General features: G+C 35.6%; 2 protein-coding genes across 3 annotated transcripts; both read left to right on the top strand.

Annotated features, from left to right (window-relative positions):
- Window positions 1-13,253: 13,253 nt before the first annotated feature.
- Window positions 13,254-51,743, top strand: LOC139901176 (uncharacterized mitochondrial protein AtMg00810-like). Its single transcript, XM_071883909.1, has 4 exons — window positions 13,254-13,386; window positions 16,404-16,807; window positions 51,154-51,341; window positions 51,476-51,743. The coding sequence occupies exons 1-4, from the start codon at window positions 13,254-13,256 to the stop codon at window positions 51,741-51,743; spliced, it is 993 nt and encodes a 330-aa protein (XP_071740010.1).
- Window positions 51,744-52,728: 985 nt separating this feature from the next.
- LOC139897545 (putative F-box protein PP2-B12) lies at window positions 52,729-58,523 on the top strand. Of its 2 annotated transcripts, XM_071880246.1 has the most exons (4): window positions 52,729-53,186; window positions 54,132-54,250; window positions 54,632-55,013; window positions 58,276-58,523. In XM_071880246.1, the coding sequence occupies exons 1-4, from the start codon at window positions 52,791-52,793 to the stop codon at window positions 58,336-58,338; spliced, it is 960 nt and encodes a 319-aa protein (XP_071736347.1). In that variant the 5' UTR covers window positions 52,729-52,790; the 3' UTR covers window positions 58,339-58,523. The 2 variants fall into 2 exon arrangements, with proteins under 2 accessions (XP_071736347.1, XP_071736348.1); XM_071880247.1 differs by lacking the exon at window positions 58,276-58,523 and having other exon boundaries at window positions 52,737-53,186; window positions 54,632-55,662.
- The last annotated feature ends 13,566 nt before the right edge of the window (window positions 58,524-72,089 follow it).

Here is a 72,089-nt window from a genome sequence, read left to right as displayed (position 1 = left end):
ACGGGAAAGTAAGCAAGTATGTAGGTCCAGAAAGTTCTCAACCTAAGTCAAAAGTTACTAAGTCAGTAAATCGTCCCAATAGGTTTATAAGTATGTAAATTAGGTCTTAAGTATCATCATCATTCATCATCAAACAAAAAGTACAAAGTTTCATTCTAGAAAAGAGTTTAAAACAAAGGCTGACTTCGATCAGTAGCCACGGCCACTATACCTACTGAAATAAGGTGAGACCAGTGGCCATGGCTCCATATATGAGTCCTTTAGTTGTGGTAAAAATTCCAGAAGCAAACTCGTCTTCGTTTGACCGTGGCGACGGTCTAAGTGCGAGTAGGTCAGAATTTTTCAGCACAACGTTAAAAGGACATAGTGACGTTCGGAGGGCCATAGATCCTAAACCGTAACCCGGATTAAGACGAGTCTTAAACGAAAAATTATCTACTCGAACAGAGATAACTGAAAATAATCTTTAAAGTAGCCCAGGTGGTCAGGTCAGACCCAAAAACAGTAGCTAAAAGTGTTCCGGTGGGTTCTTGGTGCTTGATGCTCATCACAGTTCTCATCCTTGATGCTTGTAGCTTCAAGTGTACAACTCGTTGATGGGTATGCATCATTTTTACCAAGTTTTGACTAAGATAACACTAGTGCAAGTCTAAGATATGTAGCACAACACAATTAAGTATTGCAAGTAGTTTGATGAACCAAGGTTACATCAAGATCTTAGATTTGACACATACATGAATTATAAAAGTAATATTGAACTACAAACTTGAAAGTAACTAATTAATCAAGATCTTAAGTTGTAGAACATAGTTCTTAGTTAGATCTTGAAGATCCTAGACCCAAAAGTCTAGATCTAAAGTTACTAAGTTAAATCCTAAGTTATAACACTTGAATCTTTACTTTCATGAAACCATAAGTTATGAAACTTAGATTTTCATCTTGTAAAGTGTAGGTAAGCTTATGAGCTCTTGATTATGACAAAATTAGAAGACCATAAGCTATAGAAACTTAGATCTTTCATAAGTATATGAAGTTATAACTAGAAAGTTATACTTCCATGTTCTTGAATTTATAAAGTTAACTTTAGTTCAAGAAAGTATGAGATCAAGATTAACTTGTAATTCTTGACCATTTAACCAACAAACACGAATTCAAACATGTTCAAAATGAAGAAAATAAGCTAAATAACAAGTAACAAGTTCATGGTTGTTCATACTTTAAAGATTCAAGCCAAGAATTTGATCTTTAAGAAAGTAAACTTTAAGTTTACAACATGAACTCAAGTATGATTTTAACTCATGAACTTTCTTTCTTTAAAACATTAAGTGTTGAACCATAAACTAGAAAGTTTAGGTTCTTGTTTGTTCTTGAAATAACAAGATGAAATGAAGAATAAACTAGAGAGTTTGATTCTTAATAACATTAAACAACTACAAGTAAGTAAACAATAATCAAAGACAAGTAAAAGAATGATGATGATATGGATGCTTGGCTATGGTTTTCTTCAAGACAAAGAAGAGGAAAAGAAGCCTTGTAACTTACAAGTTTGAGAGAGAAATGAGAGAAAAAGTTGAGAGAAAAATGCAAGTAACTTTGTGTGTGTGAAGAATGAAGTAATACTTGCAATTATGTATCAAAAAAAAATTTGAAAATGGAACTCCCACACATGGGCATAGTGGACGGTTTCAACAAAAAGGGGGAGAGGGAAAAACCTACTAGTTACTTGCATGTAAAGGTGAAGATGCTCTCCAAAAATGGTAATAAAGCTAGTTTGCATGGGAAAGGTGTGTAAGTGTATAAGTAACTAGTCTCCTTACAAGCTAATTACTCTATTTAAGCCTTAAGTGTAATACTTACATGAAATATGGGCTAAATAGTCCATTAAGATAAGTAGGGTGGGCTTCCAAGTCCATTAACATTAATAAAAGCCCAAGTTCAAGTAATTAACAAATTAATCCAAATAAGAGCCCAAGTAATTAACTAATAACCTTAGTTAATTAAAAATGATTAATAAAAATTAATCATGAATGTAAATAATATTTGAAAATATTATTCGTGTAATGTACGTGTGTCACAAAGATGTGTCGGGCATTTAAAAGTCAATCATGGTAACAAGTAAATGTAGTAAAATACATTCATTAAATCATACGTATTAATAATAAACATTATTAATTAAAGATGGAAAAACCAGGGTCGTTACATTATGTGATGACCCAGAGATTTCCGACCAAATTTAAACTTAACTCTTATTTGGTTTCGACATGATAAGCAAAGGCTGTAATGTTGAAGTCTCAAAACCTTTGAACTGTGTTTATGTATACATTTGACCTTTGACAAATCCCGATGATTCACGAACAAATATTTGTAAATAAATATGTATATATATACATAAATGTATTATATATAATAATTTGATATTATAAATTATAATTTAAACATTTAAAAATTAAATATGTAAAATAAGATATAAAGTCATTATGTTGTACTTAAAATGAATTCATATATATATATGTATGATTTCAATAGATAATTATTATAATATGTATATATGTAAGAATTTATTACTCAATGTAAGCTACTATATATATATATATATATATATATAATTATTAAATACTACATAATTAATAAATTGTACATATAAAGTGTAAATACAAGTTAAGAATATAATATAAGAAGGTTGTTATTAAATTAAACCTATAGATATAACTTTTATACATAAATATTATTGTGTGTATAACATAATATATATATAATTTATAAATGATAAATATTCAATAAAAGTTATTATATTATACGAAATGTCAAGATAAAGTATAAATGTTATATTAATAATATTGGCATTACTTTCAGTATAATTATTAATAGTAACATTAATATTTGTATTATTAATGATAGTAAATCAAATATAAACTATATATGTGTATATAAAATTTGATATATATATATATATATATATATATATATATATATATATATATATATATATATATATATATATATATATATATATATAAGTTATGATATTATTATTAATACTATTATTATTATTAATAATATGAATATATTTATTATTTGTTTATATAAATTATAAATAGAAAACAAAAATTACAGATGTATATATATACGCGTAATATAATCACTGTCTATTATTTTTCTTCTTTGCTATTAGCCTCGTGACCCTTTGTCAACTGAATTATCACAACCAAACAAATTTAATCAATTAATTATGCTAAAGTTATCCTTCAATCACATGTGTATACTAATTGTCTGATGTAATTCGAAGGAAGAAAAATCACAGCAATAACTCTGCTATTTTTTTTATTATTCGTAAACCCACTTTTACCCATAATCGATTTTCGAATCAAACTTCAAAATCTAATAACGCAGTTGTGTTAGGAATCACTCATTCAAACTTTCTGCAAAATCTCATATTCTAATTCATTATATCGAGTTCCAATTTTTAAGTCAAAGTTTATTTATAAAAAGTCAAACGAATCGTTCATCGCAAAATTCGAATTCGTGTTTGTGTTTCCAGGTAAATTAATGATTCCAATAGTTTCTATACATGGTTTACAAACTATTTCATGTTTTAACCATAATCTATTACGTACTCTAATTCAAAAACTAATTAATTTTTTTTTATAAACCGTGAGCTGCTGTTGCAGCGGTTTTTAATTTTTTCGGTTTCAAATAATTCAGGAACATATATAGATCATTTATATGCTATTGGTAAATCCTAAAACTTGTTTTGTAATTCATTAATTATTTGTTTTGGAGCCATGGTCGATTGGTGTGATCCTGATGGAGAAAATGGGGATTAACAGAAACGATATATATATATATATATATATATATATATATATATATATATATATATATATATATATTTTAGGATTGTATAAATTCAGATAAGCAAGCACAGCCGAGTGGTTTGGGGGATTGTCGGGTTAACGAGAGGTCGGAGGTTCGAGCCTCGTAGTGGGCATTTTTTTTTACACCAAGCTTTTACAAGGGTATATATCTCAATTTTAATTTCTATTATTATTATTAGCATTATTATTAGTTATTATGATTATTATTATGGTTATTATTATTGTTTTTATAGTTATCATTGTTATTGTTATATTATCATTATTATTGAAAATGTTAATGATAATAATATGATATACAAATAAATATGAAATAAGTATGATAAGTAGTACTAACTTGTAATATAAAGAATTTATAATATGAATATGAATAAAAATAAAAATAAAAGATAAGTAGAATTGTTTACAAAAATATATGTGTATATATGATAAGTAATATGATTATGGTATAAAGTTTACAAAATAATACGAAATACTATGATAAGTTAGCTTGAGGATTAGAATTTACGATGATTAAAAATGTATAGCCATACGTAACATAAATAAATAAATATATATATGTATAGAAAAATCATAAAAGTTTAAACTTTAATATGAGTATTACTATGAATCTACTTTTGATATATACCGACTATTATTAATTTAAGGTGTAAATATTAATTATATATAAATTATGCATATATTAAAGTACAAAATATATTACAACCATAAATGAGAATTTTGTATAAAATAAATATATAGCTTAATATAGATTAATGAAACATTAGTAATATTACATATAAGTTTTAATAATCATATTAACATATTATATATAAATATTCATATATAACAACTTAAGTATTTTAATATAATACAAACCAAAAATATATTAATATAACTATATAGATATTAATTATTTGAAATATATACACAAATTAAATATATAATATATAAATTAGGATATAATAAATAAATTTATTCGATTTCAATTAAATGTTTTAATATATATACAAATGATATAGGTTCGTGAATCTGAGGCCAACCCTGCGTCGTTCAATATAGTCATATGTATTTTTACTACAAAATACATTAGGTGAGTTTCATTTGCTCTCTTTTTAAATGCTTTTGCAATATATATATTTTTGGGACTGAGAATACATGCGCTGCTTTTATAAATGATTTACAAAATAGACACAAGTACGTGAAACTACATTCTATGGTTGAATTATCGAAATCAAATATGCCCCTTTTTATTAAGTCTGGTAATCTAAGAATTAGGGAACAGACACCCTAATTGACGCGAATCCTAAAGATAGATCTATTGAGCCTAACAAACCCCATCCAAAGTACCGGATGCTTTAGTACTTCGATGTTGTTTTTATCATGTCCGAAGGGTTTCTCGGAATGATAGGGGATATTCTTATATGCATCTTGTTAATGTCAGTTACCAGGTGTTCACCATATGAATGAATTTTATCTCTATGTATGGGATGTATATTGAAATATGAAATCTTGTGGTCTATTAAAATGATGAAAATGAATGATTATGATAAACTAATGAACTCACCAACCTTTTGGTTGACACTTTAAAGCATGTTTATTCTCAGGTACGAAAGAAATCTTCCGCTGTGCATTTGCTCATTTTAAAGATATTACTTGGAGTCATTCATGACATGTTTCAAAAGACGTTGCATTCGAGTCATCAAGTTCATCAAGATTATTATTAACTTAATTATAGTTAGATATATTATAAAATAGTATGCATGCCATCAACTTTCGATGTAATGAAAGATTGTATTTTCAAAAATGAATGCAATGTTTGTAAAATATATCATATAGAGGTCAAGTACCTCGCGATGTAATCAACTGTTGTGAATCATTTATAATCGATATGGACTTTGTCCGGATGGATTAGGACGGGTCTCTACACATTACCCACCTGTTAAAGAAAATTTCGTCCCGAAATTTTGAGGAGTGACCAACAATGCTACCGTATTTGAATAAGAAGGAGCGTATCATAGTTCCATGAGACTCGTAGGCTCAGAAGTGAGTTATTTACCTTGAAAGGTACTTCGGCGTATGAAAGTAGGAATAGGTATATGCCATTAATTAAGTCTCTTGTCCTAAGAGATCAACAAATTGAGTTCGTTCCTGATTAACATGAGTATGTCATCTGAATGTATATCCACAAAAGGAAAGATGGTGTGTTTAGCCTTACAGGCATCTTCAGTGAGCTGGATGCGTGAAATGCATCATGAATGTTTCTAAACTCATTTAAAACATTGACTGTTTATGTCGTAATATAAAGCTGACAGTCAGAATGGAAAACATGGTGATCACAACCATGCGCTTTGATGTCTGGATAGTGTTAGCCACGGATTTGACAAAACCCCTTGATTTCGGAAGGAGGCCATAGGCATAAGGAACCCGATATTTAAGAACGTTTCATTTGAATAAATGAGTTGAAATTTTAGCTGAAAGTGACCAATCGAACTTGCAAGCCATAATTATTTATAGTGTCTTTAGGACGGTCTGAACAAAAAATGAAGGGTATCACCCATTTTACCACACTGTAGATGAACTTATCCTTAGATGAAATGAAAGCACAGTTATGTAATGTAACTTCATCCTTTTAGTTACATGTTAAAGTTAGGGTTAACGTTAACTAGAGCAACATACAGTTGCAACCAATGAAGGAAGGAATGTGTAGAGTAACCACATCAGTGTCGTAGATGTTTTAAGCAGTCCCCTTCGAAGAGGATAACAAGATTCATAGGTTCTTAAAGTATCTTATATTACATTTCCGAAAGAAAGTCGCACGAAAGGCATGAGAGTGAAATCTTCGAGTGGTTCGTTCTGAATTTATTCGTGTACTTAAGGGGACGAGCGGATGAGAAGATACGTGAACTCTTGGTCCTAGAGAATGGTTTACTCCGAGTGAAAAGAATCTCCAAAATGATTCTTGTATCTCAACATACTGATTCATAGAGATGATGTTTACGAGGGTGTTGCGTTTAGCCGTGAAATTTTGAGAGTAGAAACTCACCTAGTGCCTTTCCTACAATGGGGTGACCACTGAGTGTACCCTGGAAAACTGATTTATCTGCCCACGTTTTTATCATGTCTAACTTTAAAAAGAACATTTTATGGGTGCAAAGATTTTCTAACAAATTTTATAAAACTGCCATCCAAGTGGCTCAAGAGTTTTTAACAAAGATCTTAATAGTAAGATTCATCCCTATCGGAGGGCGAGAAGAAGTGTGATCCCTACATGGTGTAGTCTTAATACGAAAACCTTTGATAAAATCAACTAAGGGAGTTTTGAAAAACAAAACCTTTAAACGTTTGTTGTGACAACATAAACGGAACGAAGTTCCTAGTAAGTTTAGAAGTAGGCACAACGTGTACCATTTTGCACAAAACTATTTGACTTAAGTTGAATAACTCGGTAAAGGAGCAGTTTTTAAATAATTTGAAGATATAACTTAGTATCAAAATAAGTAAGTATAAATTTATACATATATGATTTTATAAATCGTATAAGGGACAGAAAAGTTTTTAGTACTTTCATTGTCTGCAAGCACAAATAAACAACGTGCAAAAATTTTGATAAACATAGTTTTTCGTATTTCAAAGGTTACGAGTTGAAAAAGATTGAGTGGAAAAGCTTTGAATCATCGGGTGACCAGTTACTAGGTAATGAAAACTAATGACATAAATGTAGTTTTGGTAATTATCAGGACACAAGTCTTTGGGCCAAAAATATTTACGTGCGAAGCCGTTGCTAAAAGTGAGGTACGAAGGATAGAGCACGAGGATGAGAAGTTAATTGCTTCTTGAATTTGCAAAGTGCCAAACAGGTTATGACTAGTATTAAAGTCGGAATAATGATGGTATTAATACCACTAAATGAGAATCCCTTGGAATAAGTCAGGACTTAGAGTTATGTAAGAAAGAGCATTGTTTCAACAGGCGTGACAAATAAGATCCTTGGGATAACGCAATGATATTTAAATGGTTTAAGTGTCAGTGGATGCCCAAAGGCTCTGAATGACGTGCCAGAAGTGTCTTCAATACATACACACATGAATCTCTCGATTTCGATGGTTGTAAAGTCTTCACGATGACTTGGGTACGAATGAGCAACGAAGAATCTTATATAACAAGCAGCAACAAAAAAAAATTTAGAAATTGTTTACGGTGACAATGTAAGGAAAGAAACGAAGTTCTTAGTAAACTAGGGTTATGTACAACCCGTACTATTCAAAATAAAATATATTTTGAACAAAAGATTTGATTTGTAAAAGTGAAGGTAAAATTCCACATGTATTTGTCAAAATAAGTAATCATTACTCTATTTTATATAACATATACGATTTCAAAAAAATTTGCACGAATGGTAAACAAAATAAATTTATTTTTATAAGGCTTTGAGGGGATAGCACAGTAAAATAATGTGTGTAAAATTTTGGCAAACAAAATTTTCATATTTCGGAGGTTGCAAGTTGGAAAAGATTGATGAGAATCGAGTAAAAGACTTTTAAAAATTTCGGGTGATATTTGAGGTAATAAAAACCATTGAATTTATATGTGATTTACGACTATTAGTAGGGCATAAGTCCTTTGACCAAAAATGCTTAAGTGTGAAGTTGTTGCTTATAAGTGAGATACGAATGGGAGAGTATGAGGGTGAGAGTTAACCACTCATTGATTTTCGGAAAATTTCTAACTGTTATGACTAATATCGAAGTAAGAAGGATGATGGTGTGGTTATCATCGAATAAGGAATCTCTCGGAATAATTGAGGGTTTAGAGTCGCGTAAGAATTAGTATCAAATAAGATTCTTGGGTAGCCATCGCTGAAGTGATGGGATAAAATTTCCTTTATGTATCATTGTGCAAGTTTGTCCATTGTATCGGTTTCTCTTGTGGGTAGAAAGTGAGCAGATTTGGTGAAGCGGTCAACAATGACCCAGATGGGTTTTAGCTCGCCATTCTCGCGAGGTATACGAAAATTTTTCTCAATAATAATATCCTTCGCTTACATCCTTGAAAGTCAGTTCGTTTCAACTATTTCATCAAAGCTTCCTAACTTGATGATTATTAGGTTAATCTTAAAGTTCATCCCAACTATTGCATCCAATTTCCCAAATTGATGGGTTAGGTTAATCTTAAGGTTCATTCCAACCAATCTTATTATACTGCCGTGAAAATTTTTACCAATCTTCTCAAATAACATATGTCTGTGCATAGGTAACTAATCATTTTCAACTACTACATTAAAACTTCCAAGTTTGGTTAATATGAGGTCATCTCCAAATGACCCACCTGTTAATCTTAAAGTACTACCTTAAATTATTCCTCTATCTTTCTCAGCTTACCATTTACTTGTCCTATAGAATACTTAACTCTCATGGTTGTTAATGGCTTATTAGTCATAACACTAAGGTTCTTAGATATAAGTTTTCTATCGTTCTAGTATTAAACAACTTCCGAACAATAAAATGTTGTGACGAAATGTACCCTAACTAAAATCAGATTTCATGCAAGTCTCCAATACGATTGCCTTACCGTAGGTAAGTTTAAAGTTTTTCCTATATGAGAACTTTTTCCTTAAATGTCCAGGGTGTCGATATCTATAACAATTTTTCGGGTTATCAATTCTGCAATCAAGGCCCTTCTTGTATAGTATCTAGGCTACGTGGTTATTCTTTCCCTACCTTTTACAGGCTATATTGCGTATGCTTAAGTGATCCCTGCCAAAATTTTTCCTGGATCGCCTCATATTCCTCATGTAGTATCATTGGAACTTCTGCATGATTTACATCAACATAATCACGCTAGCCTGGCGTCATTATATTGTGCTAAATCGTAATCATTCCATATGGTCAATGTAACGTGATCACTTCCAGTTATACTCAATTTCATCTAACAATGCTCTATCTATACCATCTCAAAACAGAATCCACATAATTAATCTCACGGTTTCTCGGGTGTTGCAGATTTCCATAAGTCATGCATCAATGCCTAAATGCCCCAAAATTTCTTCAAAATATTTGGGTTCAGGTAATGTCATTAGGTTCCTTTCTAGAAATTCAATCTGGGTCTCGTGTCGAGTTGTACGTGTAACAAGTAGTAATATGATATGTTTTGAGGCGGCTCCTAAGTCTTTGGGTATGGCTGAGCATCTGTAGAAGGCACTCTGTCATGGTGAAAGGAGATGTCCCCCTGACTTCTCCAATGCCCAAGGGTGTTTGGATCCCAAGTCCAGGAGTGTCGTTAGATCGTCGAGCAGTGGTTAAGTGACGGTCATGAAAGCGTACAGGGTATGTGTCTCTGGAACGTTGGAGCAGTAGTAACAGGTGGATTACACTACTAGTTCTTAGGGTTAGACGAGTGGGTAAGTAGTTCAGAAAAACATCTGAACTGGGAAGGATAAGTTCTCCAAGTCGGTACAGCGAATAGCAGACATGTAGCAAGAGCATAATCAGGCATAACAACTACAGCAGCCTAGATCGTTTACAGCAGCACGTAGCATGGCAATAGTAACAGTATCATACCCAAGTAACATGTTAAAAGCAGATAGTAGCATGCAGTAGCGAGAGTAAGCAAAAGCATACAGCGAGTTTACATAGCAGTAAAAGGAAATGGTAGCATGCAGTAAGTTCATACAGCAGTAGAAGTAAGCAGTAACATGAAGTAATATAACACAATAGCATGCAGTAGTGAAAACATGTAGCAGTGTACAACATATAGCAGTAAAAGTAAGCAGCAGCATGCAGCAAGTTCCGCATAAACAAGTTAACTAGTAAGTTGTAGATTAGTCCTATTAGTGAATCCTACTCGAGTCGGTCCAGACTCACTAATGCATCCTAATTCCCTACAACCAATGCTCTGATACCAAATGTGACGCCCCGTACTAATTCAACATGTACGGACCATCAACAACAGGATCATTACAAGGTCAAACACTATATGCGTTTTCAAAACAAGTTTGCATTCATGATAAAAGGTGACGTCATAACCAACGTCAAATGTTTTACAACCAAAAGTATGCTTCTATGAATAGAAGCAAAGATAATAGTACGTGACCCTTAGGTCATTACAAGTCATTATTCAAAAGTAATAAAGTTTGAATGCAAGATAAAATGTTTCATGCGGTGACATCTCTATTAAAGCGCAGCGGAGTTTACAAGGCATGACTAGTACAACAGCGGAAGCAAGCAACCTTAAGCACCTGAGAAAAACATGATTAAAAATGTCAACACAAAGGTTGGTGAACTATAGTTTAAGTATAACGGTAATGTAAGGTAGGCCACGAGATTTCAGTGCTACAAAGAGCATTTCAAAACAGTATGATAAAGTATATGTTTAACCGTGGGCACTTGGTAACTAACTTAACGTATATAACCCCCTGAAAGTACACTTGGCAAGTGCGTATGTTTACGAAGTATTAAACACCCATTAAATTCTAGCGCTACTAGCCCTAGTGCGGATGTCAAACCCTATGGATCCATATCTAAGATTCGCGTTCACCGGTTCAAAAACCAATGACTAAACGTTACCGAGCTAAGGGGAAAGTTTATGCCGTTGTATAACCCACACATATAATAAGTTTAAGTACTCGTACATAGTATGTAAAACGTAAAATATGCATGTATTCTCAGCTCCCAAAATAGTTAAAGTAAAAAGGGATGCTATAACTCACAGTGGTAAAGTAGTAGTAAAGTTGACACGGGAAAGTAAGCAAGTATGTAGGTCCGGAAAGTCCTCAACCTAAGTCAAAAGTTACTAAGTCAGTAAATCGTCCCAATAGGTTTATAAGTATGTAAATTAGGTCTTAAGTATGATCATCTTAAGTATGATCATCATTCATTATCAAACAAAAAGTACAAAGTAAGTTTCATTCTAGAAAAGAGTTTAAAACAAAGGCTGACTTCGATCAGTCGCCACGGCCTCTATACCTACTGAAATAAGGTGAGACCAGTGGCCATGGCTCCGTATATGAGTCTTTTAGTTGTGGTAAAAATTACAGAAGCAAATTCATCTTTGTTTGACCGTGGCAACGGTCTAAGTGCGAGTACGTCAGAATTTTCAGCACAACGTTAAAAGGACATAGTGACGTTTGGAGGGCCATAGATCCTAAACCGTAACTCGGATTAAGACGAGTCTTAAACGAAAAATTATCTACTCGAACAGAGATAACTGAAAATAATCTTTAAAGTAGCCCAGGTGGTCAGGTCAGACGCAAAAACAGTAGCTAAAAGTGTTCCGGTGGGTTCTTGGTGCTTGATGCTCATCACAGTTCTCATCCTTGATGCTTGTAGCTTCAAGTGTACAACTCGTTGATGGGTATGCATCATTTTTACCAAGTTTTGACTATGATAACACTATTGCAAGTCTAAGATATGTAGCACAACACAATTAAGTATTGCAAGTAGTTTGATGAACCAAGGGTACATCAAGATCTTAGATTTGACACATACATGAATTATAAAAGTAATATTGAACTACAAACTTGAAAGTAACTAATTAATCAAGATCTTAAGTTGTAGAACATAGTTCTTAGTTAGATCTTGAAGATCCTAGACCCAAAAGTCTAGATCTAAAGTTACTAAGTTAAATCCTAAGTTATAACACTTGAATCTTTACTTTCATGAAACCATAAGTTATGAAACTTAGATTTTCATCTTGTAAAGTGTAGGTAAGCTTATGAGCTCTTGATTATGACAAAATTAGAAGACCATAAGCTATAGAAACTTAGATCTTTCATAAGTATATGAAGTTATAACTAGAAAGTTATACTTCCATGTTCTTGAATTTATAAAGTTAACTTTAGTTCAAGAAAGTACGAGATCAAGATTAACTTGTAATTCTTGACCATTTAACCAACAAGCACGAATTTAAACATGTTCAAAATGAAGAAAATAAGCTAAATAAACAAGTAACAAGTTCATGGTTGTTCATACTTTAAAAATTCAAGCCAAGACTTTGATCTTTAAGAAAGTAAACTTTAAGTTTACAACATGAACTCAAGTATGATTTTAACTCATGAACTTTCTTTCTTTAAAACATTAAGTGTTGAACCATAAACTAGAAAGTTTAGGTTCTTGTTTGTTCTTGAAATAACAAGATGAAATGAAGAACAAACTAGAGAGTTTGATTCTTAATAACATTAAACAACTACAAGTAAGTAAACAATAATCAAAGACAAGTAAAAGAATGATGATGATATGGATGCTTGGCTACATTTTTCTTCAAGAAAAAGAAGAGGAAAAGAAGCCTTGTAACTTACAAGTTTGAGAGAGAAATGAGAGAAAAAGTTGAGAGAAAAATGCAAGTAACTTTGTGTGTGTGAAGAATGAAGTAATACTTGCAATTATGTATCAAAAAAATTTGAAAATGGAACTCCCACACATGGGCATAGTGGACGGTTTCAACAAAAAGGGGGAGAGGGAAAAACCTACTAGTTACTTGCATGTAAAGGTGAAGATGCTCTTCAAAAATGGTAATAAAGCTAGTTTGCATGGGAAAGGTGTGTAAGTGTATAAGTAACTAGTCTCCTTACAAGCTAATTACTCTAGTTAAGCCTTAAGTGTAATACTTACATGAAAGATGGGCTAAATAGTCCATTAAGATAAGTAGGGTGGGCTTCTAAGTCCATTAACATTAATAAAAGCCCAAGTTCAAGTAATTAACAAATTTTTCCAAATAAGAGCCCAAGTAATTAACTAATAACCTTAGTTAATTAAAAATGATTAATAAAAATTAATCATGAATGTAAATAATATTTGAAAATATTATTCATGTAATGTACGTGTGTCACAAAGACGTGTCGGGCATTTAAAAGTCAATCATGGTAACAAGTAAATGTAGTAAAATACATTCATTAAATCACACGTATTAATAATAAACATTATTAATTAAAGATGGAAAAACCAGGGTCGTTACAGTGCTGGTTAAGAGCCACATGCAGCTAGGGTTTTGATCGAATTATGTCACATATGCGCCGCATGGAACCCTCCATGCACCGCATGGCCTTGTCAGTTTTGGAAAACTATATATACGGGACTTAGGGTTTTGAAGCCATATACATTTTTCAGAGCAAGTTTCTTTCCAGATCTAATTCCAAGTGATTTTTGAAGGTCTTCCAGAGAGTTTGGAGCATCATAACACCTTTGGATCATCAAGGAGAGGCTAGAAAGTCAGTTGATTTCATAAGAACTTTTGTTTTTAAGTTAAATTCTTATTTTATCAATTATGAGTTATACTTTGAATATGGTTTTTATTGATTTCATGACTATTATTGGCTATGTTTATTATGTTTGGTTAGGCCAAATACTTATTTATGGCAATGGATTTGATTGCATGATATTTTATTGTTTAGTAAAGAACCTGATATCGGCCAAAAAGTCACGTTTTTACCCCCGATATTAAGCCCTAAATCAATAAAGTTCCAAACTTTGTCACCAAAATAATTGCTTTGTTGGTTAATTTTGTAGATTAAGTAATTACAAAGGTGTGATGCAAAAAGAATCAAGTAAATCGGAGCTAAAACGAAGATTCTAGAGCGAAAACGGTGAAAGACAAGTTACGACCTCGAAACCAAGTTACGATCCCAGGAACAAACAAAACGATTCAAGCAAAATAGCAAGACCAGGGCAGCAAACGGCTTGCCATACGGTATCCTACGATTGGTTGTCATAATGAAAGCTCTTCCAAAATGGGTTATTGCCTCAGGCGGGTCCCTTAGGTATCCTACGGTGGCGTCTCGGTCCGTAGGGGTTAACAAAATCTGGGTCGATGAAAGGTGATTTGGTGCCAGTAGGTGAGGTGGGTAGTTCGGGTTCGGGTTCGGGTTCGGGTTCCGGGTCCTCCTCCGGTTCCTCTTCCGGTTCCTCTTCCGGTTCAGACTCCATCTCAGGCTAGGACATAACTTCATCCACGAACTCAAGTATTGTGTTTCCCTGCGCCTGCACGGTTTCCTCGAATTCCGTGTCGGAGTCGGTAAGAATAATAGGATTGGAAGAAGTCATCTAGCACTCAAGATAAACACAAAGTTAGTACACTAGTAATTATATCATCTAAGTTAGATATAAATCAAGTAAGTAGTAAGCAGTGTACTATGGTCTATGTAGCTTAACTAGTCTACGGTTACAGTTTAGACTCAAAAGGCGTCCTAAAGTCCGACATCTAATGCAGCCTAATCCTAGGTAACTGTTCCGCTCTGATACCATAGGTAACGGCGTCTTAACTCTAGTTCCACAGTTAACGGTCACACCCTCTATATGATACGTTTTCCGAAAAGCATTCGCATTAAATTCAACTAACAAAGTCATTAAATGTAAAATAATTCTGAAAAGCAATTGACATAAATGACCAACATAAGTAATCCCAAAACATTATTTGAAACAAACGGTTTTCAATGCGAATATAAGTTATTGAAATAGTAATGATAAAATATATTGGACTTCACTCCAGTACTAGCAGTAAGCAAACATAACAACATCAGCAAGCGGAAGCATACCGCTAAGGACCTGAGATAAAAACATGCAAAAAGGTCAACGAAAATGTAGAGTGAATCTACAGGTTTAGTAAAGCATTTATCATAAGTTAGGCCACGAGATTTCTGAAAAATATCGTAAAATTATACATTATCATGAGCACTTTATTATAAGACTTTAACCCTGCGGATAGCTAAAGCGCTACGCGTCTTCCTTTTACCCTTTCTAAGAATACACCGATCAAGTGTACAAGTTACAACAGAATAAGTACCCCGTACGTTGAGGCGAGGTTTGTCAAACCTAACGGTACCGTCCCTATAAATCGAGCTTACGTAAAGTAATTAATATAATAAAGCCAAGGGATTTTTGATCTGAACTCATATGTATATCGTTTAGTTACTCGTGCCTAATATGTAAAACATTTGAAAATGCATGTTATCTCATCCCATGTAAAAAGTAGTAGGGACTATCCATCTAGATACATTACAAATTTTTCACCGGGTTTAATTCATTAAATAAATAATAAATTAAATAAATTTTTCATAAAGTCAATAATTATCAAAATTGATTATTTTATCATTTTTCTGAGTTCCGTAAACTGAAAAGCTTTCTAGGCGATTATCTTATTCGTGTCATTTTCTAAGTATTTCGATATCCGAAACAAGTTCACTAATTAATTCGAAACAAGTTCACTAATTAATATAACCATATTAATTCAAGTAATCCACTAGGATCAAGTATGCATTTAATTCAATAAAACACATAAGGTTCTATATAATCACCGTTATATATTTAACGGACAAGTAACGATAGTAACGGAAAAAGTAGGGTTGTTACAGTGACCCCACTCGACCAGATCATGTCTGCTTACTGAAGAAATCGTTATATGGGTTAAAGCAGACCCTTAGAGCTTGGTTTCAGTGGTTCGTCGTGTATGCTCAGCATGTTGGTTTTCAGCACAGTCGCTGCGATACATCCCCGTTCATTTACAAACAGGGTGCGGACACAACTTATTTACTTCTATACGTCGATGACATTATTTTGACAGCATCCTCCACTGCGTTTCTTCAGCGGGTTATTACTTCCTTACATCAGGAGTTCTCGATGACCGATCTTGGTCCGCTGAACTACTTCTTGGGTATCTCTATCACTCGTAACTCTTCTAAGATGTTCCTATCTCAAAAGAAATATGCCACCGAGAATATTGAGCGTGCAAACATGGTTGGGTGTAATTCTAGCCGCACTCTGATTGACACCAGCACCAAATTGACTACTGCTAGTCCTCCTGTTAAGGACCCCACCTTATACCACAGTCTTGCGGGTACTCTTCAGTACCTCACCTTAACTAGGCCCGACATTTCGTATGCTGTTCAGCAGATCTGTCTATTGATGCATGATCCTCAAGAGCCCCACATGGAAGCTCTTCAACAGATCATTCGATACATTCAGGGTGTAGTGACCCGAACTTTTCTATGTTTATATATATTAAATAAAATTTTTATTTACATGATTAAGTGTTTCCAACATGTTAAGCAATCAAACTTGTTAAGACTTGATTAATTGAAATTGGTTTCATATAGACAATTGACCACCCAAGTTGACTGGTGATTCACGAACGTTAAAACTTGTAAAAACTATATGATGACATATATATGGATATATATATAGTTAACATGATATTATGATAAGTAAACATATCATTAAGTATATTAATAATGAACTACATATGTAAAAACAAGACTACTAACTTAAGGATTTCGAAACGAGACATATATGTAACGATTATCGTTGTAATGACATTTAAATGTATATATCATATTAAGATATATTAATATATCATAATATCATGATAATATAATAATTTAAAATCTCATTTGATATTATAAACTTTGGGTTAACAACATTTAACAAGATCGTTAACCTAAAGGTCTCAAAACAACACTTACATGTAACGACTAACGATGACTTAACGACTCAGTTAAAATGTATATACATGTAGTGTTTTAATATGTATTCATACACTTTTGAAAGACTTCAAGACACTTATCAAAATACTTCTACTTAATAAAAATGCTTACAATTACATCCTCGTTCAGTTTCATCAACAATTCTACTCGTATGCACCCGTATTCGTACTCGTACAATACACAGCTTTTAGATGTATGTACTATTGGTATATACACTCCAATGATCAGCTCTTAGCAGCCCATGTGAGTCACCTAACACATGTGGGAACCATCATTTGGCAACTAGCATGAAATATCTCATAAAATTACAAAAATATGAGTAATCATTCATGACTTATTTACATGAAAACAAAATTACATATCCTTTATATCTAATCCATATACCAACGACCAAAAACACCTACAAACATTTTCATTCTTCAATTTTCTTCATTTAATTGATCTCTCTCAAGTTCCATCTTCAAGTTTTAAGTGTTCTTCCTAAATTCTACAAGTTCTAGTTACATAAAATCAAGAATACTTTCAAGTTTGCTAGCTCACTTCCAATCTTGTAAGGTGATCATCTAACCTCAAGAAATTTTTATTTCTTACAGTAGGTTATCATTCTAATACAAGGTAATAATCATATTCAAAATTTGGTTCAATTTCTATAACTATAACAATCTTATTTCAAGTGATGATCTTACTTGAACTTGTTTTCGTGTCATGATTCTGCTTCAAGAACTTCGAGCCATCCAAGGATCCGTTGAAGCTAGATCCATTTTTCTCTTTTCCAGTACATTTATCCAAGGAACTTAAGGTAGTAATGATGTTCATAACATCATTCGATTCATACATAAAAAGCTATCATATTCGAAGTCGTAAACTAGTAATCACTAGAACATAGTTTAGTTAATTCTAAACTTGTTCGCAAATAAAGTTAATCCTTATAACTACACTTTTAAAATCAACTATACACATGATCTATATCTATATTATATGCTAACTTAATGATTTAAAACCCGGAAACACGATAAACACCATAAAACCGGATTTACGCCGTCGTAGTTACAACCGGGGGCTGTTTTGGTTTGGATAATTAAAAACTATGAAAAACTTTGATATAAAAGCTATACTTCTGGGAAAATGATTTTTCTTATAAACATGAAACCATATCCAAAAATCATGGTTAAACTCAAAGTGAAAGTATGTTTTTCAAAACAGTCATCAAGATGTCGTTCTTTCGACGGAAATGACTACCTCTTTCAAAAACGACTTGTAACTTGTATTTCTGACTATAAACCTATACCTTTTCTGTTTAGTTTCATAAATTCAAGTTCAATACGAAACCGTGGCAGCTTAAATCACTCAAAACGGATTAGTCACGAAGAAATGGCGAGCAAAACAAAATTGGTAAAAACTACTCATTTTAGCTACGTGAAAATTGGTAACAAATCTATTCCAACCATAACTTAATCAACTTGTATTGTATATTATGTAATCTTGAGATACCATAGACACGTATACAATGTTTCGACCTATCATGTCGACACATCTATATATATTTCGGAACAACCATAGACACTCTATATGTGAATGTTGGAGTTAGTTATATAGGGTTGAGGTTGATTCCAAAATATATATAGTTTGAGTTGAAATCAATACTGAGATATGTATACACTGGATCGTGGATTGATTCAAGATAATATATATCGATTTATTTCTGTACATCTAACTGTGGACAACTAGTTGTAGGTTACTAACGAGGACAGCTAACTTAATGAACTTAAAACATCAAAATGTATTAAAAGTGTTGTAAATATATTTTGAACATACTTTGATATATATGTACATATTTGTTATAGGTTCGTGAATCGACCAGTGGCCAAGTCTTACTTCCCAATGAAGTAAAAATCTGTGAAAGTGAGTTATAGTCCCACTTTTAAAATCTAATATTTTTGGGATGAGAATACATGCAGGTTTTATAAATGATTTACAAAATAGACACAAGTACGTGAAACTACATTCTATGGTTGAATTATCGAAATCGAATATGTCCCTTTTTATTAAGTCTGGTAATCTAAGAATTAGGGAACAGACACCCTAATTGACGCGAATCCTAAAGATAGATCTATTGGGCCTAACAAACCCCATCCAAAGTACCGGATGCTTTAGTACTTCGAAATTTATATCATATCCGAAGGGTGTCCCGGAATGATGGGGATATTCTTAAATATGCATCTTGTTAATGTCAGTTACCAGGTGTTCACCATATGAATGATTTTTATCTCTATGTATGGGATGTGTATTGAAATATGAATTCTTGTGGTCTATTGTTACGATTTGATATATATAGGTTAAACATATAACTCACCAACAATTTTTGTTGACGTTTTAAGCATGTTTATTCTCAGGTGATTATTAAGAGCTTCCGCTGTCGCATACTTAAATAAGGACAAGATTTGGAGTCCATGCTTGTATGATATTGTGTAAAAACTGCATTCAACAAACTTATTTCGTTGTATCATATTTGTATTGTAAACCATTATATAATGATCGTGTGTAAACAGGATATTTTAGATTATCATTATTTGATAATCTACGTAAAGCTTTTTAAACCTTTATTGATGAAATAAAGGTTATGGTTTGTTTTAAAATGAATACAGTCTTTGAAAAACATCTCATATAGAGGTCAAAACCTCGCAACGAAATCAATTAATATGGAACGTTTTTAATCAATAAGAACGGGACATTTCAGTTGGTATCCGAGCGTTGGTCTTAGAGAACCAGAAAATTTGCATTAGTGTGTCTTATCGAGTTTGTTATGATGCATTAGTGAGTCTGGACTTCGACCGTGTTTTCTTTAAAAATGATTGCTTAACATTTTTGTTGGAAACTATATATTTTTAACACGTGAATATTATGTGATATATTAATCTCTTAACGTGTTTGATATTATGTGATAGATGTCTACCTCTAGAATAAGTCCCATTGACTCACCTAATAATAATGAAGAGTCAAATGTAAATTAGAATGATTCGTGGACTGATTCACAAGTTCCCGAAGAGGAACCGGAAGAAGAGTCGGAACCGAAAGAAGAATCGGAACTGGAAGAAGAAATAGAACCAGTGGGGGAAATAATAAAACGGTTAAGTAGAAGAAAATCCTCAACCAACCGACCAAAGTTAATTATGGTCAATGGTGTTTCCGCCAAGGAAGCAAAGTATTGGGAGGATTACCAATTCTCCGATGAATCGGATCCCGACAAGGATTCCAATGATGTTATAGAAATTACCCCAAAACAATTTAATAAGGCAAAAGAGAACAATAAGAGAAAGGGCATAAAAATAGAGAAATTTGATTCCAAACCCGATATGTATCGTCAACACCCGTATTTCTTAAGTTGTGACAATAACCCGGGAACCTCTAAACCACCAGGTTTTTCTAAACCAATATGGAAAATGACGGCTCGTATTAGGGGAACATCATATATCCCTAGAAACTTGGCAAAACGAACCAAAAGCGAAGAAGAAGAAGAAACGAGCGAGTCGGAATAAGATAGTTGTATTCGTGTGGTGTAATATATGTAATATAGTGTGCTTATGCTTTAAGATATATGTAAAAATTGCTTGTATTAATAAGTATTTTTTTATGAATCTAACTCTTGTCTATTTTATAGTATAAAAACACAAAATGGATAGACAACCCAATATTTTAAGAGACCTACCCGGAGACATGATTGATGAAATCTTGTCTAGAGTCGGTCAGAATTCCTCGGCACAACTATTTAAGGCGAGATCAGTTTGTAAGACATTCGAAGAACGTTCCAAGAATGCCTTGGTTTATAAAAGGCTTTCATTCGAAAGATGGGGGATATCACATTGGAAAATCCATAAGTTACGATGTGTTTACTTTGACGCATATATTGCGGGGAACCCAAATGCTATTTTACGCAACGGGTTAAGAAATTATTTTGACTCAATATATCCGAATATAGGACTTCGTGATTTAGAAAAAGCGGCTAACATGAAACATAAAGAAGCATGTTATGCTTACGGGTTAGTAATGTTCGCTTCTCACCAAAGTGAGAACAAGAACATCGGGCTACAACTATTAAACAAAATGTTCCCACAAGTGACGGAGTCGGTAATTGGGGTAAGAAATGAGGTTTTTAGGTTATTACGAGACTGTTGGTTATTACATAACCTTCATCCTTTTGATGACGTTACAACACATTGTCTTACTATCGGTCACAATGGTTATGTTCCACAAAAACAAGGATGGGAAGTGGTATTAGTAAAACCAGAATGCATGACTTGTTTCTGGACGTATGAATTACGTGTCTTTAATGCCTTTGCTGAACGCCTTATTTATTAACTAGAATTATCTTTGCAACTACTTTGTATCAAAGTTTTATGTGCTATATTTCATGCTATATGTAAAATAGCGGTATTGTAAGTTTGCAAGTTATTGTATAAAGGCTTGAATATGATATATTGTTTTTTTTTTTTTTTTTTTTTGGTTTTTGTGATTAGTTTTTCATATAGAATTGTAATAGTTGAAATGGTATGTTAGCTACTAAGTATGAACTTAACGGGTATGTACTACCCGAATTAAAGAGTATAAAACGCTAATATGAAGAAAGAGCTTTTATAAATAAGTTCATATTACGCTACGAAATACTATTTACTCTTGATATTCTATATGATTAACTCGTTTCATTTGACTATTTTGAAGGAAATGGCACCGACTACTCGACACACCTTGAATATGAGCGAAGAGGAATTTCGTGCCTTTCTTGCTTCAAACATAGCCGCAGTACAGGCTGCGCTACATACCAACAATAACCTTGGATCTAGCAGTAGAGAAAATCGTGTAGGATGCACCTACAAAGAATTCACTGCCTGCAAACCTTTGGAATTTGATGGAACCGAAGGACCAATCGGATTGAAACGGTGGACCGAGAAGGTCGAATCGGTGTTTGCCATAAGTAAGTGTACTGAAGAGGACAAAGTGAAGTACGCTACGCATACCTTCATAGGTTCTGCGTTAACATGGTGGAATACCTATCTAGAGCAAGTGGGACAAGATGATGCTTACGCACTACCGTGGTCAGCATTCAAGCACTTGATAAACGAGAAGTACCGTCCCAGAACCGAGGTCAATAAGCTCAAGACAGAACTTAGAGGGTTACGAACCCAAGGATTTGATATTACCACGTACGAAAGACGATTCATAGAATTATGCCTATTGTGTCCGGGAGCGTTCGAAGATGAGGAAGAGAAGATCGACGCGTTTGTGAAAGGATTACCGGAAAGAATCCAAGAAGATATAAGTTCACACGAGCCCGCCTCTATACAACAGGCATGTAGAATGGCTCACAAACTAGTAAACCAGATTGAAGAAAGAATTAAAGAACAGACTGCTGAAGAGGCCAATGTGAAGCAAGTCAAAAGAAAGTGGGAGGAAAACGGTGATAAGAATCACCAATACAACACCAACAGCAATTACAACAATAATCGCAACAATTATCCCAACAATCGCAACATCAATTGCAACTACAACAAATGACCCAACAACAACAACAACAACAACAACAACAGCAACTACAACAATCATCCCAACAACAATAATAACCGCAACAACAACAACAATCAGAAGCAGCTATGCCAAAGGTGTGAAAAGTATCACTCGGGGTTCTGCACCAAATTTTGCAACAAGTGTAAAAGAAATGGTCATAGCGCAGCGAAGTGTGAGGTCTATGGACCAGGGGTTAACAGAACGAAAAGAAAAAATGGTGTCGGAACGAGTAATGGAGGAGCAAGTAGTGTCAGAGCAAGTTATGCCAATGTAGTTTGTTATAAATGTGGAAAACCGGACCACATTATTAGAAATTGCCCGAACCAGAAGAACACGAATGGACAAGGCCGAGGAAGAGTTTTCAATATTAATGCGGCAGAGGTACAGGAAGACCCGGAGCTTGTTACGGGTACGTTTCTTATTGACAATAAATCTGCTTACGTTTTATTTGATTCGGGTGCGGATAGAAGCTATATGAGTAGAGATTTTTGTGCTAAATTAAGTTGTCCATTGACGCCGTTGGATAGTAAATTTTTACTCGAATTAGCAAACGGTAAATTAATTTCAGCAGATTATATATGCCGGAATCGAGAAATTAAACTGGGTAGCGAAATATTTAAGATTGATTTGATACCAGTAGAGTTAGGGAGTTTGGATGTAATAGTTGGCATAGACTGGCTGAAGAAGGTGAAAGCAGAGATCGTATGTTATAAAAATGCAATTCGCATTGTACGAGAAAAAGGAAAACCCTTAATGGTGTACGGAGAAAAGGGCAACACGAAGCTACATCTTATTAGTAATTTGAAGGCACAAAAACTAATAAGAAAAGGTTGCTATGCTGTTCTAGCACATGTCAAGAAAGTACAAACTGAAGAAAAGAGCATCAATGATGTTTTTGTCGCAAAAGAATTTCCAGATGTATTTCTGAAAGAATTACCGGGACTACCTCCACATCAATCTGTTGAATTTCAAATAGATCTTGTACCAGGAGCTGCACCAATAGCTCGTGCTCCTTACAGACTCGCACCCAGCGAGATGAAAGAACTGCAAAGCCAACTGCAAGAACTATTAGAACGTGGTTTCATTCGACCAAGCACATCACCATGGAGAGCTCCTGTTTTGTTTGTCAAGAAGAAAGATGGTACATTTAGGTTGTGTATTGACTAGAGAGAGTTGAACAAACTTACCATCAAAAACCGTTACCACTGCCGAGAATTGATGACTTATTTGATCAACTACAAGGCTCGTCGGTTTATTCGAAGATCGATTTACGTTCTGGATATCATCAAATGCGAGTAAAGGAGGATGATATTCCAAAAACTGCTTTTAGTACGCGTTATGGTCATTACGAGTTTATGGTTATGCCATTTGGATTGACTAACGCACCAGCTGTGTTCATGGACCTTATGAACCGAGTGTGTGGGCCATATCTTGACAAGTTTGTCATTTTTTTCATCGATGACATACTTATTTACTCAAAGAATGATCAAGAGAACGAAGAACATTTGAGAAAAGTTCTAGAAGTATTGAGAAAAGAAAAACTGTACGCTAAGTTTTCAAAGTGTGCATTTTGGTTGGAAGAAGTTCAATTCCTCTGTCACATAGTGAACAAAGAAGGTATCCAGGTGGACCCGGCAAAGATCGAAACCGTTGAAAAGTGGGAAACCCCAAAAACTCCGAAGCATATATGTCAATTTTTAGGATTGGCTGGTTACTACAGAAGATTCATCCAAGATTTCTCCAAAATAGCAAAACCCTTGACTGCATTAACGCATAAAGGGAAGAAATTTGAATGGAAGGATGAACAAGAGAAGGCGTTTCAGTTATTGAAGAAAAAGCTAACTACGGCACCTATATTGTCATTGTCTGAAGGGAATGATGATTTTGTGATATATTGTGACGCCTCAAAGCAAGGTCTCGGTTGTGTATTAATGCAATGAACGAAGGTAATTGCTTATGCGTCTAGACAATTGAAGATTCACGAGCAAAATTATACGACGCATGATTTGGAATTAGGCGCGGTTATTTTTGCATTAAAGACTTGGAGGCACTACTTATATGGGGTCAAAAGTATTATATATACCGACCACAAAAGTCTTCAACACATATTTAATCAAAAACAACTGAATATGAGGCAGCGTAGGTGGATTGAATTGTTGAATGATTACGACTTTGAGATTCGTTACCACTCGGGGAAGGCAAATGTGGTAGCCGACGCCTTGAGTAGAAAGGACAGAGAACCCATTCGAGTAAAATCTATGAATATAATGATTCACAATAACCTTACTACTCAAATAAAGGAGGCACAACAAGGAGTTTTAAAAGAGGGAAATTTAAAGAATGAAATACCCAAAGGATCGGAGAAGCATCTTAATATTCAGGAAGATGGAACCCGGTATATGAAATGTCCCGTTCTTATTGATTAAAAACGTTCCATATTAATTGATTTCGTTGCGAGGTTTTGACCTCTATATGAGACGTTTTTTTTTTCAAAGACTGCATTCATTTTTAAAACAAACCATAACCTTTATTTCATAGATAAAGGTTTAAAAAAAACTTTACGTAGATTATCAAATAATGATAATCTAAAATATCCTGTTTACACACGACCATTACATAATGGTTTACAATACAAATATGTTACAACAAAATAAGTTTCTTGAATGCAGTTTTTACACAATATCATACAAGCATGGACTCCAAATCTCGTCCTTATTTAAGTATGCGACAGCGGAAGCTCTTAATAATCACCTGAGAATAAACATGCTTAAAACGTCAACAAAAATGTTGGTGAGTTATAGGTTTAACCTATATATATCAAATCATAATAATAGACCACAAGATTTCATATTTCAATACACATCCCATACATAGAGATAAAATTCATTCATATGGTGAACACCTGGTAACCGACATTAACAAGATGCATATATAAGAATATCCCCATCATTCCGGGACACCCTTCGGATATGATATAAATTTCGAAGTACTAAAGCATCCGGTACTTTGGATGGGGTTTGTTAGGCCCAATAGATCTATCTTTAGGATTCGCGTCAATTAGGGTGTCTGTTCCCTAATTCTTAGATTACCAGACTTAATAAAAAGGGGCATATTCGATTTCGATAATTCAACCATAGAATGTAGTTTCACATACTTGTGTCTACTTTGTAAATCATTTATAAAACCTGCATGTATTCTCATCCCAAAAATATTAGATTTTAAAAGTGGGACTATAACTCACTTTCACAGATTTTTACTTCGTCGGGAAGTAAGACTTGGCCACTGGTTGATTCACGAACCTATAACAATATATACATATATATCAAAGTATGTTCAAAATATATTTACAACACTTTTAATATATTTTGATGTTTTAAATTTATTAAGTCAGCTGTCCTTGTTAGTAACCTACAACTAGTTGTCCACAGTTAGATGTACAGAAATAAATCGATAAATATTATCTTGAATCAATCCACGACCCAGTGTATACGTATCTCAGTATTGATCACAACTCAAACTATATATATTTTGGAATCAACCTCAACCCTGTATAGCTAACTCCAACATTCACATATAGAGTGTCTATGGTTGTTCCGAAATATATATAGATGTGTCGACATGATAGGTCGAAACATTGTATACGTGTCTATGGTATCTCAAGATTACATAATATAAAATACAAGTTGATTAAGTTATGGTTGGAATAGATTTGTTACCAATTTTCACGTAGCCTAAATGAGAAAAATTATCCAATCTTGTTTTACCCATAACTTCTTCATTTTAAATCCGTTTTGAGTGAATCAAATTGCTATGGTTTCATATTGAACTCTATTTTATGAATCTAAACAGAAAAAGTATAGGTTTATCGTCGGAAAAATAAGTTACAAGTTGTTTTTGTAAAGGTAGTCATTTCAGTCGAAAGAACGTCGTCTAGATGACCATTTTAGAAAACATACTTCCACTTTGAGTTTAACCATAATTTTTGGATATAGTTTCATGTTCATAATAAAAATCATTTTCTCAGAATAACAACTTTTAAATCAAAGTTTATCATAGTTTTTAATTAACTAACCCAAAACAGCCCGCGGTGTTACTACGACGGCGTAAATCCGGTTTTACGGTGTTTTTCGTGTTTCCAGGTTTTAAATCATTAAGTTAGCATATCATATAGATATAGAACATGTGTTTAGTTGATTTTAAAAGTCAAGTTAGAAGGATTAACTTTTGTTTGCGAACAAGTTTAGAATTAACTAAACTATGTTCTAGTGATTACAAGTTTAAACCTTCGAATAAGATAGCTTTATATGTATGAATCGAATGATGTTATGAACATCATTACTACCTTAAGTTCCTTGGATAAACCTACTGGAAAAGAGAAAAATGGATCTAGCTTCAACGGATCCTTGGATGGCTCGAAGTTCTTGTATTAGAATGATAACCTACTGTAAGAAACAAAGATTTCTTGAGGTTGGATGATCACCTTACAAGATTGGAAGTGAGCTAGCAAACTTGAAAGTATTCTTGATTTTATGTAACTAGAACTTGTAAAATATATGAAGAACACTTAGAACTTGAAGATAGAACTTGAGAGAGATCAATTAGATGAAGAAAATTGAAGAATGAAAGTGTTTGTAGGTGTTTTTGGTCGTTGGTGTATGGATTAGATATAAAGGATATGTGATTTTGTTTTCATGTAAATAAGTCATGAATGATTACTCATATTTTTGTAATTTTATGAGATATTTCATGCTAGTTACCAAATGATGGTTCCCACATGTGTTAGGTGACTCACATGGGCTGCTAAGAGCTGATCATTGGAGTGTATATACCAATAGTACATACATCTAAAAGCTGTGTATTGTACGAGTACGAATACGGGTGCATACGAGTAGAATTGTTGATGAAACTGAACGAGGAAGTAATTGTAAGCATTTTTGTTAAGTAGAAGTATTTTGATAAGTGTATTGAAGTCTTTCAAAAGTTTATAAATACATATTAAAACACTACATGTATATACATTTTAACTGAGTCGTTAAGTCATCGTTAGTCGTTACATGTAAGTGTTGTTTTGAAACCTTTAGGTTAACGATCTTGTTAAATGTTGTTAACCCAATGATTATAATATCAAATGAGATTTTAAATTATTATATTATCATGATATTATCATGTATGAATATCTCTTAATATGATATATATACATTAAATGTCTTTACAACGATAATCGTTACATATATGTCTCGTTTAAAAATCATTAAGTTAGTAGTCTTGTTTTTACATATGTAGTTCATTGTTAATATACTTAATGATATGTTTACTTATCATAGTATCATGTTAACTATATATATATATATATATATATATATATATATATATATATATATATATATATATATATATATATATCCATATATATGTCATCATATAGTTTTTACAAGTTTTGACGTTCGTGAATCACCGGTCAACTTAGGTGGTCAATTATCTATATGATACATTTTTCAATTAATCAAGTCTTAACAAGTTTGATTGCTTAACATGTTGGAAACATTTAATCATGTAAATATCAATCTCAATTAATATATATAAACATGGAAAAGTTCGGGTCACTACAGTACCTACCCGTTAAATAAATTTCGTCCCGAAATTTTAAGCTGTTGAAGGTGTTGACGAATATTCTGGAAATAGATGCGGGTATTTCTTCTTCATCTGATCTTCATGCTCCCAGGTGAACTCGGGTCCTCTACGAGCATTCCATCGAACCTTAACAATTGGTATCTTGTTTTGCTTAAGTCTTTTAACCTCACAATCCATTATTTCGACGGGTTCTTCGATGAATTGGAGTTTTTCGTAGATTTGGATTTCATCTAACGGAATAGTGAGATCTTCTTTAGCAAAACATTTCTTCAAATTCGAGACGTGTAAAGTGTTATGTACAGCCGCGAGTTGTTGAGGTAATTCAAGTCGGTAAGCTACTGGTCCGACACGATCAATAATCTTGAATGGTCCAATATACCTTGGATTTAATTTCCCTCGTTTACCAAATCAAACAACGCCTTTCCAAGGTGCAACTTTAAGCATGACCATCTCTCCAATTTCAAATTCTATATCTTTTCTTTTAATGTCAGCGTAGCTCTTTTGTCGACTTTGGGCGGTTTTCAACCGTTGTTGAATTTGGATGATCTTCTCGGTAGTTTCTTGTATAATCTCCAGACCCGTAATCTGTCTATCCCCCACTTCACTCCAACAAATCGGAGACCTGCACTTTCTACCATAAAGTGCTTCAAACAGCGCCATCTCAATGCTTGAATGGTAGATGTTGTTGTAGGAAAATTCTGCTAACGGTAGATGTCGATCCCAACTGTTTCCGAAATCAATAACACATGCTCGTAGCATGTCTTTAAGCGTTTGTATCGTCTTTTCGCTCTTCCCATCAGTTTGTGGATGATAGGCAGTACTCATGTCTAGACGAGTTCCTAATGCTTGCTGTAATGTCTGCCAGAATCTTGAAATAAATCTGCCATCCCTATCAGAGATAATAGAGATTGGTATTCCATGTCTGGAGATGACTTCCTTCAAATAAAGTCGTGCTAACTTCTCCATCTTGTCATCTTCTCTTATTGGCAGGAAGTGTGCTGATTTGGTGATACGATCAACTATTACCCAAATAGTATCAAAACCACTTGCAGTCCTTGGCAATTTAGTGATGAAATCCATGGTAATGTTTTCCCATTTCCATTCTGGGATTTCGGGTTGTTGAAGTAGACCTGATGGTTTCTGATGCTCAGCTTTGACCTTAGAACACGTCAAACATTCTCCTATGTATTTAGCAACATTGGCTTTCATACCTAGCCACCAAAAATGTTTCTTGAGATCCTTGTACATCTTCCCCGTTCCAGGATGTATTGAGTATCTGGTTTTATGAGCTTCTCTAAGTACCATTTCTCTCATATCTCCAAATTTTGGTACCCAAATCCTTTCAGCCCTATACCGGGTTCCGTCTTCCCGAATATTAATATGCTTCTCCGATCCTTTGGGTATTTCATCCTTTAAATTTCCCTCTTTTAAAACTCCTTGTTGCGCCTCCTTTATTTGAGTAGTAAGGTTATTATGAATCATTATATTCATAGATTTTACTCGAATTGGTTCTCTGTCCTTCCTGCTCAAGGCATCGGCTACCACATTTGCCTTCCCTGGGTGGTAACAAATCTCAAAGTCGTAATCATTCAACAATTGAATCCACCTACGCTGCCTCATATTCAGTTGTTTCTGATTAAATATGTGTTGAAGACTTTTGTGGTCGATATATATAATACTTTTGACCCCATATAAGTAGTGCCTCCAAGTCTTTAATGCAAAAATAACCGCACCTAATTCCAAATCATGCGTCGTATAATTTTGTTCGTGAATCTTCAATTGTCTAGAAGCATAAGCAATCACCTTCGTTCATTGCATTAATACACAACCGAGACCTTGCTTTGATGCGTCACAATAAATCACAAAATCATCATTCCCTTCAGGCAATGACAATATAGGTGCCGTAGTTAGCTTTTTCTTCAATAACTGAAACGTTTTCTCTTGTTCATCATTCCATTCAAATTTCTTCCCTTTATGCGTTAATGCAGTCAAGGGTTTTGCTATTCTGGAAAAGTCTTGGATGAACCTTCTGTAGTAACCAGCTAGTCCTAAAAACTGGCGTATGTGTTTCGGAGTTTTTGGGGTTTCCCACTTTTCAAAAGTTTCTATCTTTACCGGATCCACCTTAATACCTTCTTTGTTCACTATGTGACTGAGGAAATGAACTTCTTCCAACCAAAATGCACACTTTGAAAACTTAGCGTACAATTCTTCCTTCCTTAATACTTCTAACACCTTTCTCAAATGTTCACCGTGTTCTTGGTCATTCTTTGAGAAAATAAGTATGTCATCAATGAAAACAATGACAAACTTGTCAAGGTATGGTCCACATACTCGGTTCATAAGGTCCATGAACATAGTTGGTGCATTAGTTAAACCAAACGGCATGACCATAAACTCGTAATGACCGTAACGTGTTCTGAAAGCAGTCTTTGGAATATCATCTTCTTTCACCCGCATTTGATGATACCCGGAACGTAAGTCAATCTTTGAATAAACAGAAGAGCCTTGTAGTTGATCAAATAAGTCGTTGATTCTCAGTAGTGGGTAGCGGTTCTTGATGGTAAGTTTGTTCAACTCTCGGTAGTCGATACACAACCTGAATGTACCATCTTTCTTCTTGACAAACAAAACAGGAGCTCCCCACGGTGATGTGCTTGGTCGAATGAAACCACGGTCTAAAGTTCTTGTAATTAGCTTTGTAGTTCTTTCATCTTGTTGGGTGCGAGTCTGTAAGGAGCACGAGCTATTGGTGCAGCTCCTGGTACAAGATCTATTTGAAATTCAACGGATCGATGTGGGGGTAATCCCGGTAATTCTTTCTGAAATACATCGGGAAATTCTTTTGCAATGGGAACATCATTGATGCTCTTTTCTTCAGTTTGTACTTTCTCGACGTGTGCTAGAACAGCATAGCAACCTTTTCTTATTAGTTTTTGTGCCTTCAAATTACTAATAAGATGTAGCTTCGTGTTTCCCTTTTCTCCGTACACCATTAAGGGTTTTCCTTTTTCTCGTATAATGCGAATTGCATTTTTGTAACAAACGATCTCTGCTTTCACTTCTTTCAACCAATCCATACCGATTATCACATCAAAACTCCCTAACTCTACTTGTATCAAGTCAATCTTAAATGTTTCGCTAACCAGTTTAATTTCTCGATTCCGACATATATTATCTGCTGAAATTAATTTACCATTTGCTAATTTGAGTAAAAATTTACTATCCAAAGGCGTCAATGGACAACTTAATTTAGCACAAAAATCTCTACTCATATAGCTTCTATCCGCACCCGAATCAAATAAAACGTAAGCAGATTTATTGTCAATAAGAAACGTACCCGTAACAAGCTCCGGGTCTTCCTGTGCCTCTGCCGCATTAATATTGAAAACTCTTCCGCGGCCTTGTCCATTCGTGTTCTCCTGGTTCGGGCAATTTCTAATAATTTGGCCCGGTTTTCCACATTTATAACAAACTACATTGGCATAACTTGCTCCGACACTACTTGCTCCGCCATTACTCGTTCCGACACCATTTGTTCCTTTCGTTCTATTAACCCCTGGTCCGTAGACCTCACACTTCGCCGCGCTATGACCATTTCTTTTACACTTGTTGCAAAATTTGGTGCTGAACCCCGAGTGATACTTTTCACACCTTTGGCATAGCTGCTTCTGATTGTTGTTGTTGTTGCGGTTATTATTGTTGTTGGGATGATTGTTGTAGTTGCTGTTGTTGTTGTTGTTGTTGTTGGGCCGTTTGTTGTAGTTGCGATTGATGTTGCGATTGTTGGGATAATTGTTGCGATTATTGTTGTAATTGCTGTTGTTGTTGTATTGGTGATTCTTATCACCGCTTTCCTCCCACTTTCTTTTGACTTGCTTCACATTGGCCTCTTCAGCAGTCTGTTCTTTAATTCTTTCTTCAATCTGGTTCACTAGTTTGTGAGCCATTCTACATGCCTGTTGTATAGAGGCGGGCTCGTGTGAACTTATATCTTCTTGGATTCTTTCCGGTAATCCTTTCACAAACGCGTCGATCTTCTCTTCCTCATCTTCGAATGCTCCCGGACACAATAGGCACAATTCTGTGAATCGTCTTTCGTACGTGGTAATATCAAATCCTTGGGTTCGTAACCCTCTAAGTTCTGTCTTGAGCTTATTGACCTCGGTTCTGGGACGGTACTTCTCGTTCATCAAGTGCTTGAATGCTGACCACGGTAGTGCGTACGCATCGTCTTGTCCCACTTGCTCTAGATAGGTATTCCACCATGTTAATGCAGAACCTGTGAAGGTATGTGTAGCGTACTTCACTTTGTCCTCTTCAGTACACTTACTTATGGCAAACACCGATTCGACCTTCTCGGTCCACCGTTTCAATCCGATCGGTCCTTCGGTTCCATCAAATTCCAAAGGTTTGCAGGCAGTGAATTCTTTGTAGGTGCATCCTACACGATTTCCTGTACTGCTAGATCCAAGGTTATTGTTGGTATGTAGCGCAGCCTGTACTGCGGCTATGTTTGAAGCTAGAAAAGTACGGAATTCCTCTTCATTCATATTCACGGTGTGTCGAGTAGTCGGTGCCATTTCCTTCAAAATAGTCAAATGGAACAAGTTAATCATACAGAATATTAAGAGTAGTTAATAGTATTTCGTAGCATAATATGAACTCATTTATAAAAGCTTTTTCTTCATATTAGCGTTTTATAAGTTTAAATTCGGGTAGTACCTACCCCTTAAGTTCATACTTAGTAGCTAATATACAATTCAACTACTACAATTCTATATGAAAAACTGATTATAATAATATTTCGCGTTCAAACTTTTATACAATATTTTACAAACTTACAATACCGCTTATTTTACATAAAGCATGAAATATAGCACACAATAACTTTGATAAAAGATAGTTGTGAAGATAATTCTAGCTAGTACACAAGTCGTTCAGTAAAGGCAATAAAGACACGTAATTCATACGTCCAGAAACAAGTCATGCATTCTGGTTTTACTAGGACTACTTCCCATCCTTGGTCTTGTGGAACATAACCGTTATGGCCGTTGATAAGACAGCGTGTTGTAACGTCGTCAAAGGGACGAGGGTTACGTAATGTCCAACAGTCCCGTAACAATCTAAAAACCTCATTTCTTACCCCAATTACCGACTCCGTCACTTGTGGAAACGTTTTGTTTAATAGTTATAGCCCGATGTTCTTATTCTCACTTTGGTGAGAAGCGAACATTACTAATCCGTAAGCATAACATGCTTCTTTATGTTGCATGTTAGCCGCTTTTTCTAAATCACGAAGTCCAATATTCGGATATATTGAGTCAAAATAATTTCTTAACCCGTTGCGTAAAATAGCATTTGGGTTCCCCGCAATATATGCGTCAAAGTAAACACATCGTAACTTATGGGTTTCCCAATGTGATATCCCCTATCTTTCAAACGAAAGTCTCTTATAAACCAAGACATTCTTGGAACGTTCTTCGAATGTCTTACAAACTGATCTCGCCTTAAATAGTTGTGCCGAGGAATTCTGACCGACTCTAGACAAGATTTCATCAATCATGTCTCCGGGTAGGTCTCTTAAAATATTGGGTTGTCTATCCATTTTGTGTTTTTAAACTGTAAAATAGACAAGAGTTAGATTCATAAAAAAATACTTATTAACACAAGCAATTTTTATATATATCATAAAGCATAAGCACACTATATTACATATATTACACCACACGAATACAACTATCTTATTCTGACTCGCTCGTTTCTTCTTCTTCGGTTTTGGTTCGTTTTGCCAAGTTTCTAGGGATATATGATGTTCCCCTAATACTAACTGTCGTTTTCCACAACGGTTTAGAAAAACCTGGTGGTTTAGAGGTTCCCGGGTCATTGTTACAACTTAAGGACTTCGGGGGTTGACGATACATATAAAGTTCATCGGGGTTGGAATTAGATTTCTCTATTTTTATGCCCTTTCCCTTATTATTTTCTTTTGCCTTTTTAAATTCAATTGGGGTAATTTCTATAACATCATCGGAATTCTCGTTGGAATCCGATTCATCGGAGAATTGGTAATCCTCCCAATATTTTGCTTCCTTGGCGGAAACACCATTGACCATAATTAACCTTGGTCGGCTGATTGAGGATTTTCTTTGACTTAACCGTTTTATTATTTCTCCCACCGGTTCTACTTCTTCATCCTGTTCCGATTCTTCTTCCGGTTCCGATTCTTCTTCAGGTTCCGACTCTTCTTCCGGTTCCTCTTCGGGAACTTGTGAATCAGTCCATGAATCATTCCAATTTACATTTGACTCTTCATTATTATTAGGTGAGTCAATGGGACTTGTTCTAGAGGTAGACATCTATCACATAATATCAAACGCGTTAAGAGATTAATATATCACATAATATTCACATGTTAAAAATATATAGTTTCCAACAAAATTTGTTAAGCAATTATTTTTCAAGTAAACACGGTCGAAGTCCAGACTCACTAATGCATCCTAACAAACTCGATAAGACACACTAATGCAAAATTCTGGTTCTCTAAGACCAACGCTCGGATACCAACTGAAATATCCCGTTCTTATTTATTAAAAACGTTCCATATTAATTGATTTCGTTGCGAGGTTTTGACCTCTATATGAGACGTTTTTTTTCTTCAAAGACTGCATTCATTTTTAAAACAAACCATAACCTTTATTTCATAGATAATGGTTTAAAAAAAACTTTACGTAGATTATCAAATAATGATAATCTAAAATATCATGTTTACACACGACCATTACATAATGGTTTACAATACAAATATGTTACAACAAAATAAGTTTCTTGAATGCAGTTTTTACACAATATCATACAAGCATGGACTCCAAATCTCGTCCTTATTTAAGTATGCAACAGCGGAAGCTCTTAATAATCACCTGAGAATAAACATGCTTAAAACGTCAACAAAAATGTTGGTGAGTTATAGGTTTAACCTATATATATCAAATCATAATAATAGACCACAAGATTTCATATTTCAATACACATCTCATACATAGTGATAAAAATCATTCATATGGTGAACACCTGGTAACCGACATTAACAAGATGCATATATAAGAATATCCCCATCATTCCGGGACACCCTTCGGATATGATATAAATTTCGAAGTACTAAAGCATCCGGTACTTTGGATGGGGTTTGTTAGGCCCAATAGATCTATCTTTAGGATTCGCGTCAATTAGGGTGTCTGTTCCCTAATTCTTAGATTACCAGACTTAATAAAAAGGGGCATATTCGATTTCGATAATTCAACCATAGAATGTAGTTTCACATACTTGTGTCTACTTTGTAAATCATTTATAAAACCTGCATGTATTCTCATCCCAAAAATATTAGATTTTAAAAGTGGGACTATAACTCACTTTCACAGATTTTTACTTCGTCGGGAAGTAAGACTTGACCACTGGTTGATTCACGAACCTATAACAATATATACATATATATCAAAGTATGTTCAAAATATATTTATAATACTTTTAATATATTTTGATGTTTTAAATTTATTAAGTCAGCTGTCCTTGTTAGTAACCTACAACTAGTTGTCCACAGTTAGATGTACAGAAATAAATCGATAAATATTATCTTGAATCAATCCACGACCCAGTGTATACGTATCTCAGTATTGATCACAACTCAAACTATATATATTTTGGAATCAACCTCAACCCTGTATAGCTAACTCCAACATTCACATATAGAGTGTCTATGGTTATTCCGAAATATATATAGATGTGTCGACATGATAGGTTGAAACATTGTATACGTGTCTATGGTATCTCAAGATTACATAATATACAATACAAGTTGATTAAGTTATGGTTGGAATAGATTTGTTACCAATTTTCACGTAGCCTAAATGAGAAAAATTATCCAATCTTGTTTTACCCATAACTTCTTCATTTTAAATCCGTTTTGAGTGAATCAAATTGCTATGGTTTCATATTGAACTCTATTTTATGAATCTAAACAGAAAAAGTATAGGTTTATAGTCAGAAAAATAAGTTACAAGTCGTTTTTGTAAAGGTAGTCATTTCAGTCGAAAGAACGACGTCTAGATGACCATTTTAGAAAACATACTTCCACTTTGAGTTTAACCATAATTTTTGGCTATAGTTTCATGTTCATAATAAAAATCATTTTCTCAGAATAACAACTTTTAAATCAAAGTTTATCATAGTTTTTAATTAACTAACCCAAAACAGCCCGCGGTGTTACTACGACGGCGTAAATCCGGTTTTACGGTGTTTTTCGTGTTTCCAGGTTTTAAATCATTAAGTTAGCATATCATATAGATATAGAACATGTGTTTAGTTGATTTTAAAAGTCAAGTTAGAAGGATTAACTTTTGTTTGCGAACAAGTTTAGAATTAACTAAACTATGTTCTAGTGATTACAAGTTTAAACCTTCGAATAAGATAGCTTTATATGTATGAATCGAATGATGTTATGAACATCATTACTACCTTAAGTTCCTTGGATAAACCTACTGGAAAAGAGAAAAATGGATCTAGCTTCAACGGATCCTTGGATGGCTCGAAGTTCTTGTATTATATTGATAACCTACTGTAAGAAACAAAGATTTTTTGAGGTTGGATGATCACCTTACAAGATTGGAAGTGAGCTAGCAAACTTGAAAGTATTCTTGATTTTATGTAACTAGAACTTGTAAAATATATGAAGAACACTTAGAACTTGAAGATAGAACTTGAGAGAGATCAATTAGATGAAGAAAATTGAAGAATGAAAGTGTTTGTAGGTGTTTTTGGTCGTTGGTGTATGGATTAGATATAAAGGATATGTAATTTTGTTTTCATGTAAATAAGTCATGAATGATTACTCATATTTTTGTAATTTTATGAGATATTTTATGCTAGTTGCCAAATGATGGTTCCCACATGTGTTAGGTGACTCACATGGGCTGCTAAGAGCTGATCATTGGAGTGTATATACCAATAGTACATACATCTAAAAGCTGTCTATTGTACGAGTACGAATACGGGTGCATACGAGTAGAATTGTTGATGAAACTGAACGAGGATGTAATTGTAAGCATTTTTGTTAAGTAGAAGTATTTTGATAAGTGTATTGAAGTCTTTCAAAAGTGTATAAATACATATTAAAACACTACATGTATATACATTTTAACTGAGTCGTTAAGTCATCGTTAGTCGTTACATGTAAGTGTTGTTTTGAAACCTTTAGGTTAACGATCTTGTTAAATGTTGTTAACCCAATGATTATAATATCAAATGAGATTTTAAATTATTATATTATCATGATATTATCATGTATGAATATCTCTTAATATGATATATATACATTAAATGTCTTTACAACGATAATCGTTACATATATGTCTCGTTTAAAAATCATTAAGTTAGTAGTCTTGTTTTTACATATGTAGTTCATTGTTAATATACTTAATGATATGTTTACTTATCATAGTATCACGTTAACTATATATATATCCATATATATGTCATCATATAGTTTTTACAAGTTTTGACGTTCGTGAATCACCGGTCAACTTGGGTGGTCAATTATCTATATGAAACATATTTCAATTAATCAAGTCTTAACAAGTTTGATTGCTTAACATGTTGGAAACATTTAATCATGTAAATATCAATCTCAATTAATATATATATAAACATGGAAAAGTTCGGGTCACTACAGTATAGGGCTGAAAGGATTTGGGTACCAAAATTTGGAGATATGAGAGAAATGGTACTTAGAGAAGCTCATAAAACCAGATACTCAATACATCCTGGAACGGGGAAGATGTACAAGGATCTCAAGAAACATTTTTGGTGGCCGGGTATGAAAGCCAATGTTGCTAAATACGTAGGAGAATGTTTGACGTGTTCTAAGGTCAAAGCTGAGCATCAGAAACCATCAGGTCTACTTCAAAAACCCGAAATCCCGGAATGGAAATGGGAAAACATTACCATGGATTTCATCACTAAATTGCCAAGTACTGCAAGTGGTTTTGATACTATTTGGGTAATAGTTGATCGTCTCACCAAATCAGCACACTTCCTGCCAATAAGAGAAGATGACAAGATGGAGAAGTTAGCACGACTGTATTTGAAGGAAGTCGTCTCCATACATGGAATACCAATCTCTATTATCTCTTATAGGGATGGCAGATTTATTTCAAGATTCTGGCAGACATTACAGCAAGCATTAGGAACTCGTCTAGACATGAGTACTGTCTATCATCCACAAACTGATGGGCAGAGTGAAAGGATGATACAAACGCTTGAAGATATGCTACGAGCATGTGTTATTGATTTCGGAAACAGTTGGGATCGACATCTACCGTTAGCAGAATTTTCCTACAACAACAGCTACCATTCAAGCATTGAGATGGCGCCATTTGAAGCACTTTATGGTAGAAAGTGCAGGTCTCCAATTTGTTGGAGTGAAGTGGGGGATAGACAGATTACGGGTCCGGAGATAATACAAGAAACTACCGAGAAGATCATCCAAATTCAACAACGGTTGAAAACCGCCCAAAGTCGACAAAAGAGCTACGCCGACATTAAAAGAAAAGATATAGAATTTGAAATTGGAGAGATGGTCATGCTTAAGGTAGCACCTTGGAAAGGCGTTGTTCGATTTGGTAAACGAGGTAAATTAAATCCAAGGTATATTGGACCATTCAAGATTATTGATCGTGTCGGACCAGTAGCTTACCGAATTGAGTTACCTCTGATGGAATACAACATTTAAACAAAACCACAAAACCCATTTAGGTGTATGTATAATTCGGCATTTTCAAAGAGAGCAAGCGGAAGCAATTTTTTAATTTGTTTAATGTGTTTTAACCTTTTTAAATGTATTCCATGAAAGAATCTAGTCTTGTAAACAATATGCTATAATGTAAATAGAGCTAGTTTATGGAATTATACCTTCTCCAAGTTAGGAGGTAACTTTATTCCAAAAGTTGATGAATATGAGAATGAAAACACCAAGCTTGTTCTACAACACCACCCTAAAGTTTTGCTAAACTTTAGAACCCTAATGACCTTGCAAATCAAGCTTGAAACCACTTCTTTTGGACCCAATAAAACCGATCAGCAGCTACTTAGAAATGATGGTGAATGCAAGCTTCAAAACTATGAAACCTCAAGAGGATAATACCCCAAACTTGAACCCCAACACCTCTTATGTTTAGTTAGGATTTTATGACACTTGAGTGAGCTTGCAAATGAAATTATTGGACCCTTGTTTCAGCTCAACCAGTTCGTGAATGGCAGCAGGAAAACAAGGAGAGTTTTTCAACTTCAAGTCATATTCTTGAGTCAATCACTTGGTATAAGATGCTAGCATGCTTCATGTGGAAGTGTGTTCTTGAAAACAACAAGAATAAGCATGGAATGGTCATTCTTGGGGCTACAAAATCTGCCCACACTTCCTTTATTTTATACAAGATATAAGTTTTTATAAAACTTGTATATAAGTTTATAAAACTTGTATAAAAGAAACATGCATTTGTAACTTACATATTTTATAAACCTTTTATAAAATATAACACAACTTAATTATTTAAACCTATAAATAATTAAATATAAATTATCCAAATAATTTATCTCAAGTGATAATATTTCAGAAAACCGATTTTCTAAAATCCAAGTGTCGCGTACTTAATTAACGATCCATTCGTAAAGATTAAATACGAATAAGGTGTTAGAAGTTTGTTATTGGGTATGACCCGACTTGGATCATAACACATTAGCCACATTGATTAAATACGTCTCTCGGGCATACGAAATGCTATCAATCTCCCACTTGCACGAGAAACGTATGAAACTAATGCAAATGATGGATACAGCCTAACACACCGTCCATCACCCCTAATATGTTATGACTTTGTGCCATTCAATAACATCATCCCTTTCGAGTTCCCATCTCGAACATGATTAGGTGAATCTATCAATATATCCTTTTGTCCTGGATGTCATGTTAAATCCAAGAGACATAGAATGATCACTCTCTTATAGATTTAACTTTATCAGGCCTTAGACATCTGACTCTCAACGAATAAGAGGGACAAATTCCATCTTGACAACATACGTCCTAGATATACGCTTTGCAATATACCTGAGTTCTTCCTTATGAGCTACCATATTTCAGAATAGTGAAGGAAAGAATCAAGGCATAATACAAAGTGAATATCTGAACCCAATATGTATCTCAGGTCAGAGGATACAATGATATTCGCCTTTACTCAAGATTACATGTGATCAACCACAAAGGCTCCATACAGTAAGTCTTGAGAGCGGGTCTTCCAATATTTGTATCCCACAAATATCTATGAACCTTGGTTGCAACCTTGCCCCACATTCAGTTCGCGAATGTAAACCAATCCAAGTTCATAATAGTTTAAACCTCACATTTGTTCCCACAGATGTGATCAACTACGGAATTTAGAATAATTATTTATTCATGGATAAATATGCTAAATAGGAACTTAACTCAAAATAAATTAAACCACAATTATATTAATGAGTTTGAACAATTCGTTCCGGTACAATACATAAAACAGATCATAACCAATCACTAGAATATCGAAGTCCCATTGCACTAACATGTCTTTCGTGCTTTGGATTATGTAGGAGCTTCGTGAGTGGATCCGCAATATTTTGATCTGTGTGAACTTTGCGAATACATATCATTCCATTTTCAACTTCATCCCTTATGTAGTTGAATCGCCGTTTAATGTGACGTGTCTTTTGGTGATCGCGAGGTTCTTTGATTTGAGCTATTGCTCCCTCGTTGTCACAAAAGATCTCAAGAGGGTCTTGAATGGTAGGGACCACTCCTAAGTCGTCAACAAATTTCTTTATCCATGCAGCTTCCTGAGCTGCCAATGAGGCGGCAATGTATTCCGATTCTGTAGTGGATAATGCAACAACTCCCTGTTTCGAACTCTTCCAAGAGACTGCACCTCCATTTAACATGAAGACATAACCGGACTGTGATCGAGAATCATCTTGATCAGTTTGGAAACTCGCATCCACGTAACCTTTTACTACGAGTTCATCCTCACCAGATCCGTATATTAGAAACATGTCCTTAGTCCTTCTAAGGTATTTCAATATACTTTTAACCGCAATCCAATGATCGTTTCCTGGGTTATTCTGGTATCTACTTGTCAAGCTCAAAGCGCATGACACATCCGGTCTAGTACATATCATTGCATACATGATTGACCCAATAGCAGACGCATATGGGACTTTCTTCATTCTCTCTTGTTCATCTTTCGTGGTAGGACACTGAGATGTACTGAGAATGGTTCCTCTTTGAATAGGTACCAAACCTCTCTTAGAGTACTCCATCTTGAACCTTTTCAAGACTTTGTCAATGTATGTACTTTGACTTAAACCTATCAATTTCTTGGATCTATCTCTATAGATCCCAATCCCCAATATGTGTTGTGCTTCTCCAAGATCTTTAATGGAGAAGCAGCTTCTTAGCCATGTTTTGACTCCTTCCATTGTGGGAATATCATTACCAAATAATAATATATCATCCACATATAGTACAAGGAACATGACAGTACTCCCACTAGCTTTCTTGTATACACAAGCTTCATCACCATTTTTAATGAAGCCAAATTTCTTGGCCTCCTCATTAAAACGATGATTCCACATTCTAGATGCTTGTTTTAGTCCGTAGATTGACTTCTTTAATTTACATACTTTGTCAGGATGTTTAGGATCAACAAAACCTTCAGGCTGAACCATGTAGATATCTTCCTCAAGATATCCATTTAGGAAAGCGGTTTTGACATCCATTTGCCATATTTCATAATCATAATGAGCAGCAATGGCAAATAATATCCTGATAGACTTTAGCATTGCTACAGGTGAAAAAGTTTCATCATAATCAATCCCTTGAGTTTGAGTGAAACCTCTTGCTACAAGTCTAGCTTTGTATGTATCCAAGTTTCCATATTTGTCGGTTTTCATCTTGAAAAGCCATTTGCAATCAACTAGCTTAGAGCCAGGAGGTTGCACAACAAGTTCCCAAACTTGGTTGTCATACATGGATTTCATCTCGGAGTTCATGGCTTCCTGCCATTTGTCTTTATCAGTCCTTGATAAAGCATCTTGGTAGTTGATTGGTTCATCCAAATCAATCGTATAGCAACCATCTATGAGAAACCCATATCTCTCAGGAGGGTTACTAATCCTACCAGATCTACGAACATTTTGTATACTTTGATCATCCATTTGATCATCCTCAACATTTTCATGTTGAGTGCTAGCGTCAACCAATTGTGTATCATCTATTTGATCTTGAACCTCATCAAAATCTATCTTCCTTTCACTATTTCCTTCCAATAGGAACTTAGTTTCAAAGAATTCCGCCTTTCGAGCAACAAATACATTTTGCTCGGTCGGATCATAGAAATAGTATCCCATATCATCCTTGGGATATCCTATGAAGATACACTTCGTGGATCGAGCATTTAGCTTGTTAGCGACGAAGCGCTTAGGATAAGCTTCACATCCCCATACTTTCAAGTATGAAAGAGAAGGAGGTTTTCCAAACCACATCTCATGAGGAGTTCGCTCCACTTTCTTGGTTGGGGCCATATTTAAAATACGGGCCGCAGAGCATAGACAATAACCCCAAAATGATAGAGGTAACGAGCTTCTTGCCATCATAGATCGAACCATATCCATTAGGGTTCTGTTCCTCCTTTCGGAAACTCCATTAAGTTGGGGTGTTCCTGGTGGAGTAAGTTGTGAGATAATCCCACAACTCCTAAGATGATCTTGGAAAGCATCGCTTAGGTATTCACCTCCTCTATCGGTACGAAGTACCTTGATTGTCTTGTTGAGTTGATTTTGTACTTCGTTTTGATATTCTTTGAATGCTTCAAATGTTTCATCCTTATGTCTTAATAAGTAGACATATCCGAAACGACTGAAGTCATCAATGAATGTAACAAAGTATCTTTCACCATTCCTAGTCATGGGCTTAAAGGGTCCACATACATCCGAATGTATTAATCCCAATAAGTCTTTAGCCCTTTCATATGTCCCTTTGAAAGGTGCTTTAGTCATCTTGCCTTGTAAACAAGATTCGCATACATCGAATGAGTCTATCTCATTTGCCTTCAAGAGTCCATTCTTTTGAAGTGTATGCATTCGATTCTTGTTTATGTGACCAAGGCGACAATGCCATAAGTAGGAATCACTCAAATCCTTTTTGAGTTTCTTGGTGCTAGTATGGTATATTGAGCTAGACGATGCATCATCATGGACTAATTCATAAATCCCATTTGAAGGCGAAGCCTTGAAATAGAACACATCATCTTTAGAAACATGAATATCATCATCAATAAAATTAACATTGTAACCACATTGTTTTAAGCGAGAAATAGAAATAATGTTTCTACACAAATCCGGAGCATACAAAACATCATTTAAAATAAGCTCCAATCCGCTTGGAAGCTTCAAAACAAAATCTCCTTGAGCTTTAACATGCACCTTTGCACCATTGCCCATATAGAGACTTGATGTTCCCGCCATATGATCACTTCTTTTGAACCCCTGCAAAGAATTGCAAATATGAGTTCCACATCCCGTGTCTAATACCCATGTATTAGAAGAAGTAATGTTAAGCTCAATATATACCATATATATATTACCTGAGGTTTGCCCCGCATCCCTCTTGTCCTTCAACTCTTTAAGGTAGACCGGGCAATTTCGCTTCCAGTGACCCATTTCACCGCAACCGAAACACGGGTCTTCCATGGGGTTTGCCTTTTCGGCTACCTTTTGCTTCTTAGCCTTGTTGATGGTTGGGGTAACCATCTTCCCCTTCCCTTTGCCTTGATAGGTGGGTCCTTTTCTCTTAGCCACCTTTGGCTTAGAGGTGTTACCTTTGGACCCACCTTGTTCAATCGCCAACACGGGTAAAGCCCTTTTACCCATGCTAGTTTCCGCTGTCCTAAGCATACCATGAAGTTCACCAATGCTTTTCTCCATCCCATTCATATTGTAGTTAACTACAAATTGATCAAACCTTTTTGATAAGGAGTTTAGGATAAGATCGGTGGCAAGCTCATTGGAAATGTTTAGGTTGAGGCGGTTAGCGCGATCGATAAGGCTTTTCATCCTAAGGACATAAGATGACACAGATTGGGAGTCGTCCATACGACATGCATGTAACGCCCGAACGGTCTCAAAGCGCTCGACACGCGCTTGTTGAAGGAACATCTCCTTCAATTGCGTAATCATGTCATATGCACTATGATGCTCGAAATCTTTTTGAAGTTCGGGAATCATAGTCCCAAGCATTAGGCAACCGACTTGCACCGAATCGGTGCAATACTTGTCCCAAATTGCCATTGCTTCCGTATCATTCTCGTCCGGTTGATCGGGAATGGGGTCCTCCAACACATACGCTTTGTCCTCAAGTTTGAGGACAATTCTTAAATTACGGAACCAATCCATAAAGTTCGTATGATTGAGTTTATCTTTCTCAAGGAGGGACCTTAGTGATAGGTTATGTAGATTAATTGGTGCATTTGGTATGTTGTTGTTGTTGTTTGCGGCCATCTACAAAATTTAACAAAGTTCATTTAAGTATCGATTTTATATTTAATAAACAATACCCTTTTAATATTAATTGTCTTATTAAATTTTAGAATCCAACGGTAAATCAAATTCCGGTTAGGTAACCTTTATCCCGGCATTTGATTTAGCTAGGTAGTCATAATGACAATTGCAATCCTTTTGCAACTTCTAAGTTATGGGATCATGCAATCCTTTTGCATGGCATATAAATCCCATCAACGCCTATTTGTTCATCATGCTTCGGTGACCCTAAGTTCATGATTCCCAAATCAAGTCGTCCTACTTGTGTAAACATGTAGACTTAACATACAAGTGGTTAGGTGACCTTTATCCCACATGTATGCGAAGTGTACCTTATTCATATTGGTCCGCTCATGACGGTTAGGTGACCTTTATCCCATCAAGAGTTTTCTAATATGTCTAAGTGTTCATACAAAAGGATGGCGTTTAACTTGTTTTCCTTGTTTTGGTTAAAGGGATTTTAAGTTTTCTACATTCTAGTTTTAGAAAACAAATAGCTATACACCAACATGCATTTGGTGTGTAGCACTTTATGAAAATCCATTTTCATGTTCTTTTAGTAAACCAATTACTAGATATAAACCAATTTGTTATCCTTTTATATATGTCCTTAATAACCATTTATTAGTGTCATTTTGTTGTTATGATTATAACCAATTATAATGTCATTTTTGCAAGTGTATTCATGTGAACTTGTATCAACCAAACACATACACAACAAACATACAAGCATGCAAATAAGAAGGTCCACAATCAAGCCATGGTGGTGAACACTTGTTTAGCCAAAACAAGTGTTACCTAAAGGGTTAAAGTACAAAGTAAGAGATTAACAAATCTCCCACTAGCTCTTGTATCCTTATGCTCCATCTTGTAATCTTCTTGAATCTTCACTTTTCTTTTTACAAAATATATAACCTAATACATTTTTCTAGAAAAGGAAATTACAACCTAATCTATTTTACATACCAAATATAAAATAAATTACAAATGAATGAATATTACAAATTATTACAACCAAATGAATGATTAATATTACAAACCATAAAATGAATAAATCAATCACAACATACAACCATACAAACACATGGTCAAGGCTTGATTGTGAACAATAACATAACAACAAGTCTTGGCCAAACTTGAAGTCCCAAACCCACTTTTGGAACCCAAAATTTTCGGCCAAGTCACCACACCCACCAAAACTCATGATTTTTACATTCTACTTTCAAGCATGTTAGTAGATTGTAAGGTAAATGAGTTTACTAGCCAAAACAAGAAGCATATTAACAAGACTTTGGCTCTGATACCATTGATGGAATACAACATTTAAACAAAACCACAAAACCCATTTAGGTGTATGTATAATTCGGCATTTTCAAAGAGAGCAAGCGGAAGCAAATTTTTAATTTGTTTAATGTGTTTTAACCTTTTTAAATGTATTCCATGAAAGAATCTAGTCTTGTAAACAATATGCTATAATGTAAATAGAGCTAGTTCATGGAATTATACCTTCTCCAAGTTAGGAGGTAACTTTATTCCAAAAGTTGATGAATATGAGAATGAAAACACCAAGCTTGTTCTACAACACCACCCTAAAGTTTTGCTAAACTTTAGAACCCTAATGACCTTGCAAATCAAGCTTGAAACCACTTCTTTTGGACCCAATAAAACCGATCAGCAGCTACTTAGAAATGATGGTGAATGCAAGCTTCAAAACTATGAAACCTCAAGAGGATAATACCCCAAACTTGAACCCCAACACCTCTTATGTTTAGTTAGGATTTTATGACACTTGAGTGAGCTTGCAAATGAAATTATTGGACCCTTGTTTCAGCTCAACCAGTTCGTGAATGGCAGCAGGAAAACAAGGAGAGTTTTTCAACTTCAAGTCATATTCTTGAGTCAATCACTTGGTATAAGATGCTAGCATGCTTCATGTGGAAGTGTGTTCTTGAAAACAACAAGAATAAGCATGGAATGGTCATTCTTGGGGCTACAAAATCTGCCCACACTTTCTTTATTTTATACAAGATATAAGTTTTTATAAAACTTGTATATAAGTTTATAAAACTTGTATAAAAGAAACATGCATTTGTAACTTACATATTTTATAAACCTTTTATAAAATATAACACAACTTAATTATTTAAACCTATAAATAATTAAATATAAATTATCCAAATAATTTATCTCAAGTGATAATATTTCAGAAAACCGATTTTCTAAAATCCAAGTGTCGCGTACTTAATTAACGATCCATTCGTAAAGATTAAATACGAATAAGGTGTTAGAAGTTTGTTATTGGGTATGACCCGACTTGGATCATAACACATTAGCCACATTGATTAAATACGTCTCTCGGGCATACGAAATGCTATCAACCTCAACAACTCGCGGCTGTACATAACACTTTCCACATCTCGAATTTGAAGAAATGTTTTGCTAAAGAAGATCTCACTATTCCATTAGACGAAATCCAAATCAACGAAAAACTTCAATTCATCGAAGAACCCGTCGAAATAATGGATCGTGAGGTTAAAAGACTTAAACAAAACAAGATACCAATTGTTAAGGTTCGATGGAATGCTCGTAGAGGACCCGAGTTCACCTGGGAATGAGAAGATCAGATGAAGAAGAAATACCCGCACTTATTTCCAGAAGATACGTCAACACCTCCAACTACTTAAAATTTCGGGACGAAATTTATTTAACGGGTAGGTACTGTAGTGACCCGAACTTTTCCATGTTTATATATATTAAATTAAATTGTTATTTACATGATTAAGTGTTTCCAATATGTTAAGCAATCAAACTTGTTAAGACTTGATTAATTGAAATAGGTTTCATATAGACAATTGACCACCCAAGTTGACCGGTGATTCACGAACGTTAAAACTTGTAAAAACTATATGATGACATATATACGGATATATATATAGTTAACATGATACTATGATAAGTAAACATATCATTAAGTATATTAACAATGAACTACATATGTAAAAACAAGACTGCTAACTTAAGGATTTCGAAACGAGACATATATGTAACGATTATCGTTGTAACGACATTTAAATGTATATATCATATTAAGATATATTAATATATCATAATATCATGATAATATAATAATTTAAAATCTCATTTGATATTATAAACTTTGGGTTAACAACATTTAACAAGATCGTTAACCTAAAGGTCTCAAAACAACACTTACATGTAACGACTAACGATGACTTAACGACTCAGTTAAAATGTATATACATGTAGTGTTTTAATATGTATTCATACACTTTTGAAAGACTTCAAGACACTTATCAAAATACTTCTACTTAATAAAAATGCTTACAATTACATCCTCGTTCAGTTTCATCAACAATTCTACTCGTATGCACCCGTATTCGTACTCGTACAATACACAGCTTTTAGATGTATGTACTATTGGTATATACACTCCAATTATCAGATCTTAGCAGCCCATTTGAGTCACCTAACACATGTAGGAACCATCATTTGGCAACTAGCATGAAATATCTCATAAAATTACAAAAATATGAGTAATCATTCATGACTTATTTACATGAAAACAAAATTACATATCCTTTATATCTAATCCATATACCAACGACCAAAAATACCTACAAACACTTTCATTCTTCAATTTTCTTCATCTAATTTATCTCTCTCAAGTTCCATCTTCAAGTTCTAAGTGTTCTTCCTAAATTCTACAAGTTCTAGTTACATAAAATCAAGAATACTTTCAAGTTTGCTAGCTCACTTCCAATCTTGTAAGGTGATCATCCAACCTCAAGAAATCTTTGTTTCTTACAGTAGGTTATCATTCTTATACAAGGTAATAATAATATTCAAACTTTGGTTCAATTTCTATAACTATAACAATCTTATTTCAAGTGATGATCTTACTTGAACTTGTTTTCGTGTCATGATTCTGCTTCAAGAACTTCGAGCCATCCAAGGATCCGTTGAAGCTAGATCCATTTTTCTCTTTTCCAGTAGGTTTATCCAAGGAACTTAAGGTAGTAATGATGTTCATAACATCATTCGATTCATACATAAAAAGCTATCATATTCGAAGTGGTAAACTAGTAATCACTAGAACATAGTTTAGTTAATTCTAAACTTGTTCGCAAATAAAGTTAATCCTTATAACTACACTTTTAAAATCAACTATACACATGATCTATATCTAATTATATGCTAACTTAATGATTTAAAACCCGAAAACACGATAAACACCATAAAACCGGATTTACGCCGTCGTAGTTACAACCGGGGGCTGTTTTGGTTTGGATAATTAAAAACTATGAAAAACTTTGATTTAAAAGCTATACTTCTGGAAAAATGATTTTTCTTATGAACATGAAACCATATCCAAAAATCATGGTTAAACTCAAAGTGAAAGTATGTTTTTCAAAACAGTCATCAAGATGTCGTTCTTTCGACGGAAATGACTACCTATTTCAAAAACGACGTGTAACTTGTATTTCCGACTATAAACCTATACCTTTTCTGTTTAGTTTCATAAATTCAAGTTCAATACGAAACCGTGGCCGCTTAAATCACTCAAAACGGATTAGAAACGAAGAAATGGCGAGCAAAACAAAATTGGTAAAAACTACTCATTTTAGCTACGTGAAAATTGGTAACAAATCTATTCCAACCATAACTTAATCAACTTGTATTGTATATTATGTAATCTTGAGATACCATAGACACGTATACAATGTTTCGACCTATCATGTCGACACATCTATATATATTTCGGAACAACCATAGACACTCTATATGTGAATGTTGGAGTTAGCTATACAGGGTTGAGGTTGATTCCAAAATATATATAGTTTGAGTTGTGATCAATACTGAGATATGTATACACTGGATCGTGGATTGATTCAAGATAATATATATCGATTTATTTCTGTACATCTAACTGTGGACAACTAGTTGTAGGTTACTAACGAGGACAGCTGACTTAATGAACTTAAAACATCAAAATGTATTAAAAGTGTTGTAAATATATTTTGAACATACTTTGATATATATGTACATATTTGTTATAGGTTCGTGAATCGACCAGTGGCCAATTCTTACTTCCCGACGAAGTAAAAATCTGTGAAAGTGAGTTATAGTCCCACTTTTAAAATCTAATATTTTTGGGATGAGAATACATGCAGGTTTTATAAATGCTTTACAAAATAGACACAAGTACGTGAAACTACATTCTATGGTTGAATTATCGAAATCGAATATGCCCCTTTTTATTAAGTCTGGTAATCTAAGAATTAGGGAACAGACACCCTAATTGACGCGAATCCTAAAGATAGATCTATTGGGCCTAACAAACCCCATCCAAAGTACCGGATGCTTTAGTACTTCGAAATTTATATCATATCCGAAGGGTGTCCCGGAATGATGGGGATATTCTTAAATATGCATCTTGTTAATGTCGGTTACCAGGTGTTCACCATATGAATGATTTTTATCTCTATGTATGGGATGTATATTGAAATATGAAATCTTGTGGTCTATTGTTACGATTTGATATATATAGGTTAAACCTATAACTCACCAACAATTTTTGTTGACGTTTTAAGCATGTTTATTCTCAGGTGATTATTAAGAGATTCCGCTGTCGCATACTTAAATAAGGACAAGATTTGGAGTCTATGCTTGTATGATATTGTGTAAAAACTGCATTCAAGAAACTTATTTCGTTGTATCATATTTGTATTGTAAACCATTATGTAATAGTCGTGTGTAAACAGGATATTTTAGATTATCATTATTTGATAATCTACGTAAAGCTTTTTAAACCTTTATTGATGAAATAAAGGTTATGGTTTGTTTTAAAATGAATGCAGTCTTTGAAAAACATCTCATATAGAGGTCAAAACCTCGCAACGAAATCAATTAATATGGAACGTTTTTAATCAATAAGAACGGGACATTTCACAGGGCACTCTCGATCTTGGTTTACAGGTATTTGCATCTAGTACCACTTCGTTGACTGCTTATTCCGACGCTGCTTGGGCTGGATGTCCCTCTAATCGCCGATCTACTCCGGGTACTGTGTATTTTTGGGTAACAATCTTCTCTCGTGGTCCTATAAATGCCAACAGACTCCATCTCGCTCAAGCGCCAAAGTAGAATTCCGCGGCTTTGCAAACGCGGTTGCTGAGACATCTTGCGTCCGGAATCTTCTCCGAGAGCTTCATTGCCCACTTTCTTCTGCTACACTTGTGTACTGTGACAACGTTAATGCTGTCTATATGTCTAGGAACCCGGTGCAACATCAGCGCACCGAAAATATTGAGATTGACATACATTTTGTTCGTGACCTTGTTCTTAAAGGTCAGGTCAGGGTTCTACACGTTCCTTCTCGATATCAGTTTGCGGACATCTTCACCAAAGGGCTTCCTTCCGCACTATTTGATGAGTTTAGATATAGTTTGAGTGTTCGCACCTCTCCCGCTCAAACTGCGGGGGATGTTAGATGGATTATGTACTTGGGCCCATTATTACCTAGCCCATTAGATTTTGTGTAGCCTCTATTATATATTTGATTGTATCCTACTGCGTAAAATAATGAGAATGATATTTCCTACAATTGTAATATGCTAACATGTTAATCTTCCACCGAAAAAAATCGATTTAGCTTTTCAATTCGAGAGTGTATTTTTGACTTTGTCTACGATAGGTTGCCATGTTGTTTTCTAGTTAAATCTTGTTCCAATAGGCATCCCAAGGTACGTGAATGAGAAGATGTCGACCGCACACTTTAAACGTTTAGCCATGTCCTCAACTTCTTGCTTGATCACACCAATACCGAAAAGATTGCTCTTTTTGAAGTTCACTTTCAAACCCTAGAGCTCTTTCAAACCCGAGAGCTTTCAAAGCATTTTAGTATATTGGATATGTTAGAAGCATTGCAATTTGATGGTATATTTGCTTAACTTTGCATTGCTTACGGGTAAATCTTCATGTACCCGTGTTATACTAATCGGTTATTGTGTGTTTGTTTGTGTAAAGTGTATTGGATCATTTTACATAGTTGGAGGAATTGATGAAGTTATCGTCAAGGCTAAGAAGATCGCAAAGGAACCGAAGTTGTAGAAAATTGTAGAAAATTCTTTACCATTCTTTACCATTTTTACTCCTTGATAATTGTAGAAAATTATTTTTATTGATACCGAAGTTGTAAACTTTTAATGCTTCATATGAGGCAATTATGTTGACTATTGAAAAATACTACGGAGTATTTTTATTGATAAGGAAGACGTAAATGTTCACCGTAACAAACTGAATTTTTATATATTATTATCGTGTTACATAAAAAGTTTCAGTGATGATATATGTATTTATTTATAATATTCGTATTAATATAATCATCATTATTAATTATTAATATTAATATTAATTTTCTTTGTATGTTCTTTTGATAAATACGTGTTCAAAAGATGGTCTTTAAATACTTAAACTAGTTTATTTGTTAAATGATAAAATGGTATAATGTCAACACAAGAGACTGAAGAAGTCAATCAATCAAATCCACCTGATTAAGTTATCGTAACAAAAACGCAAAAAGAAAACAAATGAAAACACAACAACAAAGATATTTTGACGTAGACTTCAAAGATTTATTGATCACACTCAATTGTTTTTCATTAATTACTTTCGATCACCATCATCTACACAAAATCAGAGAGACAGAAGAAATGAACAAATCTCCCAGTATTTCGGTACTACCTGAAGGATGCATTTCAGACCTAATATCATGTACTTCACCTCGTGATGCATCTCGATTTGCGGCTATCTCTAAATTATTCAATGCAGCTGCTGATTCTGATTCTGTTTGGGAGCGGTTTCTGCCGTCCGATTATCGTGACGTCATTGGCAGAGCTGTTTCTGCTCCTGTTGTTTTTGATTCTAAAAAGCAGCTTTATGTACAGTTATCCGACTCGTATTTACTCCTGGATCGTGGTCGTTTGGTAACTCATTCATCCTTTGCAAAACGATTACTTAGTACTTTTATTCGTTGATCTGTATATATGTGGCTAATTGTATAAAATCACATTTTAATAGATAATTACAGTAGTTTTTTTTTTTTTTTTTCTGCTTTTGGAATGAATACAAATTAGAGAACATATAATATATTATCAATTAAATATTGAGAAAAGGTGAACTTGCGGGCATATCTCAACGGTTCTCTCCATGTATTTTGTGTCATGGGATAGGGAGAGGTCATGGGTTCGATATTTTCTTTAAACCAATTGAACACCAATAATGGTGGTATATATTGACCCTATTCGTTCACGGACACCTACCCGAAACCACTGCCCGAATGGATGTGTTCCCGGGTACCGTCGATCGGGTTTCCGCCGAACTTGTGTGTTACGTGCAAATGATGAAGGTCGTTGAAAGAAATGATCTACTGATGCCAAAAAAATCGCGTTTCAAAAAGAAATATTGAGAAAAGGTAGTTGATGCTTTTTTATTGTATTTTATTTTATTTTTGGAAAAATTGATATTCAGTAATTCAAACATAAATAGGTCTCTTTATACTGTATTATTTAAAGTATGTGCTTCACATTTCCATTAAAACATGTTTAGCTTGAACGTACTACCGAGTTAGAAGAACTAATACATAATGACTAAATTGGCTTCAAAAGCCTTTCTATTGTTTTTGCTAGTGTCTTAATAATAGAAGTAGAGATAATCTTATTTGTTACCATTGGCTATCGATGTTATTGTAATTTCTTGTATTTTCGTTTTTATTCCTTCTAGTTTCTTGCTAGAGGATTAATAAAAGTTTGCTTTGCCGTTAAAAAAATATATATATGTTAAAAAAAAAAAATTACATAATGGGTAAATTTTAAAGTAATTTCTGCTAATATATGAGATTACTGATCTTATATAAATTCATAAATAAACAGGCCTTCAAACTAGATAAGGAGACTGGAAAGAAGTGCTATATGTTGGGGGCAAGGGACCTATCGATTGCCTGGCAAGATGACGCTCGCTACTGGGAATGGGGACCTGTACCCGGATCCAGGTCTTTCACTCTTTCGCTCCATTTATTTATTTTAGACAAAATATCAAGAATGGTCCCTGTGATTTGTATCAGAAATGGTGGTCCCTCAATTTTGTCGTCAAGGTGCTCCCCGTGGTTTGCATTGTGAATCACCAATGGTCTCTATGGTGCATATCTCACGCACCATCTTTGACTAAAAAAATCAAACCACGAGGACCATTGGTGATTCGAAATGCAGACCACGGGGACCGTCGGTGATTCAAACGCAAATCAAGGACTATCATTGACCAAAAAAAAGTTCAGGGACCACCAGAGATTTCTTTCACAGACAACACGGACCATTATTGATATTTTGTCTTTATTTTATATATTTAAGAAAAAAAGATATATGTGCCTGTTCAGGTTTGCGGAAGCAGGCATACTTAGAGAAGTATGGTGGCTTGATATCCGAGGCATAATAGATACATCGGTACTCTCACAAGAGAGTATTTATGGGGCATATCTTGTGTATCGAGTAACTCAAGATGCACACGGACTAGGTGTGCCTGCGAAAACAATAGTAACTTTGGGTGAGATAAGAAACGAGACCTCAAATGTTTATCTTCAACAACCGAGGGTACCAAGACGTGATCGTGTGGTTGTGACTCATACTATGAGAAAGGATGGATGGATGGAGATCAAGTTGGGTGAGTTCTATTGTAGCGATGGAGATGAAGGTGAGGTCGAGATGGTGTTACATGAGCACTTAAGCTGGAAAAGTGGTCTTATTGTGGAGGGTATCGAGGTTAGGCCTAATTAGTCCTTTCTGCGTATGGTTTGGTTATAGTATGGGTTTGTAAAATACGTTCGCATTTTGGTTTTATTTGGCACTGTTTGGCGAATTGGGGTAATGTTGTTTTGGGTAAATCATTTGTGCAAGCAACAATATGTGAAATATTGAGGGTTTTAAATCAGATACTACTTTTTAAGAATATCTTATATATAGGTTTAGTTATAGTTACTGTAAAAGTTATACGAGTATCAAGTATAATTATGCACCTATAATTAACAAAAATGTTTTGTTGGTAACTGCATGGTTTTATGTTGTTCGTAGAGGGTAAGTAGTCGGGTAATGAAGCCAACCAATGAGCTGGCCTGCCCCCTACGACTTCACTAACTAAAAAGAATGCCTCTCCTGATGAGGGGGTGGATTCTGTAGCACCCCAGGTCAATCTCCATGCATTAGACCCCTTTACTAATAAAGGAAAGCTTGCCTTAATTGAAGTAGGGGCTGCGAAGGCGTATAAACTTGTTTGTTTGGTGTGTTTTCTTTTCATCATATTGTAATTGGTTTTGTTTAGTTAGTTTGTCTTTATGGTTTTTGGGTTGTTGAAGTGGCTCGGTTTAGATAGTTGCTTTTTAGGTACGAGCTTCTTCGTTTCACTTGTCTGTTTGTAATCCTTGTTGAGCGCGTTTCACTTTGGAAAACGGTCTCGGTTTCAATATGAGTTTTCGTTTTTTCTGCAGGAAAAAAAAAACTGTAGGGTTTTATTACTCTTTTTTTTTAGAAAGCTTAGCAATTATTATTAATAGCACGCAAGAAACATGCAAAGGGGTACAATCAATTATAATACATAGCCAGTGGCGAATTTAGGATAAAATTTTAATGGGGTCTAAAAAAAAGTTTCAAAACTAATTATTATATATGAATGTACGTAGTTTTAGTGATTGTTTACCTTAGAAAACAATACGGAGTACATTTTAAAAATATATGGGATCGTATAGTTAAATTTGATAGTGTCCTATAAAATTTGAAGTATACATTGTATAAAAAAAAATTCAAAATAGTGGTCTTTAAACCCCACACCTATAAGCTTAAACTCACCACTATAATAAAAGACTTTCATTAGTTAAAATCCTCTTTATGTGCACCATTTCGGGTAAATAAGCTAGGAATTGGCAGCAGAACGACCCAAACTGATGTCGTCATAATGTAACACCCTGAACTCAAACGTAAATGTGCAGGCATTTAAATAAGAGGCCGGAGTCGTAAAACATGTTTTAATGTAAAAACATACTTCTTACGACATTTCTAATAATGTATTATGGTTGCTTTACCTCAATTATGATTGGGTGTATCAATTGTGGCGTATGAATATTTAATTTTATACATCACATTCAGTTTCAGAGTGGCACACCGTACCAAGAAAGTGGCACGTTGTGTTAAAGCAAAATTCAGCAAAACCAGTTTCAGAGTGGCACGTCGTGCCAAGAAGGTTGCACACCGTGCGAAGGCAAACATCAGCAAATTCAGAACCTAAGTGGCACGTCGTGCCAGTTAGGTGGCACGCCGTGCCAAGACCTGCATCAGCATTCTTTTCTATTTTTAAAGAGGTTAAATGAAGGGCACTTTGGTCTTTTCATGTCATGAACGGTTTTGAGGCCTTACATATGGCCAAACCTTATCCTTATCCCTATCCTCATTTCTTCTTTTCTTCATCTCCTCATCCTCTCAAAACCATAGAAAGAGAAACCCCATTTTAGAATGAGAAAGTTGCATTTAAGGAAGAACAATGTCGATTCGGGTGAAAGCTTAAGAGTTAAAGTTGTTCACCTCGTTCATGACTACGTTGTGGTTGTTGTGGTAAGTTCTAACTCCAAGTTTCAATTGTTTAATTTGGTGTTCATGTTAGGGTTTGAGCTTAAAGGTTATTGAGAAAACCCACATAGCTCTTTAATGGAAGTTAGGAGCTAGTAATCGGGTTTTATATTGTTGTTGGTGGGTTTTGGGTTGGAAACCAACTTGGCCATGTAAAGGGCTTGTAAAGTGGGTGTAATAACTAGTGTTAGTGATTATGAAAGTGTTGGATCCCATTTGGGTGTATTTGGAAGACCAATTTTGAAATGGGTCAAAATTTGGGTTTATGAGTCAAATTAGGGAAGACAAGTATTTGTTACTTGCATTTCGGTTTAATTGGCGTTATATGACCATTTTCACTAGCTTTGAGTGATTATTGGTTAGTTTGGGCGTTGTTTGTGCTTGGAAGTGCATTTGGGTCAAAACTGCACTAAGTGTCAATTTGGGTTGATTTGTAATCCACCCTAATTATGTTGTTTGTTATGTGATAAATGAAATACGCACTTTCCATTGATGGTTTGCGGACTTGACTTTGCATTTATTAGGGCGCTAAGGTGAGTGTAAATATATTATATGCGTATGTATGTGTAGGATGGGTGCGAGTGTATAGAGTGGCCCTTGCTCGGGTTTACTCTACATGCGTATGGGAGAATGGACTCCGTGGGTTTGATCGGGTCCATGTTGTACGTTTATGCGTTTTGGGTTACCACCCTTGGGGTAGTGAATCTTGTGAGTATACAGATTCACGTTGGTTTGTGACTAGGCCAACCCCGGCGATGTTGATGAGGTGTGTTGGGATGGTGAATCTTGTGTAGTTCAGATTCACTATGTCGTGTGTAGTTCCGACATTCCCAGTTGTGTTGTTATGACTTAGGGTGTGCCTCTTGTGTAGTCCAGATCCACACGGACGTGCGTAGTTCCGCCAACCCTATAGTCATTTAGTTGAGGTATGAATCTTGTGCAGTTCATATTCATAAGACGTGTGTAGTTCGGCCATCCTCAATTGTAGTCGGGAGGAAGGTAGTGAATCTCGTGTAGTTCAGATTCACTTAGGCATGTGTTGTTGGGCCAACCTTCATATGTTTAAGGTTAATGGGTTAACCTTGTGGTATTGGATATATTTTCGTATATGTATATATATATATATATATATATATATATATATATATATATATATATATATATATATATATATATATATATATATATATATATATATATATATATATATATTGTTGTGTTGTAGCTAATCTTGCGGTTTTGGCATGGTGGTACGTTATGTATAACTTTGCGTAGTTATATAAGGATGTGGTATGTGTTTATTACTTGTGTTGGTGATACATATTCATTTTATGCATATGTATGTATATAGTATGTTTACCCTCACCAAGCTTTATAGCTTACCCTCTTGTTGTTTATATTTTTATAGATTCGCAAGGAAGAGGTGGCAAGGGTAAGCGCGGGGATTAGTGGATTATTGCGGGTTGCTTAGAAAACTTTGCTTTTGGATTCGATTTAGGATTGGGTAGTGTTTTCCCAATCACCATGCTCGGTCTTATGTCAGAATTAAACGCTTTGGGTTGAAAGTGTCTTTTGGTCTTGTTAAACGGGTCGTGGGTTGTTATGCCATTTTGACACCAAATTATGTAATTTATAAATTAAGGTTGTTTAAACTTGTCGGGTATTGGAAATGTTTTGTAAACATATTCATTGCGTCGTTGTTATCAAATATTTATGCGTTATATAAAAGAAAATTTTTCGGGACGGTATAATATCGGGTTGGGTCGTTTCACATAAGCAAAAAATCCAACTCACACAAAACTCGTGTAATTGATTTACACCCACATACGACAAACGAATATATAAACAACGATAAACAAGTAAAATGACACAGTATTTAACATGGTTATATCTCAACTCCAACGTGGAGAAGGGTTTAGTCCATGGTCCATGAGCCATGTCTTGCGACCCACAAGAAGAAAAAATCTAAAATTTCACGTTGGCTTCCAAACATATCGCGAACCATGAGCCTGATCTCGCGATACTCTCGATATCCCTCGGCCAATTTCAACACATTCTCGCACCCCATGACTTCCACCTCGCAACTTGCGAGCGGTATGCCATCTGAAACCTTTTGATAATCTTCATATAGTCAACAATCTCCTACTTGAAGATTAATCAGCCCTACATCAATCTCCATTCCAACTATGTCAATGAACCCCATGTATACCCCAAGGACACTTGAGACACGCACACTGCAATCTAAGCGGGGATGGCATACATTCGATAAAGAGTTCTGCAACACACCTATTCAAAATTGGAAATCAAAACCGCCTCAACCGTCAACAATGTTTAAACTCTCACAACTCAAAATTAGCCGACTAACAACTCCTTTTGATATCACCAGATTACCACCCAGGACACTCCACACCCGGTTTCCCGTTGGGGAAGGAAGTCTTTCAACACCAAAAAAACACCGCTGAGTGATAATTCAATCACTTAGTTCTTAGCTTGGGTCATCTGGATTTCTACACCTCCATCTTCTTACACTCGAAGATCCGTTAAAGTGTGTGAGACATAAATCACAGGATTTCCATCGCTCTAGACACGTCCAATACCACCACTGATATGTCAACGTGCACCCGTATAGAATATCCGTCTATCTCTGATTTCCCTTCTCAACAATCAAAAAATTCAACAGACACCCTCGTAAAATCTACATCAAGGCTTCAGTGAGAACGCAGTCACAACCTCGAAATCTACACCTTTCAACTTTCCGCTTTCACGTTTGTAAAATGATATATTCTCATAGCTATGAATTTCACCAACACATCTGTAGCCATGTTTGTGTTTTGAATGGTAACGTGGAATTTGTATGGCATCGTGGAGGGGGACAAAATCATTCTTATGTAACATAATTTTTTATGTTTAAGAATGATTTCATAGTTATACATATAAGAATAATAACATATAACAACACGTCAATTCAATTTGAATTGAGTTATCATTTACACAAACACAAAGATACCATTCCTTAGTAGCGTTATCTAATGGATTTATATTTTGGAGGGGTACTATGTACAAGTCCTTTTTGCTACAAGTCCCCCAAATATATAAATATTTACCATTTACCACTTAGAGTTACAAATTTAGAATAAACAAGTGCCCCATATTGCCCTAATAATGTTCCGCCTCCGCTCCAAATCTATCACCTTTAAAATATGGGATTATTTATTTGGACCGTCCATGTCTACTTCTTAAACCATGTGCACAATGAAAAATATTATTAACTTTGAAACAGGTGTATTGGTGTATCTCTGTATCTTATAGTGGTCAGCTTTTTTTAACTTAATGATGTCTCTTCTCATTATTTCCTTTTTACTTTCCCTCCTTCATCTTCTTTCTCCATATCAAACATAAAAACTACAAAATCTTGAACCACTATCTTCAACCACCACTTACTACCATCACCATCGACCACCACTGATATACACTACCACCGTGTTTGTAGGTTCTGTTTTGAAAAGTTGGTTATTGCAAATGATGTTTTTGGTTGTTGAAATGTGCTGAGTCGTGTTCCTTGCCAAATTACCTTTCCAACGATATAAGATACGAGTTCTAAGTGTTTGTGGTTTGTGTTTTATGCATAAAAAGGTTTTGGGTTGAGACTTAGAAAACTGAAACTGGCCAGACACCAGCTCGCGTGTAATGCCGCGGCGCGGCCAGCCTTTGTCGCGGCTCGACATAAGGCGTGTCCAGCTTCTGACCACCTTGTCCAAAATACGAAAAATGTTTGGCACACTATGAACCTCCGATTCACATGAGACTTGTTCTAACATGCTTATATATGAATAAAAACCTCAGAAAAATAGTTCGGGACCCGACCCGAACGTGTTGACTTTTTCGTTGACTTTGACACGACCAAAGTTTGACTTTTTGTCAAACTTAACCAAATGATTGTGCAATCTATCTAACTTGTTTCTATACTAGTATCTTGCATAAAACTTGACAATTTGATTCACATGCTACATAATCGAGTCGTAACGAGCCATAAGACTAATTGAATATCTTTGACCTATCGCGTTTACCGTTATTGATATGACCTATTTGTTTAGGTCAAGACTAGCATTGTTCTTTGCACACGTTACTTGTTGAAGTACTTATTACTCGTGTACACAAGGTGAGATCATAGTCCCATCTTCCAAACAACTTTTATGCTTTAAACTATGGGATGAGACACATATACGTATCATACTTTTACACTTTGAACACAAGTACGAAAACGAACATTCCACGTACGGGTTTGAACAAAAATCCTCAATTCAATTATCATTAGTTACACTTTCAGGGTGTAAATGTGAACTTATATTATGTGATCACATGGGCTTGACGAGCCTCATTCGGACGGTTCGCTACCGTTAGCGGATGAAATGTATTTTCGGGTCTAGTGTATGTTCTAACACTACGCAAAGGGTGCAAAACAGTTAAGTTTGATAATTGGGTTCCCGCGAAACAAATAACAACTTTGGAATGCAAATTATTTTGATAATCATATTATATTAAATCTTGTGGTTCAAATGCAACGTTACTAAAACACCTATGATTTCACCAACGTTTTCGTTGACAGTTTTCTATATGTTTTATCAGGTCCTTGAACGCTACTTGATACATGCTTCCGCACTCTTTTTGATACTTGCTTGGATGTCGAGTATACATGCATAGTTGGAGCGTCTTTTGACTACTTTAAATTGTGTCGCATAGGTTTCATTCGTACGTTAAACATTGTAATGTAACTAGTCTTTTGAACTACATTTGTAAACTTGAAACATCCTTTTACTTATGAAATGAATGCGACATATTTTGGTCAACGTCATGTTAAAGACTTATGACCACGTAACGGGACCTAAGTAGTTGGCGCCGTCAAACATGATTTGGTCGGGTCGCTACAGATGGTATCAGAGCATTGGTTGTAGGGATTTAGAGTTCATTGGCGTCAACCCCGAGTCATAGGGTACATTGGTGAGTCTAGACTACAACTGGCATATAGACTTGAAGTAGGAATTACTTGACTACTTGTGCATTTATACTCGAACGTTTCTCCTCATATCTACTCTTATTTCATCCTAATCTCACGTTGTCTAATTTGATTGACACGCCACCTTGACTTAGTGAAATAATTTCGAATGCACATATGAATTAGGGTAATATAATTTCCGGGATTATATTACGGTGACTCATATGAACGTTCCGAAAATATGGCATAAAGAATTTAAGGCGAGTCAAGGAAAATTTTTCTCTCTATCCTAATTCCATATCATGATTAGTATTATTGAAAATACTAATCAACGGTATTCTTGTGTTTTGAAGGAACAATGCCTCCTCGCCGTGTGCCACGCCATGAGACTCCCGAACAAGCCCTTCAATGGATGATAGCCACCGCCGTGGATGCAGCTATGGCCGGTCACTCCTCCAACAACAACAATAACAACAACCACAACAACAATCAGGGGGCCGGTAACTCAAGCGAAGGGTGCTCCTATAAAGCCTTCATGGAGTGAAAACCTCACACTTTTGATGGAACCGGGGGACCGGTTGTACTCACTCGATGGTTCGAACAAACGGAAGCCGTTTTTAGCATAAGCGATTGTCGGGATCAAGATAAAGTCAAATATTCCACCCACACCTTTGCCGGTATCGCCCTCACGTGGTGGAACACGTTTGTACAATCGGTGGGTACCGATGAAGCTCACACCCTCTCTTGGGCCGATTTAAGGGAAAGGTTGATCGTCGAATTTTTCCCTCGTGAAGAAACCCGAAAGCTCGAACAAGAGCTAAGAACTTTAAAGGCGGTCGGAAACGATCTCAAGGCCTACAATCAACGATTCGCCGAGCTATCCTTGATGTGTCCCAACCTCGTGAACCCCGAATCTTAAAGGGTTGAACTCTATATGGATGGTCTTCCAAAGAGCATCAAACAAGGAGTGATGTCATCCAAACCCGCTAACCTACAACAAGCCTTAAACATGGCCCGCTAATTGTTCGAAACGGCTGACGAAATCGTAGTTCCGGCACCTAAGGTCGAGGATAAAATGGGCGGAAACAAAAGAAAATGGGAAGCCCCCCAATCAAGCAACAACTACAACAGCAACTTCACCAAAAAGCCTTTCACCTCCGACGCCAAGAAAAGCTATGGTCGAAATAAACCCTTTTGCAACAAATGCCACAAACACCACTATGGTGAATGTAGCAATCTCTTTTGTCACCGGTGTCAAAGGGGTGGTCATGTGGCCAACAATTGTAGAAGTGCCCCCCCCCCCCCCCCCCCCGTTGCTCAAAAAGTGCCCAATGCACCAAAATCAGGTACTTGTTATGAATGTGGCCAAACGGGTCATTTTAGAAATGCATGTCCGAAGAAGAAAGCCAACCCCAACACACGCGGCCGAGCTTTCAACATCAACACCGAGGAAGCCCGAGATGACAATGAATTAGTCACGGGTACGTTTCTCCTCAACAACACTTATGTTACTTGTTTATTCGATTCGGGTGCCGATAAGAGTTTTGTATCCAAGACTTTGACTCATTCTTTTAGCACTCCACCACTTCCACTAGATACCACTTATACCATTAAAGTGGCCAACGGGAAACTATTGAGTGCCGACACATATTACCGGGGGTGTACGTTAAACATTTTGGGTAATGAGTTTGAAATTGACTTGATACTCATGGAACTAGGAAGCCTCGATGTAATAATCAGTATGAATTGGCTAGCTAAAATGAAATCTCACATCCTTTGTGATCTTAACGCAATCCGGATTCCTATCGAGAATGGTGAACCCTTGATTATTTATGGCGATAAGAGTTGCACAGGACTCAACCTCGTTTCGTGCATTAAAGTTAGAAAACTACTCCGTAAGGGTTGTTTTGCGATCCTTGCTCACGTTAAGAAAGTCGAGTCCGATGAGAAGCACATCAATGATGTGCCAATTGTTAGCGACTATTCCGATGTATTTCCCGACGAATTGCCGGGTCTTCCACCTCATCGACCGGTTGAATTCCAAATCGATCTTATTTCGGGAGCCGCACCCGTAGCACGTTCACCATATAGACTTGCTCCATCCGAAATGCAAGAATTGCAAAGTCAAATCCAAGAACTACTTGATCGTGGTTTTATCCAACCTAGCCATTCACCTTGGGGCGCTCCGATTTTGTTTGTTAAAAAGAAAGACGGATCCCTACGAATGTGCATTGATTATCGTGAACTAAACAAATTGACGGTTAAAAATCGATATCCTCTTCCTCGCATCGATGACCTCTTTGATCAACTACAAGGGTCTTGTGAATATTCGAAAATCGATCTCCGCTCGGGTTATCATCAATTAAGGGTTAAGGGGGAAGATGTCTCCAAAACCGCTTTCCGAACTCGTTATGGTAGTTATGAATTCCTTGTCATGCCATTTGGTCTCACTAACGCACCGGCGGTGTTCATGGATCTTATGAACCGCGTGTGCAAACCGTATCTTGACAAATTTGTTATCGTGTTCATCGATGATATTTTGGTTTATTCTAAAAGCGAAGAAGAACACGAGGAACACCTCCGACTTGTGCTTGAACTTTTAAGACAAGAACGACTCTATGCTAAATTCTCCAAGTGTGAATTTTGGTTGAAGGAAATTCAATTTCTTGGTCATGTTGTAAGTGACCAAGGTATTAAAGTCGATCCATCAAAAATCGAAGCCATTAGTAAATGGGAGACTCCTACTACTCCTACTCACATTCGTCAATTCTTGGGTCTCGCCGGATACTATCGTAGATTCATCAAAGATTTCTCTTTGGTCGCTCGTCCTCTAACCGCGTTAACTCATAAGGGAAGAAAATTTGTTTGGGCAACCGAACAAGAATCCGCATTTCAAATCTTGAAAACGAAGCTAACCACCACTCCTATCTTGTTACTTCCCGAAGGCAACGATGATTTTGTTGTGTATTGCGACGCCTCGAAACATGGTTTTGGGTGTGTGTTGATGCAACGAACGAAAGTCATTTCTTATGCTTCTCGACAACTCAAAATTCATGAACGAAACTACACGACACATGATCTCGAACTCGGAGCCGTTGTCTTTGCACTTAAAATGTGGAGACACTATCTTTATGGAACCAAGAGTACTATCTTTACCGATCACAAAAGTCTCCAACACATCTTCGATCAAAATCAACTAAGCATGAGACAACGAAGGTGGATTGAAACCTTAAATGATTACGATTGTGAGCTTCGTTACCATCCCAGAAAGGCAAATGTAGTAGCCGATGTCTTAAGTCAAAAAGAAAGAGCGGTGCCTCTTCGTGTCCGAGCCTTAAACATCACCATCCACACCAACCTTAATAGCCAAATTCGGGTAGCCCAAGATGAGGCTCTCAAGGATGAAAATGTTTCACACGAGCTCTTGAACATTCTCGTCTCTCGATTCGAAATTAGGGAGACCGGACTCCGATATTTCGCCGGAAGGATTTGGGTGCCTAGATATGGGGACCTACGAAGCCTTATTTTAGATGAAGCCCATAAGTCACGATACTCGATTCACCCCGGTGCCAATAAGATGTACCACGACCTTAAAGAACAATATTGGTGGCCGAACATCAAAAGGGACGTAGCTACTTATGTTGCCAAGTGTTTGACATGTTCCAAAGTCAAAGCCGAACACCAAAGACCATCCAGGTTACTCCAACAACCCGAAATCCCGCAATGGAAGTGGGAAAGAATAACAATGGATTTTATCACCAAACTACCAAAAATGACGGGCGGTTATGATACCATTTGGGTTATTGTTGACCGTCTCACCAAATCCACACACTTTCTCACCATGAAGGAAATCGACAACATGGAGAAACTCGCACAACTTTACATTAAAGAAATCGTAGAACGACACGGTGTACCGTTATCGATTATCTCCGACCGAGATGGCCGTTTTGTTTCTAGATTTTGGCGTACTTTACAAGAAGCGTTGGGAACACGTTTAGACATGAGCACCGCATATCATCCACAAACCGACGGACAAAGCGAACGCACAATCCAAACTTTGGAAGACATGCTACGAGCTTGCGTTGTCGACTTTGGAAAAGCTTGGGATAAGCACTTGCCTCTCGCCGAATTCTCCTACAACAATAGCTATCACGCGAGTATTAACGTCGCACCATTCGAAGCTTTATATGGCCGAAAATGTCGTTCACCTCTTTATTGGGCCGAAGTAGGCGACACACAAATCACCGGACCCAAACTCATTCACGAAACAACCGAGAAAATCGTTCAAATCCGAGATAGGCTTAGGACGGCCCGAAGTCGTCAAAAGAACTATACCGACAAACGACGCAACGACCTCGAATTTTAAGTCGGTGACCAAGTAATGTTAAAAGTCACACCTTGGAAAGGTGTAATCTGTTTTGGGAAACGCGGGAAGCTAAATCCGCGGTATATTGGTCCTTTCGAAATCTTGGAGCGTATTGGAACAGTTGCTTATCGTTTAGATCTTTCACCTCAGTTGAGCTCCATTCATCCTACCTTCCATGTATCTACTTGAAAAAGTGCCTTGCCGAACCCGATATCGTCATCCCTCTCGAGGAACTTACTATTGATGACAAACTTCATTTTGTGGAGGAACCGGTTGAAATTGTGGACACCTCCGTCAAGACTTTGAAACAAAGCCGAATCCCGATTGTCAAGGTTCGTTGGAATGCCAAAAGAGGACCCGAGTTTACTTGGGAAAGGCAAGATCAAATGCAAAGGAAATACCCTCACTTATTCCCGGTTCCGGAAACGCATGATTTCGAGGAAGAAACAACGACTACTACGCCTACTTAAATTTTGGGACGAAATTTCTTTTAAGGAGTAGGTAATGTAACATCCCGCCTTTTTTCGTTTACTTTTCCGTTTAACTATTTAAATTCCGTTATATGATTATAACATCTTCCGTTAATACGCGTTTTAAAACATCTTGTTTAGGTAACTCACGCACCCGTAACCGAACTTGAGGGACTAATTTTGCCAAGGTGCCAAAGAGGTGACTAGCTTTGACTAGTCAACCCCACCTCCCCATTTCCTTTTTCATTTCATTTCCATTTTTATTTAATACTTTCCAAATTTCTCTCAATCTTCATCTCCAAGAATCATCATCTAAATTCGTTCAAGAAAGCTTCAATCAAAACAAACTACATATTTGAACTCCTTGCAACTTCCTCTTCGATTCCATACCGATTACATCTCATTTGGGTAACTTTCTAAAATCACTAGATTTTGTGTTCTTGATGTTTTTAACTTATAAAGTTGTTAATTAGTGTCTATGGCTCAAGTATAACATGAATATATGATTTATATGTTCAATCTTGTTATTTGAAGTAACTAGCATGAACATGAATTTTGGTGTGTTTGATTTGGTGATTTGGTTGTTTGAATGATGTTAAATGTTATAAATGCATGTATTAAATGTGTTCCTAACATCACTAGCTTCAATTTGATGTGTAGGTTGCCTTAGAAAACTCCATAAACTTGATTAGTGATTTTGGTGAATTTGGGTTAGGGTTTGATAAGCTTGAAATGAATATTTGATGCATTGAATGCCATGAATTATTGTTAGTAAGTAGTTAGTTGTATTGTATGCTTGATTATCTACAAAACGGCGTGTTTTATGTATGCATTAAATGCCCGAATCATAAATGTGCACTTGTAAAATTTGAAGCATTAAATGTGTGCATTGATTGATCATTTGATTTGAAAAGTCGGTTATTGCAAATGATGTTTTTGGTTGTTGAAATGTGCTTAGTCGTGTTCCTTGCCAAATTACCTTTCCAACGATATAAGATACAAGTTCTAAGTGTTTGCGGTTTGTGTTTTATGCATAAAAAGGTTTTGGGTTGAGACTTAGAAAACTGAAACTGGCCAGGCACCAGCTCGCGTGTAATGCCGCGGCGCGGCCAGCCTTTGTCGCGGCGCTACATAAGGCGTGTCCAGCTTCTGACTACCATGTCCAAAATACGAAAAATGTTTGGCACACTATGAACCTCCGATTCACAAGAGACTTGTTCTAACATGCTTATATATGAATAAAAATCTTAGAAAAATAGTTCGGGACCCGACCCGAATGTGTTGACTTTTTCGTTGACTTTGACCCGACCAAAGTTTGACTTTTTGTCAAACTTAACCAAATGATTGTGCAATCTTTCTAACTTGTTTCTATACTAGTATCTTGCATAAAACTTGACAATTTGATTCACATGCTATATAATCGAGTCGTAACGAGCCATAGGACTAATTGAACATCTTTGACTTATCGCGTTTACCGTTATTGATACGACCTATTTGTTTAGGTCAAGACTAGCATTGTTCTTTGCACACGTTACTTGTTGAAGTACTTATTACTCTTGTACACAAGGTGAGATCATAGTCCCATCTTCCAAACAACTTTTATGCTTTAAACTATGGGATGAGAAACATATACGTATCATACTTTTACACTTTGAACACAAGTACGAAAACGAACATTCCACGTACGGGTTTGAACAAAAATCCTCAATTCAATTATCATTAGTTACACTTGCAGGGTGTAAACGTGAACTTATATTATGTGATCACATGGGCTTGACGAGCCTCATTCGGACGGTTCGCTACCGTTAGCGGATGAAATATATTTTCGGGTCTAGTGTATGTTCTAACACTACGCAAAGGGTGCAAAACAGTTAAGTTTGATAATTGGGTGCCCGCGAAATAAATAACAACTTTGGAATGCAAATGATTTTGATAATCATATTATATTAAATCTTGTGGTTCAAATGATTTTGAAATATATTCTCAGGTCCTTGAATGCTACTTGATACATGCTTCTGCACTCTTTTTGATACTTGCTTGGATGTCGAGTATACATGCATAGTTGGAGCGTCTTTTGACTACTTTAAATTGTGTCGTATAGGTTTCATTCGTACGTTAAACATTGTAATGTAACTAGTCTTTTGAACTACATTTGTAAACTTGAAACATCCTTTTACTTATGAAATGAATGCGACATATTTTGGTCAACGTCATGTTAAAGACTTATGACCACGTAACGGGACCTAAGTAGTCGGCGCCGTCAAACATGATTTGGTCGTGTCGCTACAGTTAACGTTGCCAACCTTCCAATCTATTTCTGGCAAGGGATAATTGTCTTTTCGGAGAGCTTTATTAATTTCATTAAAAATCCACACACATATGAAATGAGTCATCTGGTTTCTTTGCTATCACCGAGTTTGCCATGCATGTTTGATACATTGCTTCTCTCATTATCCCTGCTTTCACCAATTTTCTACTTCCTTATCCAAAAATTGACTTCTATCCGTCACCATTCCTCTCTTCTTCTGCCTTACCGACATTAAACTTGGGTTTACATTTAAACTATGTTGCGGTATCTCTCTCGGCACCCTGATATGTCCACAATGGTACGGCCGAAAAAGACGGTTTTATTTATGCGGTGTCGTTAGGTCGCAAGACGTCAGAATCAGATGATCAGAGTGGCAAACATGGATTTATTTTATTTATATTATGCGGGGCCTAAATTTACTTTTAACTTTCTAATGTAGAAGGTGTAAGTTAACCTAGGGTCGTGTTTTCGAATGGTTTAACGAACTGAAGATCAAGTGGATAATTGTCTTTTATTTAAATTACCTGAGTAAAGATAGTAGTTGGTTTAAGCTAAAGATCCTAAATGCAGAAAAGTAAATAAAGTGGAAGGTAATTATGTTGATGTTAAAGCTATGACTGGAAAGGTATGATTGTTCAACATAATTAAGGAGAAGACCGAATGAAGAAACAGACTTCATTCCGGTATTTCAGGAATCCCAGTTAAAAGAGGACTGTGAAGAGATTCCTGAACCAATCTTCGAAACTAAAGAAGATGTTTCTGAAGAAGAAGCATTAAGAAGGACAATTTCCAGAACCAAATAACAGATAGCATCAGTGATCGCTGTTAAGGATGAAGAATCAGAATTCCAGGAGGGGCATGACTCATTAGATAGAGCAGAAATAACTAGAATGAAGCCATCTATCGAAGAACCTCTGGAATTGGAATTGAAGAAGTTACCTGAGCATCTGGAGTATGCATTCTTAGAAGGAGAATCGCAACTCCCTGTAATCATTTCAAAAGACCTCACGCAACAAGAGAAGGCGAAATTGATTCAGGTTTTGAAATCACATAAGAAAGCAATTGCTTGGAAGATTTCCGACATAAAATAAATCATTCCCAACTATTGCACTCACAAGATCTTCATGAAAGATGATTTCAAACCATTAGTTTAGAGGCAGAGAAGGGTCAATCTAATGATTTAAGAAGTCATCAAGAAAGAAGTAATCAAACTTCTGGACGCCGGTCTGATCTATCCTATTTTCGATTCGCCATGGGTCAGTCCTGTTCAAGTTGTACCTAAAAAGGGATGAATGACCGTAATTCAAAATGAGAATAATGAACTTATTTCAATACAGGAGGTCACCGGTTGGAGGGTTTGCATAGATTATCGTAAACTTAATGATGCAACCCGGAAAGATCATTTTCCATTACCTTTCATTGATCAAATATTGGAACGTCTATCAGGAAATGATTTCTATTGTTTCCTTGACGGTTTTTCCGGCTACTTTCAAATTCCTGTCAATCCAAAGGACCAAAAAAAGACAACCTTCACTTGTTCTTATGGAACATTTGCCTATCGACGCATGCCCTTTGGGTTATGCAATGCACCAGCTACATTTCAGCGATGCATGGTAGCAATATACCACGATATGATTGAACGTTGTATGGAAGTCTTCATGGATGACTTCTCAGTCTTTGGTAGTACCTTTGATTCATGCCTTTCTAACCTTGAAAAGATGCTCACCAGGTGTGAAGTTTCGAATTTAGTTCTAAATTGGGAAAAATGTCACTTCATGGTAAAAGAAGGTATAATTTTAGGACATAAGATTTCAAAGTCAGGAACAGAAGTCGATAAGGCTAAGATTCAAACTATAGCTAAACTTCCGGAACCTACCACAGTAAAAGCGGTAAGGAATTTCCTTGGACACGACAGTTTCTACCGACGTTTCATCAAAGATTTTCAAAAGTCACGCGACCTATTACTCATCTCCTCGGAAAGGAAGTTCCGTTTGTCTTTGATGAGGAATGCATTAAAGTATTCAAATATCTCAAGGAACAGCTCACACATGCACCTATCATGATTGCTCCTGATTGGAGTTTACCATTCGAAATCATGTGTGATGCGAGCGACTTCGCAGTTGGAGCTGTACTAGGACAACGGAAAGATAAGCACTTTCATCCAATCTATTACGCCAGCAAAACCTTAAATGGAGCTCAAGAGAATTATACCACCACGGAAAAGGAGCTGTTAGCCGTAGTTTTCTCCTTCGAAAATTCCGTTCCTATCTCATCATGTCCGAAATTACGATTTACACAGATCATTCAGCCCTTAAATATCTATTCACTAAGCAAGATGTTAAACCAAGACTCCTACGATGGATCTTTATCCTCCAAGAATTTGATATTGAAATCAAAGATAAAAAAGGAGCAGAGAACGTCGCAGCAGATCATCTTAGTCGTTTGGAGAACCCAGTGATGGAACGACTTGCTAAAAAAGATATCAGAGACAATTTTCCAGAAGAACAGCTCATGAGCTTAGGACAAGCTAGCATAGGATCACAATTTACTGATACTCCTTAGTACACTGACATAGATAACTACCTAGTTGCTGGAGTAGTACAGAAAGGAATGAGCACATCCCAAAGAAGGAAGTTCTTCAGGGACGCTAACTACTACTACTGGGAAGATCCGTACCCGTTCAGAATTTGCCCCGATCAGATAATCAGGATGTGCGTAGATGAAAAGAAACAGGGATTCTTCACCAATGTCACCACGGACCAACTCGAGGTCATAATGGAGCAAAACTTAACCGCAAGAAAGTCTACGAATCAGGATTTTATTGGCCATCTATATTCCAAGACGCGCAAGATCTTATAAAGCGTTGCGACGCATGCCAAAGGGAAGGTATTATCTTCATGAAGAATGAGATGCCTCAGACTAATATCCAAGCTTTCGAGATCTTCTATATATGGGGATTAGACTTTATGGGGCCATTCCCTAAGTCTAATGGGAAAGATATGTCCTCGTAGCAGTTGATTACGTCTCCAGATGGGTCGAAGCCCAAACATTTCCAACAAATGATGCCAAGGTCATCACCAACTTC

Source organism: Rutidosis leptorrhynchoides, chromosome 3 (genome assembly GCF_046630445.1).
Source record: "Rutidosis leptorrhynchoides isolate AG116_Rl617_1_P2 chromosome 3, CSIRO_AGI_Rlap_v1, whole genome shotgun sequence".
In the NCBI taxonomy this organism is placed as follows: Eukaryota; Viridiplantae; Streptophyta; class Magnoliopsida; order Asterales; family Asteraceae; genus Rutidosis; species Rutidosis leptorrhynchoides.
Note: the sequence above shows the minus strand (reverse complement) of the source record. Positions and strands in the feature narration are given on the sequence as shown.

What these genes read in the sequence shown, in the direction of transcription:
- LOC139901176 (XM_071883909.1), top strand. Translation starts at nt 13,254, where the DNA reads ATGGAACTCCCACACATGGGCATAGTGGACGGTTTCAACAAAAAGGGG. An exon ending in AGCTAGTTTGCATGGGAAAG is followed by an intron (nt 13,387 to 16,403) that starts GTGTGTAAGTGT and finishes TTATTTTGACAG; the next exon opens with CATCCTCCACTGCGTTTCTT. An exon ending in CATCTCGCTCAAGCGCCAAA is followed by an intron (nt 51,342 to 51,475) that starts GTAGAATTCCGC and finishes CTATATGTCTAG; the next exon opens with GAACCCGGTGCAACATCAGC.
- LOC139897545 (XM_071880246.1), top strand. Translation starts at nt 52,791, where the DNA reads ATGAAAACACAACAACAAAGATATTTTGACGTAGACTTCAAAGATTTA. An exon ending in TCCTGGATCGTGGTCGTTTG is followed by an intron (nt 53,187 to 54,131) that starts GTAACTCATTCA and finishes ATAAATAAACAG; the next exon opens with GCCTTCAAACTAGATAAGGA. An exon ending in GGACCTGTACCCGGATCCAG is followed by an intron (nt 54,251 to 54,631) that starts GTCTTTCACTCT and finishes GTGCCTGTTCAG; the next exon opens with GTTTGCGGAAGCAGGCATAC.